The sequence below is a fragment of the Phoenix dactylifera genome, chromosome 17 (assembly GCF_051530095.1).
Source record: "Phoenix dactylifera cultivar Ajwa chromosome 17, Ajwa_hap1_PhDact_Kaust_v1.1, whole genome shotgun sequence".
Classification (NCBI taxonomy): Eukaryota; Viridiplantae; Streptophyta; class Magnoliopsida; order Arecales; family Arecaceae; genus Phoenix; species Phoenix dactylifera.
The window spans coordinates 15,126,484-15,198,572 of NC_143206.1; the positions used below are offsets into that span (position 1 = coordinate 15,126,484).

A 72,089-nucleotide genomic window follows, 5' to 3' on the forward strand; every position below is an offset into this window, starting at 1 on the left:
AAGCTATAAGGCTGAAAATGGACAAACATGAAAGGGATACAAAATTAGAGCATAGATGAATGCATACAAAATTTGATAACTGAGTGTCCTAGAGAAAGCATAGATGGTTCATCTATAGTGGATAGTGTTAAATAGAATGAGATGGAATTAGGTGCATAATATGGTTCATCTATAGTGGATAGTGTTAAATAGAATGAGATGGAATTAGGTGCATAACTAACAACAAATAACTCTCCATCAGAAAAGAAGAAACAGGAATCTAAAGACTATGTTGAGACAGACTTTGGACAAGCCAAAAACTGATCTCATTTACAGTAGTTCTTATATTGATCATATCTCCCGTATTACAAAATTCTACATCAAGAGACGCTGCTGCTTGTCATCAGTTTAAGAAAATAAATGAAAAAAAAAATCTAGGGTAACTCATTATTCAAATGCATTATAAAAATAAATAAACTAACATAACAAAAACAAGATATCATCAAACATTCCCCCCAGAAAATAATTTCAAGAATTAAAAGCACGATATCTGGCCGTCAGATAAACCAACAATCAAGCATTCCGGCAATCACAAAATTCCAGTTTCAAATGTAACATAATCCATCCATGTCATAAAAACATTAACCAAAAATTAGATCTCAAATGTATTTTTTGTGTCCTTCAAGACTTTAGACTTTAAAGAGACAAACCATTTAAATAAACCCTTAGAAATAGATCTAGAATCGAAAGCCTCTCTCTATATACCGATCTCCAAACGGATCTCTCACTCAGCTCCGGCCTTCTGGTAGACGTAGGTGAGGCCGCACTTGCCGCAGTAGTGGCGATCGAAGTGGTTGGCCATGAAGGTCCCAGCGCCGCACTCGGCATTGGGGCACTCCTTCCTGAGCCTCGTGACCTTGCCGGTGTCGTCTACCTTGTAGAACTGGAGAACGGCGAGCTTGACCTTCTTCTTCTTATGCTTGATCTTCTTCGGCTTGGTGTAGGTCTTCTTCTTCCGCTTCTTGGCGCCGCCGCGGAGGCGGAGGACGAGGTGGAGGGTGGACTCCTTCTGGATGTTGTAGTCGGCGAGGGTGCGGCCGTCCTCGAGCTGCTTTCCGGCGAAGATGAGGCGCTGCTGATCCGGCGGGATGCCCTCCTTGTCCTGGATCTTGGCCTTGACGTTGTCGATCGTGTCCGAAGACTCGACCTCGAGGGTGATGGTCTTGCCGGTGAGGGTCTTGACAAAGATCTGCATCTTGGCAGTGTCAACGGCGCTCCGGTGGTGGAGGATAGCCGCCGCTAGGGTTACGATCTGGGCCTCCGAGGTCCGGGAAGGAATGGGTCTCCGGAAGTTAGGGTTTTGAGATAGGCGATCATTGGTCAACACTGCGTTGGGTTGCAAATGATTAATCCTGGCCGTTCCATCTTCATCGCTGATCGGCAACGGGGAAGATTGATTTTTAAAAAAATCCCTTTTTCTTTTTTTATTTCTTGCTTTGCTTTGTTTCTTTCTTCTTCTTTTTTCTTCAAAAAAAAAATCCCCTTATGAGGCCTATGAGATATTGTTGTTTTTTTTTTTTTATACATCAGCAGTACACACTAGTCTCGCATGAGCCTTACCATTTAAATCAAAGAACTATGAGATCTTGTTCATATTTCATTCTTGTGCTGTCTATTTATTTGAGTAAAGCTCAGCTTGAAATAAGCACGAACCAAGCTTGATGGGCGATCCAAGTTTGAACCCATTTGATAAGTTCAAAATTAATTTCAATTTAGACTTGATTTAGGGCATTGGGATTCAGCTCAATAAGGCTCGAAACTAAGAACATATATTAGGATGCATTTCCATGACTGCTTCGTTAGGGTATGTACGTACTTGTCATCTCTGTAAACTAAAACCATGCACATACAGTATATACAAGGCTAACCACATGGTTAAGCTAGAACTCATCAGGATTAATTCAATTAAGATGAGCTATTATAAGCTATATATGGATAAACTTCGTTATCCATGGAAGAGATTTCACCGTAAATTAAACTTCCCCTCTACTATTCTTGAAGTTATTGAAAGGTGGCTTGACCGATATAATTCCGTGCATGGCTTCCAGGGGTGCGATGCTTCCGTGCTTCTTAACTCCACCCCTGGGAACTCTGCAGAGAAAGAGGCCGCGCCAAACAACCCAAGCTTGCGAGGTTTCGAAGTGATCGATGCGGCGAAAGCTGCGGTAGAAGCGCACTGCCCTCGCAAGGTCTCGTGCGCCGACATCCTTGCCTTCGCCGCGCGCGACAGTGCCTACTTAGCCGGCGGCATCGACTACCAAGTGCCGGCTGGGAGGCGTGACGGAAGAATCTCGCGAGCATCCGAGACTGCCGGCAACATTCCATTGCCGAACTTGAAGGCCGACCAACTTAAGAAGAACTTTGCGAAGAAGGGCATGTCGCTCGACGAGATGGTCACACTCTCAGGAGCCCACTCGATTGGCCGCTCCCACTGCTCGTCCTTCACCAGCCGACTGTACGGTGCTCAAGATCCCTCCATGGATCCAGCCTTCGCGGCGCACTTGAAGGCCGAGTGCCCGCCGTCGACGGCCAACCGCACCGACCCGACGACGGTGGTCCTCGATGCCGTCACGCCGGCTCGTCTTGACAACTTGTACTACTGGAATTTGTTGAAGCACAGGGGAGTGCTGACTTCGGACCAGACACTGCAAGCTAGCTCCGAGACGGCGAAGCTTGTGTGGTACTATGCAAAGGACCAGTCCGCTTGGGCTGACAAGTTTGCAGCTGCCATGGTGAAGATGGGTTCTATCGAGGTGATCACTGGAAGCCAGGGGGAGATCAGGGAGAAGTGCTGGGTTGTGAATTCGTAGGACCTTTTTTATAACATCCTAACCACTGTGGGTACCTCAATTTATTTTCTTATTCTTTGACTATTTTCCCTTCGATTTGAAGGAAACAAGTTGTGCACGTATGTTGGAAAAAAAAATAAATAATAAAATTGTTCGCCTGAAAGGAAATTAAAATTAAATACATGGGTTACTTGTATTTCCTCTACCTGGGCTCCAACTCTTAATTTAATAGTTGCTTAAAATTAATCAATGGAAGATGGGGCGGTCTTGTCACCATTTTGCTTCGGCTAAAGGCAGTGATAACCGCAGCACAAAACAGGTACTTAAGAAAAGCCAGTTGCTCCCTTAATAATCCTATTTTAAAAATCACATAACAACAACTCATAATATTTTTTTTATTAACATTATTATGTGTCAACCTATATTAACTTTTTTTTATTAGCATAATCTTATTAGAATGACTTTAGGGATCACATGACAACCTATATTACCTATAATATTTTTTATTGTTAATGAGATACTATATCAACCTACATTATTTTTCATGTATAAAATATGTACACAAATATATATAACCACTGAGATGTACCGAATATGATAAAATAAAGAGATAAAATTATTTTTTTCTTTTTTTTATTTTTTTTCTTCTTCTTCTCTAAATATTTCAACATATTTGTTTTCCAGCTCGGACCGAAAAGTGCAAATGGCTGCGATTTACTGTCGCCGCCTGCTAGTCCATCTGCGGATTTCCGCATATTGTTCTTAGCAGATGTTCTTTAGATTAGAAATTTATGCAAGCATCCTTGCAAAAGGTCAGATTTAGTACATTGTTGCACTCTTTAAGTAGTTTATCCACCATCGATCAAGAGACAAATCTCAGTTGCACACGTCTGCATATACTTTTTATGCAGATTTTCTTCCGCATAGTATATGCGAACATCAAAATTATTTTAAGCTAAGTATAGTATTTGTTTTTGAGGATTCTGTGCAAGGTTCGGTCCAATATAAAATAATTAGTGAGACGTAGATCTAGATGATTCAGCTTAAAATTTAATGGCTTAATTTTTTACGTTGAACTGGATGCCAACATTCTCTAGTTGGACTTGAAGTTCGTATTTCTCTCCAAAAGATGTTTGAACTTATCTTGAAACGACTATTGTGTGATCCAATGGTGGATTTGTGTGAAGGAAGGAGAATTTTTCTTTTGTCCGAAAAGATACAACCCCTGCCCCCCTCCCAATTCCTCTCCTAATGGGTGGTGCATGGAGCCTGATAACGAGGCCGAGGCCACACTTGATTGGGTTTCTCCCCACACCACTAGGAGGCAGGGTATTTATACAGGCTTGGCTTCCTCCATTTTGGTGGGTGGCTCCATTCTCAGCTACACTATAAATAGAATAGATGTGTTCTTCCGAAATGAGTTTTAACATGTAAATGCATATATTATATCTTTGTTTCAAAGTAACACTCAGCTAATTAAGCAGGTTTCTTCATTTAAGATGGGAGTTGTTTGATTGCTGCGAAGACATGGAGTCTGATGAATAGCACTCTGAAACTAAAGTATTAATCAATCATGATAGAATATTAACAGGTTTCTCTGAAGCTAAACATACTTTCCCCCACTTTCCTCTCTCACATTACTCCCTGGAATGGAGTTCGGACTGCTGACATCTTCTGAACGAGTTTGCCCTGCATATAAGAAAAATATCTTGGAGCATATCTTCGCATTCTCACATCCGATATCCCAAAAACAATACTATCACACAACATTATCATAACACCTCTATGGTTATATTTGCAAGCAATGCATTATTTAAAACAGTGACTCAGCTCAATATAATAATACAAACTTACCACATTGAAATTTAAACAGTAAACAGCATCCTGAAACGAGAGTGCAACAGAAAGCAAATGTTCACAACAATACAAAACATAGAACTCTAATATAAACTGTTCTTCACAGGCATCACTCACAGCGAGGACTCAATTATGGCTCTGACATCTGAGTAGGTGCTGCAACACTCTCAAATTGAGGAGGGTGGGTCAAACTTGGGACACCACTCTGCAGCCATACGATGGTGAGGATGATGATAACATGTGCTGACATCGAATTGCGAATGCCAGAAAAACGAGCAACAGACTGCAGCCCAAGGCTCAGGGAATACATGGCCACAGTGATGATGGCACCTCTACTTGCCAGTTTAGATATCAACACATCCAACGCTGTCTGGTCTATACCAGAATGCTCTCGGTTCAGACAGGAGATGAAACCACGTATGGGGAGCTCGAAACAGAAAACAAGCAGCAAAACAGAGGAAGCAGTGCCTACAACATAAGCCAGCAGAGGCATGCCAAGGTGCGCCGCGAAGAGAAACCATTCATAGACTAACAGAAGGATAGGATATGATCCCAGAGCCAACACAGAAAGCAAAGCTACAAAATATGGAACACGAGCAGAAGAGAGGCAGGGGAGCCTGACAAAAATTATGAGTGCAGATATTGAGAAAAGCAAAGCAAGAACCTCTGCAAACATGTAGACACCAAACATTTGTGGATGAGATCGGCGCAAGTCATCACCCATTCCATAAGGTGACAGGAGGGCAGAGGAGAAAAAAATGACAAAGTTGATACAGAATAATTGAGCATGAAGCATGTCCTGCTTAAATGAAGTGGTCCACCAATTTCCCATAAGCTGAAAACATGGAAAGAAATGATATAAGTTATATATTAAGTATTCCTCCTAGACGAGTATAGAACAGCATGATACAAGTTAAGATAAAAAAGAAGAGTACAGCAAATATCATGCATGTGTTCTAGGATAAATTGATCACTTCCTGCACCGCTGTCACTTGTCTATTTTCACTCATCATGGGCATAAGCAATTCAATGCTCCATAACACAATGAATACATGATATAGCATGCTGATCTTACATATCCATCAAAATGAAGAATTGATGTGCTCAATGACAATATTTACAAATTTTAAAGTGGTGAGCAACTCTAGTTTTGCAGTCTTTCAGATGCTTCAAACTAGCTTATCAGTATGAGCGAATAAAAATGGCATGCTTCTGCAGTTAAAAATCATATCTAAAACAGAGAATCATCATTGACAACCAGTAATACTTCAAATTCAACATTCTAATACCTATAGAAGCTAAAAGGATGATAGAGTAATAAACTGGTGAAACTAAGTGACAGCTAAAAAATGTAGGGAAGGCTCCTTTATTTATCTTTTGAATTGATAGGATGACCATGAAGAGCTATTGTCTCAGAGAAGCTATTGAAGCTATTTAAATGTAGCAGCTTTATGTTGGCTTTCCCCATAACATAAGGGCTTCAACAATTATATGCTCTTGCACTTCATGTATAACAATCAACAGTGCAGATTAATTATAATTGTTGCCAACATTAGACCATAAATAACAATAGCTTACCCAAATCAAAATAGGGAAAACATAACTTTTTGAGAGAAGGGGAGTGAGATCCACCTGTACTATGATTACCTACCTACAGATTTTTAGGGTTCACCATCCTAGAATAACACCCATAACAAGTGATTGCTAAACAGAGAACATAATACATTATTTTGTACTTGTATCATAGTAAGAGAAGAAAACACTAACAGTCCACTTGCTAAACTTCATAAGACATTATCCCAATGCGCACAGGTTGCCTCTACCATTTATCATTGATACATGCCAATAACTTTAACAAATTCTACTACTAACATACCTAAACTGAAGAGGTTTAACAGTTAGAAATTCAGCCCAGCAACAAGAAGATTACATGATGCAGTCAACATAGAACCTAGTGTGGAAGTCTGCCATAAATTTCTAGAAATTCCAAATGGCAGTGCAGGAAGACAGATTTCACTGCAACTTGAATAAGGTATCAAAGAAGTCTAGCATAACATCATATCCATTTGAGTTCAGATCCCCATTGATGGAGGATCTAGTTCAATAACCCACCATTTGTGTATCACATAATAGAAGGTGAGTGAAGAGTGTAGTACATGTACATCCTAGTCCTATCCAATCATCTGTTATTGCACAATACATAAGGGGCGATGATGACTTGGTGATGCAGGACAGAAGAAGGAGAGAGAGGAGGGAAGAGACGAGGAGGAGAAAAAGGTAGAGGGAGAGGGTAATTCAATGTCCTCCATTCTCAAATCTCAATACTGCAAACCGTATTCTCAATTAATATAGTAATAGACAATGCCCGCCGAACCGGTACCGGTCGGCGGCCAGTACGGTTCGGTACCGGTTTAGCACCATGCCGTGTCGGTATGGGTAGGGCGTGCCAGTTCCATACCGGCACACCTATTTTTTTAAGTTTTCAAGAATTTTTAATTGGTAATCCCTCTTTTTGAACTTTTTCAATGATTTTAATTCTAATTTAATATTTTTTTAATATTTTTTGAGGTTTGTTTGATGTTTCTATGATTCTGATTTAACTTAAATGATGCATCTTATTGTTTTAAAATGATACAAATCATAAAATGATTAGTGAAATATTGCATGCTACAATGAACAACATAAAATATCCTCAAATCAAGTAGTGACGTGAAAATTAAAAAATAATATAATCAATTACATACATTTAAAGTACAATATACATATCGATATCTAAAATAGGGTCGAGTGGCGATGCCTTTCATAGATCTCCGGATCATCAACATAGTCAAAAGGCACATTAGCCCACCCCTCTAACCAAGCGGCGTTGTAGTCTTATACGCTCATCCCATAAAGAACGCGCGCTGGTTATAAGCACTCTCGGATCTCTCGCTAAAACTCTGGCTTTGAGATGTGTCCTTTGTCTGATAATACAGCTGTGGAGGAGCCCTTCGAATATGCCGATAACAAAATCCGACCCGTAAAATGCTCCGAACTGCGTAGAATAGTAACCACCGAAACATGCCTCAGACACCATATCCATATCCATATCCATATGCGTATCCATATGGGTCATAGATTGTCTATGGCTGCGGATAATAGAATCCAGTATACAACTCGAAATCTGATACGTCTATAGATTCTATTCCACGTGCGAGGTCATCTGCAGCTGCATCATGTCCTTCTGAATGACCTCGAGGAGCCTGTCCCCTATATACAATCGTATCCTCGCAGACTCTACCATACCGTGCACCGTGGTTCCTATACTGTGTAGCATGCGTAAACTGAAACTCACCTGTGAATCGGTGTAATTTTTGAGTTATTGGAAAGGAGAAGCAGTGGAAACCTCTCCGCCGCTTTCAATTATAGTTGGGAAGGCCTTCTCGAGCCTTCCCAACAACAAATAGAGGCACAAACAAATCAAAAGAGGGTCCGATTTATAACTGGGTCGACTTAGTGCGAACCGAAATTTGAATGGAGCCGAAAAATAGAAGCGAACCAACCTGGTTTCGCATCGGGTCAGCTCAGTACTGCCCGAACTGGACGGTTCGGCCCAGTTCGGCAGACCATGGTAATGAGTTTATATATATTACCAAAAAAAGAGGTTTATATAGACAATCCAAAACCATAATAAGAGTCTGCATAAAAATAAAATACCAGAGTCCCCATAAAATTCTAATTCTAGAGTCCACAAATTTCTAATCTTACAGGCCATATAAAAATAAAATTTTCTAATTTTCAAATAAAATAAAATTTTCAAACTTTTATATATGCGCTTGATAGAAGTGTGCTTGGATTTCTTATTGGGCGATCCTTCGCTGCTTGGACATGTCTAGTTCAAACACAAACTAAAAAGGAACTAAATTCTTTCCATTTGAATAGCCATAAGCACATATGTTGCATCAAACCGCAAAACCAAAGTTTTCTAATTCAATTGAATCACTATAAAAGGATAAAAAATATAGCCCAAATAAGCAAACTAGAGAGGATCTAAATTCTTTCCATGTGAATAGCCATAAGCACATATGTTCCATCAAACCGCAAAATCAAAGCTTTATAATTCAATTGAATCACTATCAAAGGATAAAAAATATAGCCCAAATAAGCAAATGTCAGTTTCTTTGATTCAGAACAACAGGGACCTAATAAATTGGTAAAAATCAAATATTGACTTTCCTTTAGAGCAATAATTTCATCATGCAAGTTGATTTTTTTTAAGGAACTGATTTTGATCATGAAAGATTGCTTTCAAAGCTGATGAAGAGTGCACTTAAGGTCCAGTTCACTGGCACCCTATTCCAGAGAAATCAAGTGTGATTCTTGGGACCTATGCAATCCATAGGGTTTTGGGATCATAACAACATCTCCCATCCACTATTAAAGCAACAAATTACGATAATAATATGTTGAGATCTATAATATTTCCTTTGTTGGATGTGTACATCCAAAAGTTCACTCCCATATCTGATCAAAAATAGAAATTGAACATCAATTATTCATGTTTCGATTGATATCCACTACCTTGGTAATCAAAAATTAACTTTCCCAAGATAAACGAATCATGGACAACAATGAGTTCATTAAGGGACTAATTGAATTATTTCAAGCCCTACCAAATAAACAAAGTTAACATTTCTATAAATAAATCATCCTAAAATATTAGGGTTTCAAGCGATCTCAAACTCCAGCAAAAGTACCTTGAAGCCGAGGAAGCGGTGGAGAACAGGAATCAAGATTGGAGACAAGGAATGGAAACAAAAAGAAGAATTAACCAACTTACTCGATTGCCAAGAGTAGACCGCAGACTGCCCATCCCGAGTGCTGAACGCCCCACTCCCACTCTCTCCATTGAACAAGAGAGGATTAGAGTTTTATCACTCGCAGCAAGGAGATTGCGCAAGTGCAATATATCTAGTGTTATAATGTTAATGCTCTAGGGTACAACTCCACCCCTGAATAATGCCAACTTCTAATAAATTCTTGAACTATCTAACCTGGTGGACCTCAGGCTTACGCAACTCCACCACTTTTTCTTTTTCGGTTTTAATCCTATTTGATAATTTTGGCATTACACAGTACACGTGTAGAGCTCTAGTCTTTATTGCCAAATATTTCACAAAGGAGTGCAAAATTTTTTATTATAAATGATAATTTCAAATAGGTCCAATACAATTTGTGTTATTTTAAATAGAAACTCCATAGATTGTGATCAAAGCCATTTTACCATTTGCTTGCTTGATGGTGGCTCCCCAGAATGAAAGTTTTTGCTACTTCTTAATTTTATCCATACATTTTCTTGGAGTTCTATTTCATTTTTCGGTAAAATTTTTGTTTTTAATCCTTCAGGGTGACGATACTTCAAAGGAGTTAGACAGCTGCAAGCAACAATTGGATGCTTGTCTACAACACAGTGCTAGACTAACTAGGTAGACAGTCATTGCCCATTATCCAAATTTCCATGTCTCAAACTTTCATCATGCAGCATGTAAAGCTTTTATGTGCTAGAATAAAATATCTAGCAAGTAGATGAACAAGGTTACAAGTGTAAATTTGGTAGCTACCAATGTCTAATTCTTTGCTAACAAAATTAGTCTGATTCACTGTTAGATGGTCATATGCTAGAATTTTCCAAATTGTAATGTTTTAAAATCACAGAAATTTTGTGTTGTTGCTCCCATAGATACGTAATAGGATTTATTTCCTTGATAGGCTTGCTAATAGGACAGTAAATTATTTCTAGATCATATGGCAGAAGCTTATGCTAAAAAAGTACAGGGAAAATGCAAAAGCAGATCTATGAAAAGACAGAATGATCTGACATCAGATACTAGTTTAGGAAAGTTGTTAATTTAAAATGTGCATAAGGCTGCATATGCGGCCACATATGCGGCCGCAGTCTCCTAACTAAGACGCATACCCTATATGCCGCTATCCTATGTGGTCAGCCCATATGTGGGCTGAAAAATGGTCCGCTCAGCACTTTGTAGACATATATGTAGTAGAATTAGCACTGTGGGGTTGCATATGCAGCCTAATTATCATTATATGACCACATACATGGCCCTTTTGGCATTGGGCAACCATATTTGTTGCCACTCTAATTGAGGCCCATGCAAAATAGGCATGTTAAGCTAATGATTAGTTGGGTTCCAACCCAGCCAGATATGTGTATATTAACATTGTCAAATGTCAATGTATTGATTATTCTATAATCATCGCTACTTAGAATCGAGTACTAAGTAATAAGCATTAATTGCTAGATATCATTATTATTTATAAAAAATATTGTTATTACTATAATATATTTTATTTATTTTAAATATTAAAATACTAAATACTTTTCAGCACAAAATATTTAAAAGATATATGTGCTCCCATATGCCGCTGCATAATGCATATGCATTATGCGGTCTCTTGACCGCCCGCATACTGCATCTGCTTTTTAAAACATTGATTATAAATTTATATATTGGAGGCAAAAGGTCAACCATGTCACAAATTCATATCTACACTTCAGTATATCATGAGACGTGCAGCTTTTCATATTGACCCAAATTCAGCACTGTAGATTGAACAGTTAGAGTAACATAAACTCTCTTTTTCATGGAAACAAAATCTAAATTTCTTGACAACAACTACATGCCCAAATTGACTTTGTTGCTACGACATGTTTGGTTGAAACCGAGTTGTTAGGGGGCCTAAGTTGTATCTTGATACTTCCAGCATACACTTTTCATGGTTCATATAACAGCTCACAGGTAGCTCTAAACATCCTAGACTGACAGCAACAAATGTTTTAAGATCAAATAAAAATCCGTGCTCATGCAAGAACTGGTGGGATTTGTACATGCTTGCTTGCACTTGTCGACAAGGTTTTAATTCTCTGATGTTTGGAGAAAAAGGTTGAGATCTCCCTGCCCTTTGAAAATATCCGCAAATGGAGGTTGAGAGGATATAAATTTTTGATTTGGCAACTTATCGAGCCTTAGAATCACCGTAAAAATCATTTTAGGTAATTTATTTCTGAAAATTTAACACCCTCAAAGATATATAAAGTGAACATGGCATCTCAGCTTAGCACTTTGGCTCCAACATTTCTGCAGACAAAAATCCATGGACTAATGTTCATGTTGGATGTCAACAAGGAAGTTCTGATTTGCATTGCAAACTACATTACTTGGACTCTGAACAAGCTGCAATTCTCGCTTGTAAGAATCACATTACATACTAGATATGTCTTTTAAAGTATGATTTCTTCAATGCAATGATTTGTATGTCTACCCTTCAAGTTGGAGACACCCTAGTGTAAATTACAGAAACAAGAATTATATATGCATCCACCAGTAAGTTAAACAATCTGTGTCAGGCCTTCTAAATAATTTAATAGTACAGCTGCTGTTGGCTGCCTTGCATGGTCAAACTAATTTTAAAGTGGCATAGCTTAACAAAATTCAACTTTCATAGGTGGAGCAGATATAAGCTAAAGCAGATTTCGAAGTTGGTATTGCATCTCAAAATCACACTTACAAGTTTCCACATAAAAGCCCAGCTGACGGAAAGGGGGACATACCTTGGCAGTTTTTGGTGATGTTGAAAGGGAGTTGAGGATGCCAGAATCTTGATTAAAGCTATGAAATCACAAGTTACATTGAATGAAGAGCTTGATAACCTGAAGCAAGAGAACAACAGATACTTGGGAACTCTTACAAAGTACATGATGGGACACATCTTAGAGAACATGAATATGGTAGAGAATCGTCAGAAGAGCATATCATTGCAGTAAAGGCTATCCATGTAGATAATGTCCGCATACGAGTATGTGGTGACACTCAAAACATGGCAACATGAGATGGAGCAGGTCCCAGAGCAGGTTGAGGTGGATACAGTTAAAACAGTTCTTTATCTTGCAAAAAGAGATTGCTACACTTCAGCAAGAAGGGGCTTTGAGGAAGATGACTCGTCTTCAGCAGAGAACTCTGAGCTCTCGAGAACAGGTAATCAAAGAATTAATAACCAAGTGTGTTTTCTGATCCAAGAAAACTCGAAACTCTCAAATCTTGTCGCTGCAAGAGATGCAGAAATCAGTGTATCATCTGATGAGCGGGAGAAGACAATTATTGATTTGACACATTTCCTTCTGGATGGTTGCAAATCACTACAAGATGCATCTAAGTACATCAAAAACATTGTGGATTCATTTCTTCAAGGAAATACATAAACACATGGAGCAGGCTATGAAGGTCTTTGTTGAGAAGCATTAATTGCGGACCTGCAAAAGAGGCTAAAAGATGCACAGCAAATAGAGGTGGAACTGAAGTAAAACTTGGACTTATTGAGGGGAGCAGCTCTTGCTACAACTCAAGTTCAGCAGCTTGAGAATGGTGAGAACTTGAAAAAGTTATTCCATTTAAGAAAATTGTTGGATGAACAAGTATTAAAAATAAAGGAATTAGAAAATATTGTGAAATGCAAGGAAAATCGTATTCTAGAAGCAAAAAAAAAAAAAAAATGCCGATGCCCCATTAGTGATCAAAAAGCTGTATGACATGAATACTGCAGAATCTCTGGAAGTGGGAATAATCGAATCAACAGTCAATGGACTTCTTGATGGAAATTCTAAGGTAGAGAATATAAACCAGGACAAAGGCTCTGGTCCTGCCAAATCCAAAATTCAAATTCTTTCCATGGATGCCGAGAGAAACAATGTCAAACCAAAACCCAAAGGAGAAAATATACCTTTCAGTTGAAAATGTTGGCACCCAAGCTCAAAAAGCTAATGCTGAAGAAAATTCAAATGCATTGGAATAACTGAGCGTTCAAGTGGAGATGGCAGTCCAAGGTATTGTAGAGTTTAACAAAGTCCTACATACCTCATACGCTGATACTGAAAAATATATTGGTGCCCCAATATCTGACATCAAAAGTACTTATTCAGCGGTCAAGATATTGTTTCATGAATCAATAAATGAGATCGTGAAATTAATAAAACAATTAGGGATTTGAAAGCATAAAGAATGACTGTTCCTTCAATTATGTTGAATATCCACAATTTGGAGCACACACTGATATTCAGTCTACTGCAAGCTGTTATATTCAGTCTACTGCAAGGCAGATTATAGCGGATGGCCTGGCCCAGACCAGTGAATGTTTGAGCAGCATAAAATCTGGCTTTAACTCGCAATTTGGGGGGGGGGGGGGGGGGGGGTAGGACATCATCCATTTATGAACACGAAGAAAAACTGATTCCTGCTAATTTGCTGATACAAAGTCTTATAAAAGATGTAGCTATGAATGCCTTGCTTCAAATACGCTTTTTTTTCATGAAAAAGTTATTGTTAAATGTTCTGCAAAAGGAAGCTGTTCAAATGAGCCACCTCACATTGGGACAGACAATGCTATTTTAGATGTTATTCACAAAAATCCATCAGATCAGATTGCATATTAGAACTGGGCCGCATGCTGCAAACTCAGGAGGAAATGATAGAGGAAGTTAGGTGGCAGTTGCAAAACCAAGGAGGTAACCTGTTTCTTTTTTTGTATTATCTTTTTCAATCTATATTGTTTTCAACAATTGGACATCAATGTACGTGGTTGCTTCCTCATTGATCCACATAAATTATCATTCATGCAAAGATTGTAGGCAGTGCTAATTTGTTCTATTATTGTTATTGCTTCTTTCAAGATTAGTATTGATAAGGTCTGATATACACTGTTGCCCCCTTCCCAAGATTTTAAGCTTTTGGAGTCTAGTAATCAGTTTACATGGTATCAAAGCTAAGGGTCATGAGTTCGAATCTCCATTCAAGCCAATTTTCATTATACCACCCATTTGTTCCTGAGTCCTTTCATCTCTTGACTCCTTCCTGGTTGAGTCATTCTTGACTCATTTTTATCTTGACTCAGTCTTACGTGTTTATACTTTCATATGCATGCTTCAGGATGCACATGAGGAGGTATCGAGGCCTGATATATATTATTGACCCCTTCCCTAATAGCTTGAGCTTTTGAGTTCTAGTGGTACGTTAACATTTATGATCACGATAATTTGATATCAACTACGACTAAATTTAGCCATATCTTTACAACGTTGTAAAGCATAAAGCTAGCATCAAATTCTATAAGAGTTGTTTGGCAATGAAGACTTTGATAAACCTGAAATAGATTGAAGCTGTTAATTGAATGATGCCCTTAAGATTCTTTGACTATTTGGAGATGTAGTACAGACTTGAAGCCTTTATGACTCAAATGTGGTATGAATTCCTTCAAGAACATGTAAACATGGATCCAAAGATTGTTCATTATATGGAAAGTCGGAATCCTTGGTGGAGAAAATGCAGTATGCACCCATAAGGTATTTATTGATGTGGACACAAAGCATAAGTGTGGTATGAACCTAAGATCATACCCTGGAGAACCAAGATGTTGCATGAAACCCTTAGGAGCACGAATATGTGCCTCATCTCTGAATGTGTTGCAAACTACAAACTTAAGGTTAGACCGAAGAGGACCTAGTTGAGGTATGGATGTCGTGAAGGAACATGCCATTGAATGTTAAACCAAATTATGGCATAGATTTGAGGTGGATGCTATTACAGCTATTGCACATATCCCTTAGGAAGCATTTATATGTGAATCAATTTAAGCTTGAATGCGGTACAAACTTCAAGGTTAAACCCTGAGGAACCCAAGTATAGCATGGAAACCTTAACAAGCAAGTAGCTTGAAGATGTTATGGGCATATGGTTAGATACCTGAATGACCTGGATGCCTCGATGGATTACATACCACTTGGTATTATATGTTATTGATGTCTTCAGATCAGATCAGGGTTAATACTCATTGAAGTAGGCAACATCTTATTGAACAATATTTAATGCAATTTAATATGTTCAGTACTCTTTATACTTATTTAATGGTTAATTGGTTATGATATATAATTGTTGAGTATAGAGTATATCTTGCAATAGTTTAATCTTTTTTCAAAGATCATAAAATTTATTTTTTTTCTCTAGACTTCTTAGTAGATCATGTATTGTAGTCGAAGTATCATAGTTTCCACAGCACTCTGTTAATGGAAGATACTTTAATTTCATTCTATAGATTCATATTGTTATATAATTTTTAGGCATTACTACTTTTTCCCTCAGAGGATGACTGTATAGTCTGATGATCAAGATACGCTTTTGTAAATGCTTGTTAAGTTCTGTTATCAGGCATTATATGCATTTGCTTAAAAAAGGATATGCTAAGTCAGTAAGGCATCATTATTCTGATCTTGGAATACCTTATGAAAGGTGTGAAATTTGCTGTTTAAAGTGATGATTGAGAGGAGAAATTTGAGGAGTGGTAGGAGTTCATTGAACCCACAAGCCCATCTTTCAGGATAGTGGAAATCACATTTCCAGTTGTTTTCACTATGCCTAGATACCAAGGATTAGGATAAGAGTGGACCTTCCCTGATACCTGCAACTCTTCCCTCCCTTTCCCACCTTAAGAGAAAAATCCAGATAGTTTGGAGATATGCACAGATGGCCTATCCAGCCATCCAAACAGGCCAATAATGGTACTCCTAGGTGCATCAAGGGGCCCTTCTGTCTATGGACCACTTGACTGCCTCACAACTTCGGTTATGAGAGAAGCTGATATAGTTACATACCCACCAATACAGGCATATCCACAAGGCATGTACTTTTAAGGTGTAAGCAACCTTGCAGCATGGTGTGTGTTTCATGGCATGTCATGATACCAACCAATGCTTAAATCTTTAGGGTATAAAGTGATGAGGTCAAAATTTGCAAACTTAAGCATGAGAGAGAGAGAGAGATCACAATAAAAAAAATTAGAACGTTGATATGGTTTACATCGGCATAGGGTATAATGTTGCATTACAACAAATACAAATGTTACTAAACTCGAAAAATTTCTAAATGTATAATAGAACAATAAAAACACATCCACATGCATGCATAAATAGTTGTAGGTTTGTAGATATAGATACTTACCTTCACGACTCAGACAGCTTGTGATATCTTAAGGAAAGATAATAAGTGACCGACACAATACATGTGAAACCATCTAACTATTGCTTCCGATATTGGAGCTGTTCTTTTTATTGCTCCTAGGGATAACAATTGCAAAATTTAAGAACTGCTTTAACAACAGCAAGTGCAGAAATTCAAGTGTAACACATTACAAGAATAACACAGAATTCTAATATATGGTTATTGATAGTCAAATAAAATGTATGATATTTCTAGTGCTTTCAAGTTTCAGCAGATGCTAAGGCTTAAGATCAGTCATGCGTGGCAAGATGCAGAGGAAAAAACAAAGCAGACAACTGGTTTTCTGCTGAAATTTGAAAAGCTCAAGAAACCATGGAAGAGGCTAAGCTCGTGCTACAGGCATTGCTGAAAGCAAATGAAGATGCAAAACATGAAAGGCATCGGTGGAAATGGCCAAGCCAAGAGTTGCTGGTAGATAGACCTACACTGGTTGAAGAATTGCACTGACTTGAGGCCTCAAATTATTCTTTACATAATCAGAAACGAATACTACAAGAGAAGATTCATTCAAGTAGAGTAGAAGTATTAAGCATTACAACCTCCCTAGGAGAATTATTTCTGAAATGCAGAGGATCACAATGAAGCGAACGTTATATATTCCGATATGTTTTCCTTTGGGCAGGAGCCCTTTCTGAGAAAAACAAGCATTTAAGTGTAGATTCTTCTCTTCAACACATACAAGTGGGGTCTTATTCAGTACTTGGAAATTAAATTTAAAGGTAACTTAACTAAATCAGCATCCCTCCAATAGCCTATACAACATTCTTATGTTTCCTACACCTATGGAAATACTTTCACAATCTACATCCAGGTTCAAATTGTTAACTACATAACTAAAAGTCATGGACATCTAAAGGTATCTTATCGATACACGGATTCCACCGACACAAAAGAACTCTTCCGTGGATTTCCAAGCACCACTGTTTTTTCTCCCAATCCCTTTAAGAAACTTACCAATTACTATACCTAATTTGCTTCCGCATTTTAAGAATGTACGCCTTTCAACTAGTTCTCTCAGATAAATGCCACAAAGGAAACAATTTCTTAGTGGACCTACTAATTACTCCTCCCACACGTTCCAAGAAAAATTTTCATCCCTCAGCAACCTTTACATTACCCCACAGGACAAATATTTAGAAACTAACATGCCCAAGTATAGCTCTACATTACTATTACGGTACATTGTTAAACACTGCTGGAGTCTTCTAGCTTGGCATTTTCTAGTTTTATGATCCAACATCGCAGTACAGATCTGCATCACTATCACAGTACATATAAGACAGAAAACATTCAAAAAAAAAAAATAAGAATACTATAAAATTTGTACTTCATAGATTTAGCACTGCCATACTCAGGAATGATCACAAAAGGTATTGATAGGGGAATGACTTACAAGGTTCTTCTTCATACTTGCTTGCTTGATTGAAAATTTGAAACAATACATCCGACTGCAGGCATCTGTTTGCATAGATAAGCAAGGCCAAGTAATAATATTAAAGCTCCCCTCTTCAGATTACATGATAACCATTTGTCATAGGTGATATAGAATCCATAAAATTACATCAGAAGCCGCAACCCCTAGTGAAAAGATTAGATCTCTGAGCAATTTTTCAAATCGACAATTCTCCCGGTTCTGTTTGAATCTAAGTAAACCTCTATAACATGAGATAAAAGAGAATTTTCCAACACCATTTGAGAAGATGGCTAATTGTAAAAAGAAAGGGTCACAGCCTTTCGCTGTTGTCATCCTCGGACAGCTCAGCATTCCTCTTCGCCATCAACTCCAAGTCCTTCTGCATCGCCTCCCTCTTCGTACTCAACCTCTCCATGTACTCATTGTACCCCTCCTCCATCATCTCCACAAACTTATCCCTTATCTCCAGCAAAGGATCCCTGTCCACCAGCTCCCCTTGGTCATACGCCTCCCTCAGCATCGCCGTCTTGATCCCTCCCTTCAACGACACATAGAAGATCCCCGAGTGCCTCGTGAAGGTGTTAGCAAACGCATTCGAGAAACGGTACTCCCCGCAGAACTTCCCCAGAACCGGCACCGCCACCCTCTTGAGCAGCGAGAGCGAGAGCACCTCGTGGAGCACCGCGACCATCCTCTTCTCCATCTCCGGCGAGGCCGGGTGCCGCCCGGAGGCATCAGCATACGGCGATATATAGGGAAGCTCCAGCCAGTCCCTGACCCACTCCCTCATCTCCTTCTTGAGGTAGAACCCCGGGGGTAGGCGGACGATGAAGTTGGGCCGCATCCGGACGCCAGTCAGGCGGGCCTCCTCGTCGGCCCGCTGCTCGATGACGGACTTGGCATACTCCTCGTTCCAGGAGACCAACTCGAGAAAGGATCTGCCCTCGCCGGGGCTGCCGACAAGGCGGAGGAGGTGGGGGTATTTGGGGACGAGGGAGGTGAGGAGGTCGTCGGGGAAGCCGAAGTCGCGCTTGACGTTGAGGAGCTTCTCGGCGGGGATGACCCTGTCCCTGGACATCATGAGGAGCTTGCAGAGCTTGGCGAGGACGAGGGGCTCCTGGCGGGCGCGGAGGGAGGCTTCGAGGGCGAGGAAGGAGCGGAGGCGGGGGGAGGGGCGGAGGAAGGGGACGGGCTCGGTCTTGGGCTTGATGCGGTCGGGGTAGAGGTCGAAGAGGTTGGGGTAGCGGGAGAGGAAGGTCTTCACCTTGACGGGGAGGTGGAGGCGTTCGCGGCGCTTCTCGAGGTAGCGGAGGGGGATGGCGTGGCCGGGCTCGTTGAGGACCTCGCGGACGACGCGGGCGCAGAGGCGCCACCGCTTGTCGCGCTCGATGGCGGAGTCGAGGAGGCGGTCCTTGCGCCAGGCTACCTTGAGGCTGGAGATGGAGCCGGTCTGGATGAGGAGGAAGACGGGCCATGGGGAACGGAGACGAGTATTTGGTTTAGTAGGGTTTAGGGTTTGCAGGGGGATGGAGAAGGGGAATCGCGCGAGCAAAGGCATGGTCATGGTGGGATGGACCACCGAGGTGGTGGTGGCATTACTCACCTTCCATCCATCCATTAACAGAATGTGATGGAAATCGAAGGTTACAAGCCGTCGGAGTGGACATCACGCAACAGAGGACAAGCATGGGGGACGGATCATACTATTTTTTTTTTATTATTATTTGTTGACTCGAGCACAGCAAGCAACACAAAATAGGAAAATATATATATATATATATATATATATATATATATATATATATATATATCTGAATTTAAAAATAAATTTTTAGAATGATGGCAACAAATGAGACGATCTAATCAGCAGGTTAATTCATGGACGTATATAATCTGAATCATTTTATCACATAAAGAACACCATTCGATTGCCTCAGCTAAACTCGGCCAAAGAATTCGTGAACGTGGCAATGAAGAGAACAAGGTTTCCTGCTGCATAAATCATAATGTGGTCCGGCTGTGAATTTTCTGGGACAGATTGGCGTAAATGATCATTTCCTGGCTGCAAGAGATTTAAAAGACGTGTTAGGGTTACGTTCGGTAAGCAAGTAGAAAAACTAAAATGGAGTCCCGTGATGTCTCTATTCAAAAGAGAAAATTAGCACAACCTCCTTGGGAAGACAGCAATCCCGCTGTTTGCTTCGACGTCGCATGTTTTCCTAGTCACCAAAGGTTACACCCGTATTCTGGTCTTGCTCGCACTCGATCTCAGCCAGGCTTCTGCTTATCATAGTTTCCAGATAAAGAAAGCCCTTCCTAAAATTGAAATTTGAGAAGCATAGCAACCGAAGGCTACAATATGTTCGTCAAATAACAACCAGGGGGAAAATCTATAGCAAATGCCAGGGAAAAAACAATATTGATTTGCACATTAATCTAAACACTAACAAATTATTTCTCTAGAATTATCCACTTCAAACATTAAGGGCATATCAGGGTTGGGAGGAATTGAATTCTAAAATGGGACTGAAAAATAAATAAGTACCATTTTAGCCCTTTGGTTAAGAGAAAAGAATGAAAATACCCTAATTCTTCAAAATTCAATCTCATCTCTCACCTAGTATTTTAAATCTCATTCCAATTACAATCATGAAATAAATGCATCAAAAAAATAAGACCATTCCGATTCTCATTCCAATCTATTTCGATTCCGATGATAAACTAAACATACCCTAAAAGTAAACTAAAAATATAAATATGCATAGCTATACTACCCTATAGCCAAGAAAGTCCTCGACATTTTGCTCCTCACTTCCAGAGAAACATCAACCTAAACCTGGCACCTCACTAGGACAACGTTCGCCCAAATTCATAGGAACACAGACTAATATACCACTGCAAAACAAAATAATAAAGAGGGGGAAAGGTGGCATAACATTGCTGCATTTCAGACCACTTAATGCCGGCTCGGAAGAACCAGGCAACCCACTCCGAAAACAGATCCATTCCCTGCCTATATATTTTGATACACTATATGCAACAAATCATGTCTCATACATTCCATCTAAGATAAAGGCTAAAATGCTGCACGCTTCATACTAGCATGTGGTTCGATCCAAAGCTGTTGCTGAAGCATGGGTCCAGAACCAATCTCGCAGTGACTCCATTCCAAACTTGTGCTCTGAAACATATGGGATTATGACTTCCCCCTATGGACTGATGGTGAATAAACAAAGCATTCCATACCAACCTGCTGCCATGGATAATTATATATACAAATCTAGCAAGATCAGCATCTATGTAATGATTGATTATGTTTTTTTATTATGAATATAACTGATTATATAATTTGTACAAAGATCCCCATTCTATAATTGAGAAAAAACATGCACTGCATTTTCCTCGCATAACCCCTGTAGGGGGAATTGATTCATACAAACCAAACAAGCAGGCAAAAGAAATTTACCTATAAACATTACTTGACAAAAACAAAGGACACAGATTTCAACGCTGTAAACCACAAAATGCTACTTTCCGGTGTTAGAACACTTGCTCCTTTTATAAATATGATGCTGTGGTTGCATGCGGGCACCGTTATCAAATCTTGGACATGATACTATCTAAAGCACAGACCACCCATTCCTGCATGGTTGCAATGCTCTTCACAGATAGAATAGCAGGTGGGTCTATCATACATGTACAACGTCCCCCTTTCCTATTTTCCCCTTTTTCACATTTGACAAAAAAAAGCCTTTATATCTTACAAATTACATATCACAAATACTTACAGGAACCACTTGGATTGGTGAGGACCGTTCGAGACTCTAAAAGACCTGAGCAACCATCAAGAATTCAGACTACAATTGTTAATGTTTAGTGTATCATTGTTGCAAGTAGATCTCCTCTATCCTCTTTTCCCCTTTTGAATTTTGAACTCGAGCGGAGGAGCTTTCTTCATCTCCCAACTGTAAAATAAATTTTTGATTTGAAAAATATAGAATAAATCATTCAATCCAGGCAAAATAAGAACTAAGAAAAAAAATGCTGACAGACACCTCGTACTGATGAATTTTGAGCTCTCCCTCTCCATGACAATAAACAAACTTTAACTGTGCCAACCATTTGCACAAAATAACAAATAAAACATGCATACTTTAAGAGGACCATGAAATTACATTAGGCAGTCCAAACAAAAAATTTTGATTGGTCGCATAGATATCATAATTGCCTGATCCAGACTAGAATAACTTGTATGATTATTACATTCAACTATCCGCAAATTACTATTAGGCATTCATCAGGTGAGATAATAGTCAGACACTCAGACTTGTGTGCCTTGGACATGGAAGCATCTAACACAAGGTCAGACACTAATAGAAGTGAACAAGCTTCCAGCATATTCAATTTTTATTGGTAGCTAAATCTGGAATTTTTTTATCAAAGAAAAGGTAAAAATATTAATTGAAAAGGAATGAAACTTATTGCAAGCAAACCAAGAAACTCATCATAATAGGAGATTGGTAATTCACCAAGTAGATTGCGAAAATTTTAACCTGCATCTGATCAATGTGTTTGACAATGTAACTTTCAACAGCAAATTCTGCTACAAGAAATATCTTAGCTTATAGATGTTAGGTTTGTTGCATGGCAAATGGAGGTGATCTCAATCCAACATATATATCATGCTAAAAGATTGTTAGCATTGTTTAGTTATAGCGAAAATAACGTAGGAATATGCAAAATCTAGGATTCATGGATGTTCAAATTGCAAGCCATGACCATACCAAATGCACAGGTCACAAACGTTCATTAGACAGGATATATCTTGTACATTTGTTTTTACATTTGTTTTTAAGTATCATTCTCTTAAAATTAAAAATAGTAGAAATCACCCTCCATATAGATAAATTTGAGGATGATGATGAAGGTTACCCCCCCCACCGCCCCTTTTTCTAATGAATACTGATCTTTTGATGATAGGCATGATAGCTAGGTAACTTCAAAATTTGTGACGATGATATTAGAAAGAGCAAAGACCATAATCTACAGATTTGAATGATGGCTAAATCATGAAATTTGTGGATGCTCATGTAATTGTATGGAACAGGGACCATCAGTAAATGATATCTATCATATGCATGCCCAAAATATACAGGCAAGGGAGTTTTTTTGTTTTTTGGCATGGAGGGAGGGGGATGGATTTCAAAGCAAATGTACTGTAATGATTGTAACGAGTACAAGAAAGATATGATCAGAAACAAATAAGACAAAAAATGCAAACTTAAAATGGCGCATATGTTTAGCTCCTTAAGATGGTGCGATGAGTGCAGCTGATCTTTAGTAGCATAAGCAGGTCTGTGAAACAGAATCTTGGTAATACACCTCAATTACAAAGGCTGCAAATGTAAGTGCAGAATCACCTTGGATTTATGGGAGCATGCGACCAATCTCATGTACTGATCACGGGCTTCTGGGTTACGAGCCATAGACTGGACTCTTGCCAATGCTTTCTCTACACCCGCCACCTTCTGTTTCCGCCCAAGTCGAAGAAAATCATACTCATCAGTCTTCCCAACCACTTGCTCAACATCACTACTTGCACTTTCAGCTCGAAAGCCTCGTAATCCAGGTCGTTTGCGCCTCCAGCGCAATATGGCCTTTTCAACAATACTAACAGACCAAACTACCTTTTTATATTGCTTACGAACCTGATGTCCCCTCACATGTGCCTGAAACAACAGCAGTTAACCGATTATATATCACAATGTTTAAGACAACTCATCGCCATACAACCACTTTCTTCTCAATAATGAATCGGCAAATCAATCTATCAAATAACAATGGAAAGACAAGGTAATGAAAGTTGAAACAAGTATAACAGAATATAGAATTACATGTGATGCACCTACAAAGCCAGGTTCCAGGTGCTATGTTACCTGGCTTATCTGTTTTCACTTCTTGCAGGAGTCGAATCAATAAACAAATAAGAAATACTGGAAATGCATGGTGGGAAGGCCTCAGAGGTCCAGCCTAATGTGCTGGACTTCGAGGTTTTCATATTATATATTACTAGAATGCATATTAAGAAATACTGGACTTCTTTTTCTTTCTTAAATTACTGGCCAAGCAACTGCCATGAAAAGGAGTCATGTTCCCTCATGCAGAAGGTCATAGCATCTAACACGCACGTGCTGGACTCCAGGGCTTTCCCATTATATATAAAAGACCAGCATCAGGCACATGCGATGCACATAAGAGGGATAAAGAATGGAAGTGATTTTCCTATCTATTAAGACGGACTTTGATTAGCTGCTTCAGTTCCTAGAATCCTTGTCATTGGATTCCTGAGACCAAAACCCCTGGGAAACATGAAAAAGGAAAAAAAATAGAAAAATGTCTGCCCTGCTACACATGCAGCTACTTTGGTTTCTTCTTTTTTTTTGTGCACTGGGATTCCTAAACCCATTAGAAACATTATTTGAAAGAAAATATAAAAAAGCAAATACTTAAGGTCCAGCCATGCATGGACTCTAAGCCATTCATGTTCTAACATGGTAGATGTTTGGCATTGACACCAAAATAACCACTGTTAGCAAATTCTTGGCTGCCGCAACCTGGTGGAAGGTATCACCCTTGACAATTCTGATATAAAGATAAAAGCAACTACAAACAACATAAGCCATGACATTAAAGTAAATATGATAACTTCGTAATATCCATAACCAGTCAAACCAACGGGCAGGTTGTCGAAAGCAACATAAATAGAGTCCAATTATGAATCTTGCTCTGGTTGGTTCTTGCTCCCATTCCTACCCCATGCTTATAGATAGAGCCAGGAATGACAATATTATAAGAGAGAAGCCTGCAAGAAGGCGCTTCTACCAACTAATCAGTAGAAGAGCAGGAAACATTATGTCCAGGTATATGACACAGGACTCGGAGAAAAACTGCACAGCTTCCAACTAATGAGCTCATCCCGAACCATTATGTAATTACTTAATGATGCTATATTAATTCAATATAGTAGATGAGATTTGTTTAAGGAAGATTTGCAAAAAGGCTCAAAACAAGGTTTTAAATCCCATGTAGCTGCCGGGTGTCCTGCCGTCCCAAGTATCAAGATGGAGCATCCCAAGTGTTGGAACAGGACGAGTCGTGAAAAGAACCAGGAGAGGAAGAGACATGCATCCATGGAAAAACTGGGATAGCCTCCAGCCCACAGTTCAAAAGATGTAGTACATATACAACCACAATAGCACAAAAAAATAGCAATGCTTACTTTACAAAATTGAAAAGGCCACAGCTACAGCAATGCTGCAGATGGAAAATTGACAGTGATGTCAAAGTCGCCTTCCCAGGTGGTCAGCCAAGGCACTTCAGTAGGTCTGAACTGAGGCCAGGACTGCCTAGTCACAGAAGTGTAATATTATATGCTAATATTGCAGAGTTCAAATTCAACTCTCTCTTCCTTCATCTCTAATATATTGACTACAAGGAGATTTTCTAAGGAAAAATATCCACTTAACCTTATGATTTTCCAAAACCTCGCACTTAAGTGCTGTCAAACCTAAATGATAATTGACCTTGTAGCTCCTACAACTTACATGGCTAAAATGCAACTCATTGAGCCATTGCTACTTGAAGATGTCTGCAAAATGCATAATTGGAATTGGGGACACGGTAAACTAAGGAATAGTTCCTAATGTCGCATAAATTGTTGGAAGGCCTTGTAACTAAAACAGTAAACAAGATACAAAATATAACTATAAAAGCCATCAATCCATGGCCATTCAAAGATGCCTGGAAAGTGCATTGTGGGAGATGAAGACGCTACAGACTAGGTAACAATTCTTAACCTCCAGGTGATTGCATGGCAGTCCTAATGACCCAATAGAAGAAGAGAGGTGATAAGCAACTTCATGAATTTTTAGGATTTCACAACTCAAATGATGCACTTACTTTGTTATCTAACTATAGATTTAAAGGCTCAAGCAAAATTAGTGTGTCATAGTATGCTTCTGTTATGAGACTGCCTCACACTAACCCAACAGGTGAGTTGGATAGAGGTGAGGAATGCAAGATAAGAATAGCAATGATGTAAGATTACATTTTCAACTTGTTCTATTAAGTTAATCTAATCTGTTACTTCAGACATTATGAGAAAATATTCTAAAAGTACAACGAGAAAAGCACTTATTATTTCAAACGTATGAAGATGTTAAGATGTGGTTAGAAGTAAACATTGCATTATATTCCTCATTGGAAAACAAGACTGGAATGTGTATGCAACTAATGAACAATGGGAAACTTCAAGAATGGTAATGAATTGCTGGCTCATTCAACCGTATATGATTCGTTAAAATCTACATCATTTTCCATTTCTTTTTCGCTCTTACATTTTAAACCTTACAGTCTACAGAGAAATATTTGAAAATTGGATGCACATACATTATTCAAATATTGACAGGTGCGAGTTCATAGATCACAACATTGTGCTTGCATTTTCATGTATAATGACTATGCACATGTTTCTAGTGTAAAGTCATCCTTAACTATGCTTCCAGATGATCGTAATAGAGCTAGAGCATCTGGTTAATCATTTCATCTATGCAACTTATGCAGCAAAGACACAACAAATATTAGCAATAAACTTCATCAAGAAATAGCTTATGGTAAACAATATAAATATGGTTCGAACTTAACATGTACCTGGATTTTCACAATCCGGTCACGGATCTTTAAAAATTCTTTACGCCCCTTCCATCCACGATATTTCTGCTGAATTTTAACAGCAGCAGTATGCAAAGCTTCATTGAAGTGACTTATCCTATGGAGCTTATAGTTCAGAGAGGATAGCACCATCATGTCAACCAAGCTCTCAGCATCGTCATCCTTGCTCTCTCTTAATTGCCTTTGGCGGAACGAGTGAATTCTGAAGGCAGCCTGAATACGTGCAGCAGCTTGAGCTGAATTCCTCACAGCAGCAAGAGATCCTCTTAGTGATAGCTGCTCTCCCTTATCTCCATCCAAAGAATCTATGTTTTGATCCTGTATAGTTTCAATGGCATTTTGTGCAACAAGAGTTGTAGAAACACTATCGGTGACACTTTCTTTTAGTGCTAATGAAGAAAGATGGCTGGTCAAATCTGCTTCAGCCAAGTATCCAGCAATTCCTTTATGCCCTCTACTTGATGCTAAATCAGCAGCAGTTTGTCCGTAGGGGAACTTTGATGTTGGGTCCTCAACTGCACCAGGAGCAGCTCGCAGCCTAATTAGCGTCACAACTGTCTCCTCTCTGTCCAGTCAACATTAAAGTCAGTTATAGGAGGGAAGATTATAGGCATAAAATTAATGTGTAGATTGTTGTAATACAAAGTATGGAAGTGCTGAATTCATAGCCAATACCTAACAACTAGAGGCCTAGAAAATTTTAATCAAACCTGCCATAATATGCAGCCCAATGGAGCCCAGTCCGGCCACGTGCATCTCGAAAACTTGGACTGACACCAGCAGTAACTATAGGAGCCATTGCCCAATCATAGCCAAGAGCAGCTGCCAAGTGGATTGCTCCTTGGCCTTCCTCGTCCAAAATATTAGGGCCCCTGCCTTCCTCGTGAGCTTTGCAAACCAGCCACTCATATAGCTTACCTTTCAATAACTTCTGGATCAATGCATCTCTAGGATTTTTATTGAATCCCTGAAAGGCCTTTGAATCCATCTCAATTTTTTTCCACCCATTTTCTTCTTCATTCAGCATCAAAAACAACGTTTGCTTTAGGCTGCACTTAGAACAATTTTCAACCGAGCAGAACAACTTGCTCCTATCTACTCCTAGCGATAACAACTTTGCAAAACGTACTTGAAAATAAACTTCATCTTCTGGTTCACTTTTTGACACTAAAGAAACACCAGATAGGTTTTCACGATATTCAAATTCTCGAATTTCACTACAGGCTAACCTATCACTGCGGGTTATATAGAAGGGTACCCGTCCAGGTGTATGCGCAGGAGCTTGACAGTGAAGGACATTTGTAGTCAAAACTTCAGCAGGAACCTCAAGTTCACCAAACATACAACACCACTTGATGCTTGTGGGCTCTACGCTGCCTATGAAGGTACCTGAGATCAGAACCTGAAATAAACAGTGGTTAACAGTGGGTAGATATCTTGGGGTTTGAAACTGAGTTTTCTCACTTACATGTATATGTATCATAAGAACACAACTATCAGACAAAACATACCTTTGTTTCAACACCAGAATAAGCCCAATCAGGTGATAAGTCAACAATACTGAATAGCTGTTCTTGTGAAAGAGAAGGACCCAGTGAATCAATATCCAACTGCATATGACGAGGCAAGCTTGAGACCTCCTTGTCATCATTCTGAGTATCAAGTGCATTCCAATAATTGCAAGAATCTGAAGCCATCAACGAGTCGCTGCAGTCTTTACCAATCTCTTTGTTCATCCATCTCCCAAAGCTGTCTAGCTTTTTCAAATCCCCATGCTCATCATTATGTGCATCACTTTTCAAAAGCTTATTGGAAGTATTGGAAACTTCAGCTTCATATTCCAGAGGCTGGTCAGGAACAGAGATGTTCCCTCGAGAGCTACTATTATTCTTAAATTGTCCTGCTACATGCGAAAGGTCATCGTGGGGCACTTGATATATACGAGTTGATTCATTTACCAAGTCCTCGTCATCAAAGCTGTTCATGTTTTCAGTGTTCTCCTCTTTCACCTGCATGATAGGAGGCAGATTCTCAAAAATAACCGACAGAATGGCCCAAAGAAGCCGTAAAACATGTAATAAGCAACAAACATCGACGTATAAACTTGCACAACATCCAAATACATGCATATATGCAACTATACAGGAATCACCATTATATGATGGTATAAGTGTACATATATCCAAGAGTTTGGGGTACTGCATAATGACTTATGACTTTAAACTGGAAGTAGCATATATATTTCTATTGAAAGTGCATGCACTGAAATGGCAGATCTGATGAGGAAATGATGAAAAGAGAAACAAAAATAAGAACACTATATACTGCCCAAAATTGTAACCAAAGTTTTGAAATTTGTCAAGGGAAAAAGGGGGGAAAACTACATTTAATAACAAGAGATCTCACCAAGTCAGCATAACAAACAGGACTCTACACATGTCCATATAAATTTGCTTACTTAGACATATCAGAAGAATTGATTAGCATCTATATAGATATAATTTTGTATCTGGATGATTAAATGTCTCATCGTTCCTTTTACTAAAATGGAGAAGAAGCTGAAGTCGCCATCTAAAATAGAGTAGCTAACTGAACTGATGCAGACATCTACAGGGAAAGGACTTCAACTACCTCTATACTTGGAATGGTCATAAACTCATAATGATAATTTGCTTCCAATAAAGTTATACAGCAAAAAAAAACCAAGCAACATGAACTATACATGCTGAAGGGAGTAGATATTATGTAAGAGTCTAGGTTTGGCATTTCTATTCCCTCATCAAAATAGTACAGAGCTCTTGCCCCTTAATTTCCAGCTTAAAGTGACCCCATTGAGCAGCTATGGGTACATGTTAAAGAGGTTTGCAGGGAGAGACATAGTGGTCAGCGATGATCCAAAAACAATTTTCCATCTCAAGCCAAACAAATCTCCATCTCAAGTATTAGGGTTTAGCGGAAGGTCCGCCGTAGCGACGTACCGGTGGATGCCGGTACCGGTACCATATCCAACCGGTACTGTACTAGTTTGGCTGGTTCGGGCCAAAAGCCAAAAAAAAATTGTAGCTGGCCGGTATAGGCCGGTACCGACCAGTACGGGTTGCGAATGGTCGGAACTGAAAAATGTAGCTGTACCGTACCGGTTCTATCCGGTACCAGTACGTACCAGCCCGTACCGATGCGTACCGACCGGTACAGCAAACCATGGTTTAGCCTATGAAAGATAAAAGCATTTCTATATCATGCCCATGCTGGCCAGAGGTCAACATGGTGTGCATACTATATTGTACCTGTGTCTGATATATTTTCAAGTAGTTCATTGTAAAAGCTAACATTGCACAACTATCTTCAAAAGAAGATCAAACCACATGATAAAACTATGAGGTGGCATGCAACTATTCACAAAATAGTAACGCATTATCCATATTATGGAAGCTTGCACACTATGTGCTACCTCTTATTTCAACCTTCGATCTGGTGTAGTAAGATACTTTTACATTAATATCATGTGCTGTCTATGGATTGGGCTTTCAGATCTTTACACAAGAAACAAAGAATCATTAAAAAGAACAATTGATTATGACTCCTAGTCGTGACAAGTAGAAGCAGGGCTATATGAATGTCAGGTAGCATTTATAATAGGAAAATGGGTAGTGGCCTACATTGCTGTACAGTACTTTGTGCTGGTGTGTATAGCTTTGACATGCATTGGTGCAAGTTGTAACAAGACAGAGTGGCATGGACAGACTGGATATATGCACCCATACACCATGCTGCCAACATGATGACTCACGCAGATAATAAATATAATGCAAAATATATTGCATTTTACTGAATTCGATACGACAAGCTTGTCTAAGGTACGACACACAAAGTTTGACTGTGAACAAGATCTAGGCAGTTGGGAAATGGTGACATAGGAAATAATAGTAAAGTTACAGGAGGGTTGACAATTTGGACTAGCTTGATCATGATCTGATTGGATTTTTGATATTCATATTTCAATAAATCATAGGTAAAAAAGGTGACTAAAAATTTTTGAAGTTAAAATCTATATGATCTCATGATAGCACAGTTATTGGTAATGAACTTTCAGAAGTTAAGAAAGGCTTAAAAATGAGCATAAGAATAGTTCTTCAGTATGGTGTAGTGCCCAATATATGGGGTTCCAGAACTATGTCTTATATCTATGTTTATGGTACAAATTCATTGTGTTCACCTATAAAAGAGATGATGAAATGTGATCAAGAATTGCAAGGGGCATGAATTATTTAGTAACATTTAAATTAAAATACATATATTGGCTGATCCTCCAAGGACACTGTTATGCTTCAATAACAGGAAATATTCCCACATTTCAGATGCATGTATACCAAATAACAATAAACCAACAATAGTGGAAAAAGAAAATTTATAAACAGATGAAGAAGCAATGGACTTTCAAGCAAGCAAGCACAAAGGCAGCTTAATAATATGCCATAAGCCCTAATAACATTTATAAAAGCAAGAGTATCATCACCACTCTTAGGGATACCAAGCTAATATAAAGACTAACTAATGTGAACAGCTTGCTAGAAAAGATCAAAGGAATACACTTTTTATAGAAGAAAAAGGTAATTCTACTACCAGGACCGTTAGTAGACGACAACAAAATACAGAGCCCCTCTACAAGCCATCCAAAAGCCCGTGGCCAACAACTATTCTAAAAAGGCATGATAGTTGATCAAACATTTTATCCTTTCAAAATAGCCTCTGCTGCACTTATCTAGTAGATTTAATTATCTCTCCCTCCGTTTCTATAAATGTCATCCAAATAAAACTTGCTCACTCTCTCATCCCACCTACTCCAACAAAGTCTTTGTAGCCATGTCTATGTGGGGAAAGAAATCTTTCCCCATATGCATTCTCAAACTCAAGTGGTGGATGGCACAGAAATTTGAAGATGAGGTATATTTCCTACCAACTAATCACAAAACAGGTAATCCATCCATCCTCTATCCCCACTTAAGAAATTATTTCAAAAGGCCAGATTTTTTTATGCTTCTATAAATGTCACTATGATTCTGCAATACTGTAAATAAAGACATGAGTAATGAGATTATTTATAAAGATAATCATCATATTCTTTTTGTGTATTACAAATAGTTCTATATTAGCATAGTTGGCATTGACATCACTAAATGCAAAAAACAAAACCTATTCACAACTTGTCTCTGAAGCCACCAACACATTCATAAGCTATATTTTAATTACATGTGGAAGTTCTGAATATTGCCTACCAATTTCAAACTATGCTAGAAGCTCAAACGCTTCATATATAGTTGTCACAAGTTAAATGACCTAGTCAAGCATGAGGCAAATATTACAAGGATTCTTTATGTGTTTGAAACAGGATAAACAAGGGAACCATAACAATGCACCTGATCATTTTTCTTGCCAACTTCAGTAAGAAGTGCATTTGCTATGACATTATATCCACCATCTGTGACATCATTAAATATCCTGTGGTCATTTGATACAGAATCAGCCATTCTTTTTTGCATGTTATCAGAGCAATTTGGATGTCCAAAAGAAATCTTCTGCTCCTGCATGTTGCCATTTTTTCCGCTAATACTAAGAAAATCAGGCCATCCAGCAGAACCACTAGGATTGTTAAAACAAACTCCACTAAATGAACCTGCAAAGAATGGTTTTAAGAAACTGAGCACAAAGAAAAATTCAAGGTAATAACATAAAATTGAATAGGTTTTAAAATTTCCTAGCAGTTTAGAAATGTATGTGTCCTTGAATACCATAGTAATTCATAAAATAAGTTTTTGCTCTCTGTTATTAACAACATTGAAAAATGGTGACAATGGTAAAACAGTGGCCTAGGCATGCCGCCATCAAGCCTACCAGCTCCTTGTGAGGCTCCATGAATCTTTTGCTGGTCTTCACTTATAAAAAAGTTTTGAAGAGGCACTTGATTCCCAAGCAAAGGATCAACACTTGAGCCCGCAGTATTTACAAAGCCTCTCGGATAGAGTTGTGAGGAACCACTGCACCCTACAGTGTTCTCCTCTGCCATATCATTTCCAGCCAATGAAGCAATCTGGAATCCCGACCAAGATACAGAATCGGTAAGCGAACCTCCACCAAATTCCTCCCCAGAATCTGCATCCTCAAATTCAGAAGACGGAGCCTGTCCATTCCAGTCAGCAGCACTAGAACTTGATGCATAAGATGCTTGAGTTGTCAAAGTAGATGAATTCAAGTGTGAAGAGTAAAGAGCTGAAGTTGGCTGTGTTCCTTGTGTACTGTGCACTTTGGCCAGATCTATATTTGACGAATGAGGAACAGTAGACCTGCTTCCCTGGACAAAAGTAAATAAATATTATATAGTAGACGCTAGAGGATCTGAAGCCCCTTCTCACCACCCAGCTCCCAAAATATACAGTAGAACAAAAAAAAGATACACACAATCAAAAGTTTGCACGACTTGGTAAAATTACAGATTCAAGGGTTGCAGACCATTTTACAAAATATGCATGTTAACCAAAGAGAGTGACTTTTGACCCTCTACAAAGATATCTGACATTATCAAAGAAAATGATAGCAATTTTAATATTCATATAAGGTACAAGAAGTGCACAAAAATGTTAACAAAATCAGATCGGTAAAACTAATGACAAGAAAAGTTTTTTGAAATTTTATATAGATTACGTTCTTATTCCAATGTTTATTTAACTTAATACACCAGCGTTCACTTCAATCGGTAGAAATTCCAGACATTTGCAATGCATTTGGATGCCAAGGAACAGGGAAATTTCATTGCTGGAAATGCAAAGAATACACTTGTTAGTTTACAGGAATGTTAAAGGTGTTACTGCAATCCAAGATTTAAAATAGATTACAGCGAACCAAGGTAGTCCTACATCATAGCTCAAAGTTGACTAGAAAACTGGTGTTCATGCTTCAAAGATTATACTGAGAGTCCAGTTTCTTGATGGATCAGAAGTTAATAGACACTTGGGACAACGGCACCTCTTGGCACCTCAAATTATCTAGTCAGCATGCCATTGTCATTAGATGCCTACTATTGAGAACCATACAAAAAGTTGTCAAATCTAACATTTAGCAATGGTCATATCAATTTTACAAATTTTGAATCAATTGGTCTAACTAATATCCATTACATGCAGACATCTATATGTATCTACACACAGGTGCAACATACAGATGTCACCAAATTGAATTCTTAAACATTCCCATGTCGGATTTCTTTGGTCACTTGGACATTGACATACATCTGACATGTCTAAGTAACGATAAATGCATCCAAAGATGTAAATTGCAGTTGGTTAATATTAGATTCTCAGGCAGCTCATACAAGAACTCTACGAAAGTTCAAGAATAACCCATTATAATATAAGGGCTAAAGAATCACCTCATTCACATCTCGATAGTGCACAAGAACAATGTGCTCCAACTGCCTGGAAGAACGCCAAGATGACAATATAAGAATTTAATTTTGAACTCCAAAATTTACAATAAACAGATCTGGCTTGAGAATCTAATAATACTAGTAAACTTTCTTATGCAAATGCACATGGAGGAACAATAAACATTAAATATCAAACAATAACAACACAATACAGATAGTTGTTATTACAATACAACCAAGCATCTAGCTGAATACAGTTTGCATGTCTATAAAACTTGAACACTTGCACAATAATTTGCCAAGTCACCAAACAAAAAGCTCCTCTACACATCTTGCAAAGAGGCAAATAAAGGCATAATATCACAAGTACAAGGGCTTACCAGGCTTAAAAGCATATCTTGTCTGGCTTTAGACAGCATGAATGAGCAAGCAAATAAATACATGACAAATCCTAGAATCATTTGGCAAGGTGTTATCCTAGAGCGAACATATATCCAAGACAAGACTTTATGCATTGGATGCAGCCTCATGCAAGTCGCCTATAGAATGAATAACCCCACAAAACATTATTATTATCACCGCCATCTGGAACAATATAATTCACATCTCAGCAATAGACTGCATCATCTTGGCCATTTGATGATAGCAAGTCTTTCTTGACATTGTATCACTCCCACAGCCACTATGTACCGCATGCAGCAAGTTCCTTGCTGAACCAACATTAGACAACATCTCACCAGAGGCTTTGCAAACTTTGCACGACCATAAGTGGGAAGCTAGTAAACTGAATATCGCATATGACAGATTTGTAAAAGAGATTGCCGATATAGGTGAATAACTATTCATTGAACCACTCCTAACTTTACTAGATATCAAGATTCTTTTTTTCATATTGATTTTTTTCTTTTTCCTTTTGGAGGGTGGGGGAGTAAGAATTAAGGAGCTATGAAAGCAAAAAAGATGGCCAAGAAGAAAGTTGCAGCCGTAATTAAATTCTTATTGATCACAAACAAAAGGTAATTATAAATAAAAGGTAATTCTTGGAGAGCATCATGAACACATTAAGTTTTGAATTATAATAAGGGCGCTGCAAGCATGTCACCACGTGGTCAATCAAAAAATAAAGGAGCACTTCAGCAAGGAATGTTTGTTATAGGGTTAGAGAAGCATTGCATGCAAATATGAAAGCTTTCACAGCCAGCATAAATCCCATGCACTGCTTACAGGACACTATCATATAAGTAGATCAACATATTTACTTGATGAGGGTCATGTTAACTGTATGAGAGTTTAATATTTTTTGAGGAACAAATGAAAAGTAATACTAATTAGAATATGAAACTTCAAAACAGAAGAGCTTCCAAACAGGGCACTCATATTTCATTCTATTGAATAATGATACGACAATAACAGCATCATTAGTCTTTCAAATTGGTGAATATTTGCCTGCTAGGGCTACGCAATTTATTCCAACTGAGGATTTTAGTGGGGGCAATTTTAGTCGCCATAAGTTTGGTGCATTCCAAATTGTAAGTACTGCAGCAAATAATCAACAATGTATCTTGAATGATACGCAACCATAAAAGAGCTGCTACTGCAAATGGATATAATGGTCCACATGTGACCAGGTGCTCCTATTACCTGAATGACCAATAGGTGTGAAAGATGGTAGGCTGGATCCAAGTGAAAATCAAGCAAAAAATAAATGCTTCAGACCTATATTTGACTCAAATAGTTGGGGATTTGGGGCCATGTTCAAGTTCTAATCCTTAGAATAAGCAGTGGTGGGAGAAAGGCGCCAAGGGTATGAGCAGCAAGGAGAGTTGCTAAATAGCAGACAATATTAGCAACATAGCACAAACTTGGATCCGTCAAGAGTAGGAGCAAGGGGCAGTATAACAAAAGTCAGGACGCTGATCAGGGGAGAAGAGGGAGGTAAAGAAAGCTCGGTGGCTAAGTGTAGGGGTAGAATGTGAGCTATATGAAGGATGGGGTCAGGTAAAATCACAGGAAGAGCAGAGTGATGGCAAAGTGGATAGAGGGTGAGGATGGGGATAATAAGCGGTCATAAGGTTACATACAAATAGGCTGCTCAAATCTCAGCAAAAGGAGGGCAGAGCCAAGGGGGAGGAAAGCAGTGAGAGGGGCTGAGACTCGAAGAATTGGGAAGCAGTGAGCCAATGGGAGATGGAATGGTGAAGGTTTAAAGTTCCACTTTCTCAATGTAGAAGCTAGGCGGGAAATTATACACTAGTTACTAGTGGTTGTTATTGGACTTTGTATGTGCAAATAATCAAATCCTCTCTTTTTTATTCCTTATTGTCCTATTGTGTCAATTTATCCAGATCCTGGAATCAGATTCAATCCGAATTGGGTTATTACTTATTACATTATCAAACAAGCTTGCAATACCTAATGCATAATTTCCAATGAATCTCCAGATGAGGTCATCGTCTTAAATAGCAGTACAAACTACAAAGCATTATAACAATTTTAGAAGCTCTCATAATGTTTTATGGCCCTCCTCCAAGAAGAAATTATTAGCATATAAACTTGCAAAAAGATAACAACCTTTACTTGATAGTATTGATATTTGAGAACTTCAATTTTAGAATCTTACATCAATTATTTCAAACAAGGGTTGACGTACTAGTATTAGAAGACATGTCGGTACCTTACCAATATGGTACAATAGCATACTAGCATATGGTACACCTCTGGGAACTGGAACAAATTATTTTGTGACAGTGTGGTATGGTGCCAGCAGGCATAGTGGTATCAATACTTACTGGTATGAAAATGTTAAGGCCAGTATGGACCAATACACAATACTTAAATATTTGATTTCAAAAAGTGAAACAGTGATAAAAATTTTAAAGTAAATATATATTTTGATATAAAGGTTTTCAATTTGATATGATTAAATTTGTATGACAATAAATTTTAAAGAAGGGATGGCAATACATCTGACTTGAAATATGCTGACTTCCTAGCTTATTTTCTAGAGAATTATGCACGCAATCAGCAGAAGAGATTAAGTGCCAGAGTTCTTAAGGGCCCAGCCTCATACATTGATTAGCATCCTTGGATTTGCTCAAACATAGACCTAAAAAGTTGTCTTTTGTTTCTTTCTAGCTCACTTGAGCTTTTCTTTAAGAGTACTCACAGTAGCCCCTCAGGTTGTGATGACTCTTACTAATGAAAAAGCAGGAGATAGCATAACCCTCTATCCACAACATAGAGAGTTTAATAAATAAAAGTCTCAATGAAAGGGTTTCAACAATGAATAACTAAAAAATAGACTGGATTCAGCAAGGGATGTCGCTGTTTTTACAGAACGGGTCTATGCCTCTCCTAGCTAATAAGTGGATAAATTGCACAATCTGATCCCGAATTGAATTTCGTATCAATTAATTCAGATATCCATAATCCAAACCATGGTCTGCCGAACCGGTCTGTACCGGCCGGTTCAGCCCGGTACAGACCAGTCCGGCCTGGAACCGATACCCGGACAGCGTGGATACCACTTCCAGCTGTTTTCGGGCTGGTACCGACCGGTACGCATGCATATCGGCTGCATACCGGTTTCGTACCAGCCCGTACCGGTGCGAACCGGCTGGTTCGGTCCGGTACCCATTTTTTTTAAGAGCGCGTGGCCCGAAACCCTCGGGCAAAGCACCCCGTGCAGGCGAGGGGCCGCGTGCCTGCGCACGGCGCGATTCCCTGCGCTCGAAATCGCCCTGCGCGCGTTTCCCCCGCCCACGCACTGCCCCGTGCGGGTCATAAATGCCATAGAGTGGCATTTAATGCCACTCTGTGGCCAGCTCTCGCGCGTCCACACGGGCAAGGGCGCGGACGCGAAACAAAACGAAAAAAAAAGAATTTTCGTGCGCATCTGCGCGCGTCCGCCTGCGAACCAAAAAAAAAAAACAAATACCGGTTCTTACCGGACCGGTTCCGATACGCCTACCGGTACCGATTCAGCATACCTTGATCCAAACTGATTTGGCTGAGGGTAACAGGACAGTATAAATGTGTATCAAATTTTGTGAATCAAAAATCTAATTCATCAAATTAAAATGGCCAAAAATCATTGATTTTTGAGAGAGAATCGATAGAATATAGACATGTCCAACACCATCAACAAGGTCCACAAAGCCAGTACTTAGGACCGTATCGATACATTACCGGTTCGATACAGCATGGTAGGCACTCCATGCTGAGACAGACTTCCAATACTTTTCTCACTCCTAGCCACAATAGGAGATGGTTCCGCTCGATTCGGATTGGTATGGACCAACTCAACTCAAATACCGAATTGAACTTCAATACCGTACAACTATCTTACCGGTACGGTAGTGATCGGTATGGGGCAGTACAAATTGACATAGCAAACCTTCACCAACAAATTATTTGTAAAAGGGGGAAAACGTTTTTGCATATAAAAGTAGCACATTTAGATGAAGAAAGTCGTTTCAGAGTTAGTACAAATAGCCTACAAAGTTCAAATTATTAAAAAAAACCTCACCCATCAAGCATCCAATAACTTCGTCTCTGGAAGTTCTCATTGTCCTCACCATGCGCATAGTAGCAATGAAGAACATCTACACTTCCAGACTAGAAAAAAAAAGGTGAAAACTCCATTAAAATGAAACAAAATGAATACTGCAGACATGAATAAAAAAAAATCAAAAAATACAACAGGATCATAATGTTTAACACCTAAAAATCTCAATGAACATGAAATAGATAACATCCATCGCAATCACAAACATCAACATTACAAAGACATATATCACTAACGCCTTATCAAGCATCAAAACAGTAAGATCGAGTCTGAATAGCTAGTATTAGATATTTGATAGTTTTACTTGTATTTACTGCATTAATCATTCTATAGAGATCTAACCAAAATATGCAGACAAAGCAAATATTTTAAAACTCAAGCCAGCGAGCTGAGCAAGTTATTGTTGATGAAACCAACAAATTGCTATCTTCACTGTCAAATAAAGAAAACATACAAAGGAAATTAATAAACTCTACAAAGTGCTAACTGATATGATCCTCGAGTAGAGGGAATTAAAATGACTTTGTCATCACATGCTTTTTTTCTCAAGTGACATGAATAAAAAATTAAGGGGAAAAATTAATAGGTAAAAATAAAAACTAGCTGAACATCAAGGAACTGACTTTTGAGAGTATATTAAGAAACATATTGTTTGTTATTTCATGAGAAAGGCACTGCATGAGCAACAGGGCACTAATGAATTATAACATTTTTTTCACTTAAATTGGAAGACTATACCAAAGGTTTTTAGGTACTCTGTGAATTACAATTGAAATGAACAGAATGAAAGAGACTGCATGAGCACTGTATGACCACATTTTCATTTTTTTAATTTTAAGCCTTCCCATTGTAAAAAATGTAGCCAGATATTCTCATTGCACCACATAATTTTAACGAACGAGAATAATACATACCGACAGCACAGAGCTAAGAAACATAAATAGGTATCCAGCATTTTGGATATACCATAGAGGAAGGAATACCATACCTTCAGTTTTTCATGAGCTTCTCGAACTGTTTTTCCATCTCTCTTCTTTCTCCAATTATGGCCATCCTTACGGAAATACCTAAGTGCCTTCCGATCAAATAAGAATAAAGAACCACCTATAAATTACCAGCATCAAACATGTCAGCTATATTTAATGATAATCATCAAAGTGTGCATATATTGATAAAGCAGCATGTGAATCAGTACTACAAACCAGCAGAATTGATATAGTATAGCACAAGAACATTTACAACAGACCACACAATAACTGAATGACACGGGTGAGGTGGAAGACCCAAGAAAATTATAAAGGAGATAGAATAAGAAAGCCCTCTATACAGAGCATTAAATAAATGTCTACAAAGTGAGCTCCAAATGACCCTTTATAACTAAATGCAAGGTCTAGTAAGTCTTTCACATGCTCCATGTTTTTGTCTTTTGCTCCAAATTCTAGTAAGTCTTGCACATTCCAAATGATCCCTTTATAACTTAATGGCTGCATTCATCCCAGGTCATCCACCAAATGACTAATGTTGTTATGATGGAATAGAACTAACATCGATTCCATACTGAAATGCAAGGTCTAAATTCATCATCCTCAACCCAAACCCAGTAAGCAGTCAGGTAGCTTCCAAGTCCAAAATTACCTTAAATTGGGGGATTGCTTTCATGCCACTAACAACTAGAACCTAACCAGGATCACTTGCAAACTTATCGCACCATCCAGTATGCAAATAAAGGCATCAAAGCATTACACTTGGGGGACTGTAACTTAGATAAATAATGATGCATATCAACTTGAGGCTGCAAGAAAACCCAACCCCACCAAAATATAGTACTGGATCGTGGTAGCAACTTGGACCTTTACCATTAACATATGTAAGGGTTAGATCATAATACAATTTTTCAGCACAATAAATAGATAACTTGCCCTAATTTTCTCATTTTGGTTTCTTAACTTAAAATACATAAAGTTGAATAATTATTTCTCTTTTCGACACTATCGCTTTTACAAATTCCATATGTTTCAGGGAGAATGCCAAAATGAAAATAAATGCCAAACTGTTCATCCTAAGCCTGGGCCATTAGGTACTTTGAAAGTAAATCTGCTCATGCCCAAAACTTTTAATTGTAAAGTTTGGGTCAGATCAAGTGGTTCTGGGTTCAATATTTTGACTCACAGGCAAAGCCACCAAATCATTGTCCAGGTCCAAGTGTGTAATTCATCACAGTTTTTGTTCTTTTTAGTTTCCTTATTCATCAGTTTGCAAGTCATGTATTATTAAGTCATGTAAACTATACTTTGATCATTACAGTAAATACAAGGCCGCTACATAAAGTGCACTGTATCTTGTTTCTTCCAGAAGGCAATAGTTTCTGTCATTTAAATCATAAAACACAAAAGCATGATTATCTTTTCACTTATCTTCATCATTTAACAGTGGTTTATATAAAGATAATGTCTATCTAGATTAATAACTTTCATTTTTATAAACCAAGAATGAAGATAAGTTCGATGCTCATCAACCTCTCAGATCAATGACCAAGATAAGATAGCATATCAGCAGATATAACTCATATTTTGGAACCCCACTAGAAACCACTTACACCATACTATATCTGACGTTAACAATGATTATAAATTAGAAAGGTATATCTTTAAATGAAGAAAATATGTCGAATCAAGCAATCAAGAGAATCGGACAATTGAACTTCTATAGTTGTACTCACAGACTTATACGTTCAATAGGAAAACTTTAGAATTTGGAAGAAAAAAAAAGAAACACACTAATGCGTGGTTTCATTATCTAAGGTAGGAATGTTCAGTATTTTCATAATTTGAATTTATAAGTTATTTACTATCTTATGATAGTATAGGTGATCCAAGGATCCAGGACAGAAGTCGTGACAGGAGAATTGAGAAAGCCCCAACTGGCAGAATACATGTCCTAAAAAGAAAAGCAAGGCTTGCTGGTTATGGTTACAATGCACGCCTAAAACTTTTAATCATAAATAAGACACCAAAACCACATGCAGCAGATCAAAAGACAAAAGCATAAAGAAAAATAATGTTATGACTCCTATAATGCATGATTTATATAGATGTATTGAAGAAACAACATATCAACAATCAGATACATGCATACCACGAGGCTTATAAGGTGGATCTGGAGTCAAATTAAACCCCCGATAGTTGCGAAGAATCTCACAAATTTCACTTGGACGAAGCCAGCGAGTTTTTGCCTCTTGCAGAATCTGTGCGATGTCTGTTCAACGTACATATATACTCAAAGAGTTAGAATCCTGGCATATTCCCATGGTTACCTACAATTTGTTGTTACAATGTTTACCAATGACATCACAAAGAAGAAAGCAACTAAAATACATCTTAGTTGTACTCTAATCAAAATAAAATATCTAATTTTGACTTAGAGCAAGGTCCGCAATCTCGGTACCATATATTGTATCAGTTCGGTATAGTACACCTCTGTGTCGAAAGAGCTCTCTTACTATTTTTCTTAATTTTTATCTCGGTACGGACCGGTACGTACTTTGGTACGCTTCGGTATGGAGCGGTACACCTCGGTACGGGCGGTACGGAGCTTGCACCGACTTGAATGTGTGTTTCGTACCGGTTTTCTCCTAGTACGACATGATATACCCTATACAGGGCGGTACGGCAGACCTTGACCTGGAGTTTATTTTCAGATTCTTATTCAAAGCATGTCAAGAAAGCATAAGTGGTAACTGTTGGGTAACGCTTATAATAAGCCTTGCATAGCTGTTGGACAACAGGAGCAAGTAAATGTAGCTAAAGTATTATTGATTTCACATACCTGTTACAACTAACAACACAATGAACATATTCATGAAAACATTTTAAATAAGAAACATGATAGCTGAAACTTAATGGAGGATAAACCAGATACTAATTTTGGTTCGCATGCAGGGTATAAGTCAAAATTCAAAGAAAATAAGAGAAATAATGGATTATTTATATAGTTTTTAACATTTTCCTACTATGGATGTTAAGAAAACATTAGACTTACATGTCAAATCTTTGACATAGAAAAAGATAAATCAAATCATTCAATTCGGTTATCAATGAGATGGTTGAGATGTGAATGTTAAGCAATCTAAACAAGATTTTGAAGAATGAGGCAAGGCACAAGTGAAGAACAATGCTCTTGTATTAGACATTATGGGAAGTGTTCCAACATGTTTCTAAAGCTTTTTATTAGACTATCATCTACAATAGTCAAAATAAATGAGTCCTTCGTGAAGTCATAATTTTCATGTCGAAAATTCTAAGTGAAATGGAGAAACGCACTCCCTAGAAGAATTCAACTTTTCCTTTGCCATGCACACTTAAATATAACAAGTCTAATAATAAAAAATCATCTGGCTTTTCTATCATGAATAAATATGTAAATGAAGATAATTTTGAACATATGAAAAAATATGGTTGTGCACAAAAGGGCGACTTATGCAATACTTTGGAAGATGTAAGTCAGTCCATGTTCATCAATTATGGTATTAAAAGTTTGTGATTTGATCAATAATGAGTTAATGCACAGTTATAAGTGGGCCTTTTATATGTCGATTCTATAACTGTAATGTTGGAAGTGCTTATTTTGCTTTTAGGCGATTAATTTGAACAGCATACTGCAAACTTCTGCAACATTCAACAAGTTTCTACTGGAGAGGAGTAGAGGCAAGGAACATTAGGCCAATTAGGTGGAACATGAAATTGCCTCGCTCCATTAAAGGCATAAACAATGAGATTGTTGGGTTAAAGAAAGTGCACCTAATTGAAGAGTACTCAGGTGGATGTTCTGTTCAAATGTAGAGATGGTCTATGGTGTATAAGGAGATTAGAAATGAGATGAAAGTATTTTTGAGTGAACAAAGAATAAAAGCAAGCAAATCAAGCAGAGCAAACAGCAATTTGGAAGTTGGCATCGAAATCCATCTATTAGTGAAAATGACCATGGCAAGAGTTCTTAAGCCTTGTAGGTATTATGTCAGGCTCGCCATGCAATTGTTCGGGCAGCCCTTAGATGCTTAAGCAGGGTGTACCACTAAGCAATGATCGCTTTATCGCTAGGAAGGTGAAAAACCAATTTGTATATTTAGAGAGGCAAATAAGCAACCGCCAGATCACCAACTATCAATCATTCCATTCAGACGCATCAAAAAGTACAAGGAAAGAAACATTAAAGGATAATCAAATTAGTATCTTAACCCGCAAGAATCAAGAAGCTTCTCACTACGACGTGAGTTCTGGCATGAATTTTATGAAAAATATTAAATTTTTACATGTTGGGATTCCATGACGGCTCGTTCTTTGGACGGCCAAACCATCTCCAGTCAACAGGAACAATAAATTCAACTTCATGTAGGTCATAGTCACCAACACATAACCAAAACAAGATCCACAATCAAGATTTCCATTAAAATACTAATTCAAAACATCCTTTTTTCAATAAACACCAACATATCCAACAAAAAGATACATTCTTGTTTTTCCCATTAACGAACTAGGTCCAAACAACTAAAAAATAAATCTTCCAGCATTATCTCGACCAAAAAAAACCCAACTGTACACGACCAAAACCTAATAACAAGAATCCCGGTGCAGCACCTCACCGAAGGAACCGCAGAAAGATTCGATTTTGAGCCAAAGAAAAAGGTAGATTTAATGGTAAAGCAACGAAATGGAAGGGATGACCGGGAGGAGAGAGGGAGAAAGACTCGCCTAGTTGGGGATTGAGAGCATATCGCCTTCCGTCAGCCATCCGCCAGCAGGAATCCCGCGGGACAACCTCGCATCGGCTGAAACCCGGCGATCGATTGGCTCGATTGTGTTCGAATGGGTACCGAGAGGGGGATACGAGCGAGGGGAGTGCGAGGGACGATCGTGGATTCTCGAAACCCTAACAATATCTATTCTTCCGCCTCCTCGGAATCGGTAAATCGGCCTCAACAACGAAACGAGATGGCGAAAAGAGAGAGAGAGAGAGAGAGAGAGAGGAGGGAGAGGGAAAAAAGCGAGGCCTTTTTTAACGAAGAGTAGAGGCCACTTGAAAGCGTACAAAGAAGTCAAGGGACCCCTTTCACACAAGAACTTGTGAAACCTATTAAATATTGCAGATAAGCCCTGCATATTCCCGTCTCGTGGAAAACTTTATCCTTTTACGTCTTGATCCCTAGCCCCTATGGTCACGTAGGCACGTGACCAATTTAACGCAAATAGTTTGTTACAACTCATTTCCAAATCAGCACGGATGAAATAATTAACCAAAAGCCCGTTTGGTGTTGTTGGTTTTGTATTTTTGTTACCTGAAAATAAGTGGCATAAGTTTGATCTCGGCAGTTGATAAAATTTCTTTTATTATTTTTATTATTTTTTGAAGGTAGATACAAGTTCTAAAGATTTTACAGGTGATTTAAGAAAAAAAATTGGTTGCATATATTCGTCCAATTTATTTCAGTTTTTTCTTGGATTTTTGAGGACGGAGAAAAAGTGTGAACAACATTAGACATGCCTTTGGCAATGTTATCAATAAGTAAATACATAATAATAGCTGTAGGACTTTGTTGTGTCTCCAAATATCCATTGCCTTATATTCCAATATGAACTTGGAGATAAAAAAAAGGCAGAGGGATAGTTTTATATTGTATATGTAAAATTCTTAATGAGATTTTTAGATTTGCAGGGCTACTTTGTATTGCAACCAGACAAAAACAACATATTCGAGATTAAAAAAAGAAATAGAGTGTACTTACATATAAACTTATTAGATGTACTTTCAATGCACAGTAAAAATATGGGTGGGTTAAATTTAAAATTTTCAACTTCTTATTAACACCATCACTATATAAAAACCCATCATATTTGTGGTGTATGATTTACACCACAAAAGTGGTACAGCATAGAACGACTGCCGCATTATTTGATCATAGAGATAGATGGCTATCAAATAAGACATGTGTATGGCATGCAAAATGCATAGCGTATAGCATACAATGTCTATCCTATTTGATAGTCGTCAGTTTTCGTGATTAGATAATGCAGCGGCCATCTAGGGTTGCACCATGCTTTAATGCAAATTATAAAGAAAAAGAGTATAATGGGGAGCATGAAACCTTGGGATATACTGAAAACATAAAAGCTCAGGGGCTACATGCATGCTGGCTAATTGCCAATCATCTTATTTAATTTAAGGGTCTTTGAAATATTTTGTCTAAGATTTTATCGAGAATATATATATATATAATATCTCCTCATATCTCTATTTGAAATCAATCTAGATAATATTAATTTAATTTACAAAAGGCCCTATCTATTAGCCTGACATCTCTGTGACTAATCATGGACTCTAATTAAGTTAACTAAAGGTGATAAATGATGAACGTATTTTTGGCTACTTTTAGAAAAGTTTCATGAACAACAAAAAAAAATCATCTCCTTCTGCATGGTAGCATAAAAAAAACTCTTCCCCTCTCTAGAGTTTGATGAACTTTACAATCAGTTTCTCTTATTAATTTGAGTCAAATCGATTCATTGGAGTTCTTAGTTCAATGATAACTCTAAAATATCTCATCTTGATTCTATAAACATATCTCTAGAATGAAAAAAAAAAACTTTTTTATTATTTCAGAAGTTAAGATTTCTTTAAATGGACCAAAAGAAAAAAGAAGCATCGATCATAGAAGAAATAAAAATTCTATTTATGTTTCATTCCTCGAATCTCCATCAAAGACTTTAAAAGTCGTAAATTTTTCGAGATAGCAAAGAGATGGAGAGCAGGGTTGGATGGAGATTTCAGTGACTCTCGAAATAGAAAATGAGGTAGAATAGTTCCATTCGGCGGAAAAAAAAAAAAATCTAGACTTTTATCTCAATATTGTATTGGCTAGGATTTTTCTATGAAGACATGGATAATTTCATCTCATAAGCTGCAATGGCTCTAAACTAAAATGCTCCTGTCCACTATCTTCTTAAGCCCAACCTAATCCAAGGTGTTTTTGTAAAAAAAGTTAACATATTATATAATTTTGACAAAGTTTGGACGTGACATGTAAAAGATCACTAATTCAATTATTATAGACAATATGATTCATTCTGGTCCATAGTACTCAAGAGACATGAAAAAAAATAATACCCATAGGACGATGGCTATTATTGCTAACCTTGTCACAACGTGGATATCGATGCAACGGATAAACTTCAATCTATAGGTAGCTTTTGTCTGAATTCTTCCCCAAAAACTTCCCCCAAGGGTTACAAAAGAAAACAGCCGATCACAAGACTCACCTGCCAAGAAAATTACGAATTACGTGATGTTAAAATGTTGTTATCAAGGCTTTTGACCGCTACCTCTAGGACGACGCTGTCTGGTGGACCCCACATTTGACAGTTCGGTGTACGGTACCTGGAAATCCATATGCGGGAGAAATATTCGCCGTCAACGTAATCTTCCGGACGCATCCCACCCGTCCGTGAAAGCCAGATTTAGCTCTTAGCTGTCATCAATTGAACCGGTCACGTAAAATCCAAGTCTGGATACCACCTATCCTATGTTTGGTTGGTATCAGATGGATAAAATTAGAAGGTTGGATAAATTCGGTTCACCGTGGGTAAAATTATTTTTTATTAATCTTTTTTAAAAAAATTCTAACACTATATTTATTTTTCCATTTATATTCACAATTTGTCAGTTGATTATTTATATAAAATTAATTAACATTTTAAATTAAATTATATATTAATCAGTTATTTATGTAATTAATATAGAATAAGTTAATTCATATATAATTAGTTTATAAAATTATTTATTATATTAAATTAAAAATAAATTTAGATATTTTTATAATTTTATATAATTATGAATTATAAAATTTATAAATTTATATATTATTTATTTCTTTGGTATAAATGAGTATCATAAATTAATAATATTAATATTTTTTATAAAAAATAGTTTAATAAAAATATCGTACAAATATTATTTTCTATTCTCTCTCTATCAAATGGAGAAAAAAATATATATATTTTTTTAATTTATCTTTCGTACCAAACATAAAGATAAAAAAAAAAATAGGTATGGCTCCCATATGAATGAGATAGCCTTGCCACCAAGGTGGTACCGTGGTGGTAAGAAGGCGATAATTCTATTCGAGTTATTCGGATTCGAAACGTGCAACCGTCGATTAAATTAGGGGACCGGATGCCCTACGCCCGGACGGCTTGTTGGCGGATATGCTTTCCTTCCATCTGTACCAAGATGGTGCCAAGTGTGACGTACTCATCTTTGGATAGAAGAGGATATGAGTAAAATGGAGTCTACCTACATCGAATATTCTTCTGACGAGATGGGGGCCCAGTGGAAGTTGTTACTTGTTACGCTGGGGTAGGCTGGTCCCTTTCTCCTTTCTACCTCTTATTTTTAGTTAAAAAAAAAAAAAAAAAAAAAAAAAAAAAAAAAAAAAAAAAAAGCCTTCATGCGAGTGGGAGGGGTCCGTCCAAAACAAGGAGAGGTACGGATTAGGGTAAGCGGTCCGTTCTACGAGTAAAAAAAAATAAAGATCACGTGTCTTCATGAGATAGCCGTCGCAGCACGACCGAATATTATATGCGGGCTTCGCGAAGACAGCAAAGCGGCAGATCACGTGAGGAGAATTCCTTGGTGACCGTGCCCTTCTCGGCTTATCGGGCTTCACCGAAGAAATAGCAAAACACTAAATCCCGTCACACCCAAAATCACACCCCGTTGGGCCTTCCGGTGGGCCACCGCATATAAGGGAGAAGATCCTGGCCACCGTGCGTTTTGGCTTCTTCCGGTGCAGAGCGGTCTCTACAGAGAGTAGGGAGAGCGGGGTCTAGAAGGAGAGAGGCACGTAAGAAAATAATAAAATATAGTGGAGCCCACCAATTTGGGCCCTTGTCAGGTGCTGTTTCTGCGGCTTCCTGCGTCCTGTCCGCTCCGCAGGCTGGCCCACGTTCTCGTTGACGGGACGGGCGTTCACATTATAATGAACAGCGATAGATTTTGGTAGGCCCGGCATTGGGATAAGGATAATTAATTACATGGAACTTGTTGGCAAAAGATTTGGTTATTTAGTTTTTGATAGTCCCAGAGAACCAGCTAAAGCTTATGAGTTATAGGCGCCTTTGGTTCGCGGAAAAAGGAAGAAAAAAAATATGATCAACTAAAAAAGTAATGAGATGCCTCTTGTTAGGTTAGAGTTTTTAAAATAAGAGAGACAAAAAAAGTTGTATTCTCATGTAAATATGACTTCCATATTTCATGGAAAGGTCTTTCACATGAGAAATATGGAAAAATTATTTTTCCACGAGTACGAAATCATTTTATTTTTATTTTTTTTCCAAGAAGACCATTCAGCATTAAAAAGATATTAAAGACTTAATTTTCATTAAAAGTATAATAGAAATTACACATAATTTTTTTAAAAAAGTGGATGGTCAACCAAACATAAGCACTCTGTAAATGTCATGATTAACCAAACATGCCAAAAGTAGTAAGCATTCTCTTTCTATAAATATGTTTCTCAGAAATTATATTCTTAGGAAGAAAAATGCTTTCCGCGAACCAAACGGGCTCTGTACAGCTGTAAGTATGATTTCTGTTGACTATTTTTATTAAAAAAATAATTTGTACCGACTGCCATACTAACTACATGACAACCTTTACTACGTTCCTGCCACTTTATGAGGTCACAGCATAGCTTGAGAGCATCAAAAGCGTCATGCCATGCAGGGAACCAGTCAGCAGTTGCATGGCTCGTCTGGATTGACACTGGTTCGGTGGAGTTTCATCAAGTTTTCCTTTTGCTTGTGGGTTAAATATTATACTTTGGTGGTTATCAGGGGGCGCGCACTGATCCCTATCTTAGCGGTTGTTACTTCCTATCCACAACAATTGACTGCAGCATATTGGAATCGTGTGATGCATCACACCCTGAACTCGCTCAAGCACTGCTTCCCAACCAAGCTTTCCAATATAGGTTAAATCGACCGTCTTTTAACCACCGCCGAGCTATTTATTCATCTATCACTAAAGAATTTTATGGCTTTTTTTTTTTTAATTTTTCAGAGGCAATCACCAAATTTGCTTACATAGTAGGGAAAGAGAACATAGAATCAAAAAATTTGGTAATGCTTCTTTTTTTTTTAAAAAAAAAAGGCATCAAGGACCAGCTTTCAGATTTCCTATCTTTCTTCCACAATTAACTCTTCCAGCATCCAGCATCAACACTCATTAGATACTGCTGATCCTAACCTGGCTTGAACGATGGCAGAGACACTCGCCTGCGTAGAGCTAAGTGCGAGCAACAATATTGGAAATAAAAGAGGGTAAGATCCAAATTAACATGGATCTAGTCTAACCATGTTAGGACAAATCACTACACATATAAACCACATGGGATTCAATCTAGCAAAAAGCTCCGGATCAGCCCAAGGAGGATAATAGTCAAAACGTCTAGAAAACCAAATGAAGAAAAGACATTGAAGAGAAAATTACAGTACATTGGCACCTTTCTATACATTTTCAAAGGAATTAGTGTGGAGTAATCAGTACTCATGTCCTCCCCAGAAAACTTACAATGTATTTATTCCTCTCCTTTATAGCATCACAGGCTTCCGACATGAATCACGTAAGAATCATTTGGAATCTTAGGTGATAACACATAGCTAATGTTCAACCCCTTCGTTTTGATCCTGTCTTAGGGATTTCTCCTGAAACAAGATGCACAACCATTTATATGCAGAGCATCATTAATTAGGTTATGAGAACCCGAGAGTTTAGAACAATGAGAATTATATGCAGATTATTTTGAAAGAGTTGCTGACCTTTATGCAGACATAAATGTAATGTACTTCATTGTTTGCACCAATAATTGCAGCAACTGAGCTACCATCCTCATTTAAAGGTAACGGACGAGTCAATTCCCAGGTCTTCTGCTCTGAACTCTTCTCCATCCTATCTGTAACAGCAAACAATAGTCAAAACTGTTAAGTAAAACCTCCACGTTTCATCTGACAGCTGCAGTATATATAGAACTTTGATAATGATGCAAGTAGAACATAACATAAATTTAGTAAGAATAATAACAGGAAATAAGTACTTGATATAGTCTAAGCAAATCTGAATTAAGAAGCGATGCATAGCTCACCAGACATTAAATAAAAACAGAATGCTGTAACTTTCATTAAGAAGGATCTTTCCCAAAACAGGAAGTATCTGAAATAGAGCAACCGTATTTAGGACTAAATCCAGATAACTAAGCATAAGGACTTTGCTGATGATACGATTTACCAACTTGGGTTTCTTCTGTCTCTAGCATAGCATCAGAGCAAAGGACAGAAGCATTTGAAAATGAACATGAAAAGCCAACACCGTACAGCTGAGTGTAGAAAATATCAAAACAAGCATTAAAAAAAAGGAAACTCTATTTCTTCCAGCTATTGACCCAAGAACTGAATGAAAGCAAACAACCCACCTCATTGATATGTGGAGAGACCTACTCTAAAGTTTACTCTTTGCAATCCCATACCCAATAGTAAATACCTTGGAATATGTCAATGAGAACACCCAAAAGCATAAATTTCCAGCCTCTCATAGGGAGGAGCCCGAAGTATATTCTGAATCCAAACATCAAACAGATGCCAACATGTGCATCTAAGAGAAAATAACTTGATAACCTAGACAGTATACAGCAAACAAACCCTTGTATACCTCAACTTTATTAGCAAAAAGATCAGAATCACCATCTTCAACCAAATTTTTACTTAAGAATCTCCAGGCAATTTTGATGCTACTTCTGCACCACTCATGTATTTAGCCCCATATTTTGGTCTAACGATCATACACCACCCTCCATAACATCACCCCATGCCACTCCCAGTGTAAGCTAGCCAGAGTTTCTAGATATTGCAAAGAGGTTATTTAATTGATCTTATATTGAACATTATGGTTTTAGCCTCTCTTAATCCACATAACCCTTTGGATATTTCGTGTAGAAGGCATTCTTCCACAGACAGAAACTGTAGGTCCTGTTCTGACAGAAACTTCCATTTTAAACTCAAAACAAAAAGGTTGCCAAACAGGAAGAAAGAGTCATGACATCTTAATATGCTTGCAGTCAGCATCTCTACTACTTTAACGGCAGAAGGTTTCTCTGACTAGAGTTTTCTTTTGTAATCTAGATGCCCTGTTTTAACCAAACTCCAACCATGATATTAATATTTTCCCTAGTGGCCTCCCAAGCAACTCCCCATTTCTGTTTCATCCATGTCCCAATGGGAAGGGCCCAAAGCCCATCAAGAGTGCAGACTCTGGAGCCTTTCCATTTTTTGCCCCTTTTTTGCTATCACCAATTTGAGGACTTCTCCTATATGAGGAGGATTAAGGAAGCTTTTCAACAGTATTATTTACTGTAGACAGGGCCCACAATATCTACAGCAGATGAGTTCACAATTCTTTTGGGAATGGATCACATGCATGGCACATGCTGAATGTTAGCATCCATAATTAAGTATCACGTGTCATGCCGAAGATTATATCAGAACATGAGAATACACTTAATAGCAACGTGTAACAAATTCACCCACTATATATTTCATTTGAAGCTCCTCAAATATTTCCATCTTTAAGAAAGAGTATATTTTAGCATATTTGAGTCCTTATATGATTTACAGTACTTAAGCTTTCCCTGCCACATAATTTGATACATGACAATTTTTCGGGCTATATATGGATATAATATCATTTAATGTATTTCCATAATGCAGTGGTCAATAGTCAATGCACTACAGTGTGTAGTAAGGTTTGCTCCTCCTGTAGCGCTGATTTAATCCTACCTTGTGGCTTAAAAGAAAATTCCCTATTTTTTCCTGACCCTAAATTAAATATTAAATAATGATAGACCGGAAATGAAAGTCTCTTTCTCAGAAATCGTAGTTAAACTTCATGTTTCACTGTTCAAGACAGTTTTTATCCCAAAAAACAAATATTTATTTGTGCTTCCTAAATATATATCTGTTCTTTCAAATATATTTCTAAAGAATCATCTATCTAAATATGCCAATGCTTGATGTGGCATCAACACCTGCAAGTTTGTTTGTTCCGATCCATTCCCTAACAGCAAATTCTGCAGAGCATGTCAAAAGTGACTTCCTGAATCCATAAAATATCCTCGTTCTTGCTAGATGAAGCCCAAATTAGATTCTAAATCAAAACACCAAAAATAGCAAGTCCTAGCACAACAATCATAATCACCAAACCTCGGAAAGCCGCCAGCCCAAAAACAAAACCCTTGAAGAAAACAGGGGGAAAACAAAAATCTACTTAACAATCCCAGACAATTTGACACTACACGTGCACCATTTATGCATTTAGCCCCATTTTTCGCTCTAATGATCACATCTCATCCTCCATAATCATCGCACCACATAACTAATTTCTTTCCCATATAGATATATAAAGTTTCCAGATATTTTGAAGAACTTCAGTTGATCTTATCTTGAAGGCTATATGACTTTCATCTCTTTTAATCCACATAACCCTATGCGTAGGCCCCTTGATATCTGCAGATCATTTTTCTACAGACAGACATTGAATTTCTTATCCCAAGATAAACTTTACCTTATAAACATAATATAATTAATTTGCCAAAAGTTGAGAACAAGTAGTAATGGCATTTTAGCATGTTATAGTTAAGGATCATGCGTCCTGCCCAAGTCCGCAACTCCTCAAATGTTTCACTCTTTAAGAAAGAAAGATCCTTTTATTGTTTACAGTATCAGAACTTTCTCTGTCAGATCATTGATACTTGATAGTTATTGGACGATGTTTCAATATAATACCATTTAATGTAGCTCCATAATGAAGAGGTTTGTTTTTCTAATTTTCTTATAATGTTATTTTGATGCTACGTTCTCATTTTAGATTTGAAGCCTTGTTAGAACAATGGTGTTGCCATAGAATAGGATGTTTCTATAACTTATAAAAGCAACAACATGCACATATGGGAGGACAATCGTGCACAATGTTTTAAGTCAAACTTCATGTTCCAACATTCAAGACAAATTTTTGTCATGAAGACTTTAATATGCAATTATGTTTCCTAAGCATATTTCTGTGCCTTCATATATATTTCCAAGGAATCTTCTATCTATACACACCAATGCCTAGTATGGAGTGGTAACAGTTACAGGACACTTGAGGTTGTCTTTAAATGACACTTCTACCATACAATCTGGCATCTTCCATTAGCACCCTATTTCTCGTTTTCCCCTTCTCCTTTTGTGAAGCTTAGGGAACAGTCATACATTACGTACTTGAAGAAAGGCTTCAGCATGCCAGGTTTAGGGTTTTGTAAGGTAAATATGTGCTGCAGTACTTCAAGAAATATCACGCAGAAAGAAAAATTTTGCCATTGTTCCATTACCTGTCTTCATTAAATCAATTAAAGACTCATCTTACAAAATCATTGACGTGATCTAATGCATGATTCTTAGCAAAAGCTGAAGTCGAAGAAACTGTACTTTCTTTGTTCCCCTCAAATATGCTCATAAATCAGATTTATATATCAAGCAAGATCTAGTGACACTATCGTACCTCATCACCACTCTGCAAGATCTGATTCACGAAGTCATATTTGAAATATCAAGCAAGGTCTATGAAGATTGATTTGATAATGCATCACAGATGAATGATTTGGCTCCTTTTTTTGACTTAACATATTAATTAAAAAAAAAACCAATGGACTATCCAACAGATGATGCTTCCTCCTAACTTGGAGAAAACCACCAGTATTTAACCCAATGCCCTTCTCCTTTATAAAGAGAACCTCGCGAGAATGGAATCTCCTCCTACACTACAGATCCATACCCTTCAACCCTTTAAGCTCTCTAAATTTTCTCGCTACTTGATTAGATGGGTCCATACACCAAGACGACTCGAGTGTAAGCTTCATCTTTATTTCTAACTATATAAACTGGCTAATTGAGATATCTACCAATTATGCATCCCAAAGTAATCAATCTAATCCTTAATGCTCCCACCTAGTCCATTTCTATCCATCCTTCAAGTCTCAAAGAAACCCCTAATGCTCTTGATCAACCTTCAAGCCACCATTTCAGTCTTAATTACATGAAAAAATTAAATACATATCAGATAAGCTTAATACTAAAATCAACCCTCTCGCCACTCTCCTCTACGTCAATCTTTGGCACCTCTCTTCTCAGCTTTATACTTGGATGAAATATCAGAAAATTGTAGACCTAAACTCCTAAGCATGGTTTGCCGTACCGGTCCGTACCGGCCGGTACGTACCGGTCCGGCATGGGATCGGTACCGGATCGGCGTGGAATCCGGCACCGGTAGTTTATTGTTGGAGGACCGGTTCGGACCGGTACGGGACAGGTTCGTACCGGTCCGGGCCACCACCGGTACGCCGACCGGTACCGGTACGCCGAACCTTACTCCTAAGTATCCAATCCTATGTAGCACTCTGAATATCTCGCTCACATAGGCATTTTCTATGGCCGTTCTTAAAAATAAACAAGCTTACCATATCATATTGGAAGATCCTTACACTGACCAGAGGCCAAGGGCCATGCAACTTCATAATCTAGCAAGAAATCAACTTCATGAGCACGACAATGTGTCTCAAAACCAACTCTAACTCTGGTCGTTCCTTCATCAAATTTGCAAAAGAAATGATAGTAAACTCTCCTCAGCTCAAACCATACTTCAGGAGCCTGCAGTTGAGACATGCAATCTCAAAGGTTAAGCTTAACGGTGAAGTTCTTAAATCATATGATAACAGTTGAGACAGGTGAGGGATGTGCTTCTGCTCCGTAATTGTCAGTTAAGAGAAAAGGGTCCATATTTTGAACTGAAAGGCATATCTTGACCAAAGACTTCTCCAATTTGATTGAAGCCACAGGCTACTGCATATTGCATGTAACGGAACAAAGGGAAGAAAAGATTAAACAAATGAAAATTTTCAGGAGATCATATAGAATGAATCCCCCAAGTCTCAAAGTTGAGGAGTGATGACTTAAATTTTCTCTTTTTTTAATTCAACCGACCTTTCTTTCCATCCTTTTCTTCTTTCTTTTTACTCCCCCTTTTTCCTTATTTATGTGATCAGACCAAAGAAAACATTACAATGACTACATTATGTATGAGATAAATATAGAGACTCAAAAATTCCATCCATTCAGTATTACATAAAACGATAAATAAAGCCAAGTAGCTAGAAATTGGAGTGAATAACAGACACAGCCATGTTCACAATTTGCTGCAGCAACCACATTGATACTAATGTTCACTGACCTATTACATGCACATGTATATTCCACAAGTGTAAATCCCTCAATAAATGCAGTCGATAACTTGGATCTCCATAAGTAATCTACATAAGTGAAAGAAAAGTTAAACAAACCACTGAAAAGAGACTATGCTGTTTCTAGATCTGTAGAAAAATAAATAATTAACAAAAATAAGCTTCAACAATGGAAAAAAAAATACCAGGATATAAACTCCTTTATCCTTGAGGACCCTGACAGAGATTTGTTCAGATAAGCTCAATTTAAGCTGAACAGCTAAAATTAAAAGAAATAAATGCTCAAGAAAATTTATAAGATCAGGCATTATTTTTTACCTGCCAACCTCCTCCAGCATTTTGGTTGCATTATGTTGCGCATTTTGTCCACACTACAAATCAATGAATCTAATATCAGTCGCTTCTCAGTATAATGGAAAAGCCTCAGATTCCAGCACCATATGCTGCCTTCCATGTCAGACCAGCCACCCTAAGAAAGGAAAACAATCATAGTATACCCCCATTCTCTCTCTATCTTTCTTTAATTGATAGGGTCTGCCAGCTTTCAAATTTTTATAATAAAGCACGAGCATTGAACGTGCTGGACTCTAGCATTATAACAAGAAAAAGTATTTGAGCTCTAAGGCACTCACCATGAGAGAGTCAAGGGTTCCTGCAAGGAAAAGTAACTATAAATAAAAATGCAATAGATTTCACAAAATCATATAGTTTCTTCTGCAAACAAACTGATAAATAAAGACCAAGAAAGGCAAGAATAATAGAAGTTTTGACACGAACCCACAAGTGAGATTATCTAAAAAGTACCTTTATCAATAATGGCATCAAAGGAACCATCTTCAAAAGAATTCATGTCTCTAACATCCATTTTGATATCTGACAAAATGGTCAAAAGGAAATCAAGAAAGTACAATCCAATGCTTTCCTTCAATTCTCCATCTCTGATCCCAATGCACCCCCCCCCCCCCCCCCCCCACACACACACACAAAAAAAAAAAAAGAATGATAAGAAAGGCATAAAGAAATCAAAGATTAAACAACTTTAAAATAACTACTATTTGTAGGATACACTTGAGCTGCGGTTTATCCTGATATTTCTTTTGCATAGCTTCAACTACTACAGAAGATATGTCTATGTTCACAACGTCCTGGTAACCATCAGCGATCATGTGTTCTCCAAGTTCTGTTAAATTATAAGCATAGGACAGACATGAAATATTAATCAGGAAAAAATTCAAACATATACAAGATCATAATATGAGAAGACAGCTGACAAGTCATGTGAATTAGCACGGAAAGGTTGAGAAGAAATAACATATCATATATGGTTCATTCACATGGAGACCATTATACTTACAAGCAAAAAGTAGGCATAAAATCATCGGTGAGGAAGACAAGAGCAATGAAAAAAGCATGTAGGTCAATTTATGGAAAGAGCTCCATCGAGTTGAAACCACAATGTACAACCAGTTCAGCAATCTGCTGGCACACACCAAATATCTTGAACTTCAAATGGAAATAAATCGAAGCAATGAACCTCCAAGTCTTCCCCTTAATTACATCGCAATAAAAAGGCACGAAGAACCATATCTTAAAAATCGAGGCTCCATATCCCATCTCCAGCAAATCCATGACCAGCTCGGGTATTCAAATTCACTAGTTTCTAAGTCGCCTTATCAATAACACGATCAAGATTCTCAACAATAAGAATGACAAAAGGAATGACCCAAGAACCTAATGTGTGCATTTTTATATAACTGATTAAAAAAAATGGAAAAGAATTTAAACCAGCACCATTATAGATGTACCAAAGCTACTCAACTAACTCTCTGGAATCCCTCCCTCAAACGAAAGAAAACTGATCTGAGGTCTCGAACCCAATCCGGTCGGCCATCAGGGAATAAATCTCTCAGCTCAAGAGAATGAGAACGATGTAGATAGAAAGAAAAAGGATGGAATCAAAATCCAAGAAAGACCAAACCGACCTGAGTTGCCGCAGCCGACGAGGAGAAGGCGGTGGGAGCGGCGGAGGTAGAGATCGAGGAGGGGGGCGAGGGTTTTGTACTTCTGATACCAGTCGAAAGGCCCCGGGTCCTGGCGATACCGTTGGTCCCAGTACGCCGGATCTCCGTACGCGTGCGCCCCTGCCGTCGACGACGCCCCCACCGTCATCTCCGATCTCTCTCTCTCTCTCTCTCTCTCTCTCTCTCTCTATCTCTCTCTTTCTTGCTGCAGTTAAGGGGGCCGTTTCGAGAAACTGTTAAAAAGAAGAGGGCATCTGAGAATATAAAGCGCGCATCAAGGCCGTAGATCGTTTGATTGGACCCTTAACTCAAGCTTTCCGGCCTTTAATTCAGACCTTGCAGCCCATGCCTAATGAAAACTAGAGGAGCACTTGGAGCACGCGGAGTCTCTTTTGCGTTCTTCCAAAAGGACCCAGCCATTTCTAGCAATTTTAATGAAAGCCCAGATAATAAAGATATGTTTATACTTTCACCTACAACTTCCAAAGTGGGATTTACACTCAAGATTTTTGGTATAACCATCAAGAAACTTTACAAGCTTTGTAAGTTGATGCATTTAGAGATATTCATAAATGAAGACTGATATGGTACACAAAGAATGTTGTAAATATTTGGAGCAAATAATTAGATACCAGCAGCATTTTTTATTCAGTATTAGTCAAAGGAAGAAGTAATATTTTGGTGATATAATTGTTGAATTAGAGCTGTTTTCTTTTTTGCGGTTCTAATTTGTGCATTATCTTCATTCGCTGAAATCTATTTGTTTTGTTATCTTGTATTTGGTTATCATGTTATCTTGTATTTTCCCTTCTCTTCTTTCTTTCTTTATCATTGTACTGCGCATTAAAGCATGGCTATGTCTCATGCATCTATAACTTCGTGATTGGTTATGGTCGCAAGATCATAGAGCTCTGAGTTAGCTCTGTTCTAATATTTAGCGCACCTATAATAGCTTCCAGCCTCTAGCGTTGCAGCCAATATGAAGTTATTCTTTTCAAGATTCGCCATACCGTACCGAATTGAATGGTATGGGACATATCGTATTATACTAGTTTTATACTGATATACATTATAGAAAATATATTGATACTTGGTATGCTGAACTGACTCCATATTATTCTGTACTAATATAGTGATAATATCACACCGATACGGAGTTGGATATTAAAACAGCGTAACTTAAATGTCTTCTTTCCAATGTGAGTGCGTGCGCATGAGCACATAGCAAACACCACACTATTCCCCCAACCCCCCCTCCCCTCCTCTTTCGGTGAAATATGACGGATCCTATCAATCATATATGTCATTATTTCCGATCCAGTTTAGGCAATTAAAATCACAGATCTCAGCACTGAGGCATAAGAATTAGACCAGATAATTATCATGACATTTAGGTCATCAAGAAAAAAAAAAAACCTAGCCATACAGTCTCATGCGCACAATTGCACTAACCAACTTCCATGTCCCCTTGGGAATTGAGTGGTGATCATGCGCCGACCCAAGTACGTCACCAATCTTGATTGCCACATACCAGGTGAACTGAGCGGTAATCAATAACAGAACTCATAGTAATGGCATGATGAATCTAGTTAACATGCCATATTGGGTTAAGATAATACGCGTACCAAATGCTGCAAAGTATCTAACGACCAACACTGATTAGCAATTACCAACTAACTAAAGCACATGTATTTGGAAAGAACATAGACTAATAGAGGATCCAACATGCATGACATGATGGTAAATCCATTTGAGTACTCAAACCCGCGCAATTAATAGGTCGGATACTGGACTTCGAATTATTAAAAAAATAAAAAAAAAGGTTGGGAGGGGGGGGGGGGGGAGGGGGAGAAGAAGACGGCAGAAGAAACTGAAAAAAATCTTTATATAATGATCTAAATATAATTAATATCAAAAAAAATCCCTCACTTTTCTATTATATATATATATATAATAAAAATTTTATACATGGGTTCAGATAGCCAACACATGAGGGTCAAATCTCAATCCCGTCTCCAACCCTAACGGGTTTTAATTTTTTTACCCGCTCAAAACCCCATAGAATTTTGCTAAATGAATCCTATTAAAATTCAAGATGAATCGGATACCCAAAAAAAACCCGTCCGGCAGCCATCCCTTCATTAGCCTACAACCCTTGCCCCACCTTAATCTTCCTGCATTGGGGTTTTTGCATGCATTTAGAAATATCGTGCAATCCAAGAAATTCAAGTCTTTCCTATATAATCTCTTAGCTTCAATTTCACCGAGCTCAATTCTCCCACAAGACGAGAAAAAAATCAAGCAACGGACCAGTATTTTTTTTCAAAGTACAAAAATAAAAGCGGAATAAAAAAGAGAGAGAGAGAGATGGATACTGCTGGCAGGCCTTCTGATACTATCGAGAAGCAAGTGCATATAGAGGGCATAGTCAAAATTATCTCTGGCAAATCCGATTGTATAAATCCAGGCCATTGTAACAGTAACCAAAACATGAATGTATTCCATCACACGTAACAGAGAAAATCTAGAAACCCAGTCCCAGAACATTAATTTTAGTAAAGCCTTAAATTATCAAAATCTATAGTAGGCTGGATCCAGCCAAGTTGGGTTTTCAACTCTTTAACCTCATACATTATCAAGAACATTCCCATCGCCGATGCAAGCAGACTGAAAGATGATCATGCATTATGGATATTATTTCTCCTGCTCAGGTTAATGGCCGATAAGACAAACAAGGGCCAAGCGTGGTAATCTTCAAAAAAAGGTCAACCCAAGCTTTCACTTTCAAGAAAATCTCGGGCTTCTGCAGAAACATACAGAATTGTAGTAACAGACATCACTTTGAGGGATCTTTCTGAGAGTCTGCAAACAGTCTGTGTCCCCCCCCTTTTCGCCAAACACCTCTTACTGGTAATCCACCGGAGGGGTTGTGGGTAGACTCATCTTCTGTGCACTCAGGGCTAGCATTTGCATGACCAAGGTCAAGAAGCGCTGCTGCTGAACCATCACCCAAACGGACTCTAAGGAATTTTGCAGACTTCCTATGTTGCTTACTGCTTCCTCCACCATCTCCTGAATTCTGGTTAGACTTGGTACTGTTTGGAAGGGATTCTCTATTGCCTGTTGAGTCAGCCAAGTTCATGCTAACAGAATCTGAATTAATGTAAGCTTCCCCAACAGGTAATTTCTGTTGACCCCTGGCAGCTCGGTAACCATCCTTTGACAAGATCTCCACCTCTTCTTCCTGAGGCTTTCGACTTGACTGTAGCTTTCTTACAGTGCTTAAAATGTTTTCTCCTAATGCATCTTTTGCGCTAGTACTTCCTGCACGATCTACACTTTTTCCCTTTCCCTTGCCCAAAAGGTGACTCCCTTTTGAGCTGCCAGAACTGCTGCCAGCATCCTTTTGCAGACTAAATTTGTTCCTCAGATTGGCATTGCAGGCATCTGTTAGTTCCTTCTGTTTCTGAGCATCAGGGCAGAGTCTAGCCAGTTCAGGAACAAGATGGGACAGGCCAAACTGCTCAACATAAGAAAGGTATTCCCAGGTGTTGATTAGTCCTTGACGATATTCAGCGGATATGGTCTTAAATGCAGCATATTTATCCTCATCCATTCCTAGGCCAGAACGGATCCTTTCTACCAAAGTCTTGTTTGCAGTGTGAACATCCTCCACATTGGGCAGAGATTGGTTGCTCATAGGCAACACCTGGTTTCCACTCATAGCAGAAACCATACTAGATGTAGCTTGGTTTGAAAATCGTCCCTCAACAAGGCTTGGAGCTGATGCAGAATGCCTCATCTTATTTGTGCTGTTCAACTTCCAAGCAGGATTGGCAGATAGAGGTGATACGGACCCATTATCTCTTGCTGGTTTTGTTGCCATCCGAGGCTGAGAATTTGAACTTGGTGTTTGTCCATGTGTTGGTGCTGTTCTGATCTGAGAGCTTGTAGAACTAGAAGAGAGACTCTCATGGTAATCTGATGGCCTTGCCTTAGCAGAGTTAACTGCCACAGAGGCCCTGCTACGTTGATGGAGACGAGCTGCAAGGGTATTTTTTGCCAAACTTTCTAGTCCGCGTGTAGCTTTTGGTTTACTGCTCTTACTTGCACCAGGTAGAGGAGGAAATGATTCTTCTCCAAGACGGGCAGCACTCCTTGAGCTTTGACTAAGAGCCTGAGCATACCTAGATGAAGGTTCAGGTAGCTCCCTATCTCCAAGGGGAGGGAAGGAAGATTCTTCTAAAAATGGAGTGGTCCGAGAGCTTTGGCTCTGTGTTGCAGAAGATCTTGAACGTGACTCAGGACCTGAATTGATAGATACTGACTCCAGGGAACCTGTAACTGTGTGACCTTGACTTGTCTCCCCACGCTCGGTAACTGGAACAGCACTAGAAGAAGAATCACGAACTCTGAGATCTGCAATTGCTGTCTCCAGGCTTGCTTGAATTGCCATTGCAAGTTGGTTGCTAGATGGTTCAGGACGAAATCCACGACCTCTTCCCCGTCGCTGTTCTTGTTCATTTCGTCGAAATCTGAAGCTAGTCGGTATCTAAATTAAAGAGGTGAACAAAATCAGGATATTGATGGATAGTATGTAAATAAAGCAAACCTAGCCAAAATCAGCGTCTTCAATACTCATTTGGAAGGTCAACACAACAAATTTGTACCAAAATAAAGCAAAAGAACTTGAGAATGCAATTGTTGCATGCCTGAAGTGCAGCATTCCGCTTAGAACGAGACATGTTACCCCCATGCTCGATAGTATTATGCCTCTGTTAACAAATTTAAACAGCATATCACCTTAGATCTGATATTTAACAATATAAAGAAATATTAACAAGGACATGTTGCTAAAAATATATTCATTGCATAAACTTACCTTCATTTCAGCTTCTGTTTGGAACACAACAAACTTCTTTGCCAAGCAAGCGTCATTCTCACATAGGAAATGCTCTTGGCGGAAATGCATCTGGGTGGATTAGCATTTAGCAATATAACCAAAACTCTTTATATTAATTGACATAAATAAATAAAAAAAATCCAAAAGCCTATAAAATGCTAGATCTGCATGTTGATATCCAAGCGAACCCGTCCAGTTTCCTTTGCCAGACCTACAGGTGCCAGCAGAACATGTGACCTACAAGGGTGGGTCCAACAAAAGAAACGGTACATGTAGCACACAAATCACAAGATGTACATGTCTAGACTTTGTGTCTAGATCTAGCATTCCCCTAATTGCTGTGGGAAAATAACATTTGAATATATTATACCTCTAGGTCATCGTAATTTCTGTAATAATCATACTGCCCAGGATGTTGCCTGTTGTGGTAACAGTAGACATTAAACATGAAGTTTTGAGTATAAATTGATCGATTTAAGAGTAAAAAGTATAAAAGAAAAGGTACCTCTGGCATATATGGCAAGTATAATGTTCTGTTGACATGTGAGTGTACAGTTCATTATCTCCATAAAATGGGTTCCTGCAGAACTCACACATGGGATGCCCCATAAAGCCACCACGTTCACTCTCACTACCATCCACCTCCGAATCACCAGTGCTTATGTGTTGATTCAGTTGTGATCTAGTGTAAAGCTTTTGTTCACAAATAAATACCTGCTTAAAATTTCCATGCGAAATCAGCAATGCACAGAAAAAGTGTTCACAAAATCATTGACATAATTCACACAGAAAAATACAAAATTTCTGAAAGAAGATCAACATCTAGAAGGGGGCATTGCAAAGCTAGTCTTCTACAAGTCATCCTGAATAAGGACAACTTTCATGTGAGATTTCATAAGCATCGTGCATGTTCCAAAAACACAACCCACCTTAAGAAAGAATCCTCTACATAAAGCCAATTCCTACCCACATTCACCTGCACTAGAGTATCGGACATCCATTACAACTACAAACCACACGGCTGAACAGACGCATACCCTCTGTTGCAGCCACTGTGAATCAAAGCTAATTATCTAAGAGCATGTCCACTTGATACCCAGCTGATAGTGTTCATCAAGTCTAACTTCAAACAACAGAAGTTATAAATCACTCGATGTCAGAAAAAGTAGCTATTTTCAAACTCAGGAGTTCCATTCGTAGTATGTATACCTCCCCAAAGGCCCAGATTACATGATGCAAATTGTCTTCTTAATATATCTGTTAACCTTTCCAGCGACCTAAAACTGTTGAGAGATTTTCATCAAACTTAGGCCAATCAATGGCTGACGCAACTGTCATGTATTAGGATGGGGACTAAAACAGTTAAGCAAAGAGGTTCTTCCCATTTACCCAATCAACATACCGAATATGCTCTTTGGGAAGAGACAATAATCAGATATATTTGTCCCAAACAGTTGCTTCTGATTACCTTTTACTCCAAGACTCTAAAAATGCCTAAAAACCTCTAGAAGATTGATCTCCAAAAATCCCCTACCAACAAATCAAATTTGAACAGGCATTCAAATAATTAAAAGTGCTTCCAAAACTTCAAACTCTACGACAAATTAAAAGATGGTTTCCTGATTGGCCATCATCATTAAGCCGGGAACAAAGGTATAAATTTCAATGACTGTCATTTTAACACTTATAAATTGAGAAGTTTAGAGGATTGCCATTCTGATCTACCACTTTGGCCAAACAAAATCAACTCATCTGCAGTAAATGCCATCCGCTTTGAATTTGAGCTAGGAGTTTTTAGGTGTTGCACTAACAACATGACTTAGGAGAAAGGTCCCAAACTTTGATGGATCAGTAAAACAGCCATTCTTCATTACACACTTTTTGCCATATAATATTCTAGAATCACAACCTGATTGTTTTCCACTGATGAATAATGTTAACCAGAAGTTAACTCGTAAATTCACTATGCTTCTCCCCATTGGCCCACACTCAATTGTCCTGTGAAGTCAGCAAAAAGTCACATTCTAATGAAATATAGCTTACTTATGATGTCAAATGCGTCAACTATTTATCAGATGATGGTTATCTAGCATAGGCAACATATTGCTATCTTAGAAAGAAAACAAGAGTGCAAACCAGAAAGGTAAAGATAAAAGGACAATAAAGTGAATAGCACCAACTAACCAGAAGGTAATTACCCCAAGATAAAGAAGGCTAAGGAGAAAAAAAGGAGAGCAGGGGAACACATACGAACAGCAATGGCCCAAATATAATGCAGGTTAGTACATCTCTGTAAAAGTTCAAACCAGTGAAGTAATATTGAGTTCAAATATTTACTTCAAACAAATCAAAGATCAAATAAAATACTACACTCTTTAGCAAAAGCGAGGAACATTACGAGATGGAATGTAACAAAATTTTCTCTAATCTTATAAGGGGCATATAGAGAATATTTTTCCTCATGAGCCAGACATCATTGAAGGAAAGATAGATAAAAATTAAATTTCCTCCTCTATTTTATATTCCTACCACTAACAAATTATTGCTTATGTCACAAGATCTTCCAGTGTTTTCATCTTACAGTTCAAATTGCATATTTTATATTTATTTTTGTTATTTACTAACTACACAAGACTTCCACCACGGGTAAGTCTAGAGAAGCTTTAGGAGCAAGATACAGTACATCCAAAGGTTAATCGAGTATCGAAATTTCGGGAAGCCATAATTTGTAATCCAGAAAAAATTTGGTATGACTAAAGAAAAAGTTGATGTAAAAAATCAAGATCTAGCTACTGCTCAAATTTGAAATTTTTTAATATATTTTTATTATTTTTGTAATTTTTATCTTTTTCTAGTTAGAAGAGGAAGCCAACCTGATTTGGGCCAGACTTCACTCGCATAAAAAGAGCGAAGTTTTTTCCTCTTCTAACTGGAAGAAGAATTTGCCTCAAATAAAGAGATTAGACCTCTACAGAATAGTAAAAACCTCGCAGTTTCTCCTTTTTTAGCTAGAAGTAACAATCCAACTAAAATACAAAGAACCTTACCAGAATAAATAGATGGTATATGTCATGGTTTTGAAGAATGGAAATGGAGCGGAATAGAAGAAGGGAATAGAGAATGAAGGTAAAGAGCACAACTTCTACTTTCCACCCACTAGAACTCCAACATAGGGGAATAGAGGGAATGAAAGCAAAGAGCATAGATTCTACTTTCCACTCATAAACCCCAAGAAAGGGAGTGAAAGCAAGAGCACAGACCCTACTTTCCACTTGTAATATGTACCACAATATGTGGATCATAAAAAATAATGAAAGTAAGGATTTAGAGCCTCGCTTCTTAAAATTCTTATATTTATTATTTTATTTGAGAGATTCGAGTTGAGCAGGTTGAAGGAAATAAGTCTTTCTCCCTGATCAGATTAGTTCAGCATCAAGGATTATTTATGTGAGGCATAAAACTTCTGTATTCAGAAAAAAAAGGTGCTAAATTAGGAGAAGTTCACAAGAGTTCAGGAAATTAAAAAACAAAATATAGAAGCAAATGTATAGATGCATTAAAGAAAATACCAAACACTTACTACTAAATTCATCATGCTTAATATTTTCCATATCATCTTGTAAATGTCAAAATAATATGTATGGACCAAAACAAAGCCTATCCGAGCGCCTACTGTTATCAGAAATAGCTTGGAGTGGCCATGTAAACTGGAGAACTAGCTAACTGGTACCTTGGCTAGTCCAATCAAGCAATAAGATTGCTAATGAGCGAGACCTAAAAAGAAAAATTCAAATCAGCTGGGTTTTTGCTGAATCAGCAACCAGGTTGAGTTTTAAAGAACCAAACAACCCTGTTTAATAAGTCGAAATCAACTTTTCAAAAAATCAGATCAGGAAAATCACGATCCTTCTCGATCTCTCTCCAGCTCTCTTGGTCTCCGCCTACCGTGCTTTCCATGTCTTCATCTTATCCCAACACCGATCAGTCTATTGACACCCTCCTTCCCATATAGAAATCTTGTCCAATCCTTGCTCATCTTGCATCCTCTGGCCTGGGGTTGGGGATTTAGGTTCGGAAAACCCTAGTCTACAAAGAGAGAGAGAGAGAGAGAGGGAGGAGAAGGAGGAGGAGGACAAGGACGAGGACGAGGAACACCATGAAATGCCCCAAAGAGGAGTCATGTGGATGCAAAGCGTGATCTGTCAACAGTTACACAGCCACCATCACCTCCACTTTGCACCAATGGCAACACCTTTAAACATCAGCCTCCAACCTCCTCAACAACCAGCTCAGCCTCTCCTCGAACCCTTTGATTGCCATCCCACCCCAGCTTGGTTGCCATCCTCAAAGCCCTAGACTTCAACAAGTTCAGGGCACTTGATAAGCCAAGAATAATTTCAACATGGCCAGATAAAAGAAAAATCTAGCATACTATTAGAAAGTTTTTTTAGTTTATAATCTTTTATTAGTAAAATCTAGTATACTATTAGAAAGTTTTTTTAGTTTATAATCTTTTATATTTTTATAGCATATTATATGTATATATGTATTTTCCATATTCTCTACAAAATTTCCCAATTCATAGTTATTCTATTTTATTTTCATTTATAATTATTTTATTTTACTTTATTTTATTGTTTTAATGCTATCAATCCAGCAAGTCAACCTGATGAGTGGCCCATCCCTTTGGCTAGGTTGATTTTATTGTTAACCATGCTAGTAGTGTTCGATAAAATAATGCCTTCATTTTCTCTGCTTCTTATTTCAAACCTACCAGATGTAAGCATTAAACACATCAATAATTCCACTAAATCATCATTCATGATAGTGGGGACTAAAAGGAAAAGTAGTTTCTAAATTTGCGATCATCAAGAGGAGGTTGAATATATGTCACTATACAAGAGATAGCAGAAAGAGGGCCAGCATTTGCGGAAAGTAGGGTCTGCTTGTGTCTGGGATTTGGAGCCCTGCATTCTTACCCTTTGGTGATGAAGGAAGTAGCTAAACATAGGCTCAGTAGTGTTTGAAGGAGATAAAGCAGAAGCTAGGACATAGAAGAAAAGGAGATGAAGACAAGGAGGCTTTTTTTCATGGATATGCCCATGCCGAAAATGAAGAGCCTGCGAGGTAAAGGCTGTTAAGTCTTATTACTACTGTGAAATATCATATATTAATTCTTAAAGCACAATTTATTCAGGAAATCAGCAAATTTCACATGTTCTTGACAAATGTGTAAACCAATAGATGGTCCCAGGAAAAAAAAAATATCAATCCAGTTTCAATCCTTTTTTTACTCAAAACATCACTAAATCTACACAAGTGGCTCGGATTACCTAAATTTTTCTTGAGATTGAATCAACAACCAGAGGATCAGTAGCTCAAAAGCATTGCTGGAAAAATGATGCATGGTACCAGAAGAAGATTTCCATCTTCTCAGTGTCACACGCAGATCAGAAGAGTAGCTCAAAAGCATTGCTGGAAAATGATGCACTGTACCAGCAGAAGATTACCAACTTCTCAGTTCCACACTCAGGTCATCAGAAAATAATATCTTTCACTATAACATACCATTTTAATTGTACATGCAGTTAGTCTAATAAACTAAAACTACAGTGTCACAGCTTTGCGCGTCTGTGTTTCATGCTCATATTTTATGCATAAGTTTATCTTGTGCTGTGAATCATACCTAGATCAACTCAGTAATAATAACAACTTACAGGACATTTCAAACTCCCCTATACACAATTCCCTTGGTAGCACATGAGTATGAACTGCTAGTTTGGCTATCTGAAAATCCAAAATATTCCAAGGGCTAAAAGTTTAAGTTTAGATGATATCTAGAACTTGCATCTGTTTGGGATCATCGGAATAGCAATGAGAAGGTACCTTTTGCTCCCTACATATTCATTTTATTAGAGGAAAGCTAATCACTGGCATGAGGTCTAAGGTAACAAACACAATCAAAAAAAAAAAAAAAGGTCAATCCCTCAAACTACCATATTCCAAAAATATTCCAAGGGCTAAAATAAATTTACATGACATCTAGAACTTGTATGTGTTTGGGATCATCGGACTAGTACCATCATCTTATTAGAGGAAAGCTAATTAGTGACATTAGATCTAGGGCAACAAGAACAATCATAAAAAAGGCCAGTCACTCAGACCACTATATTTCCTCAGAGTGGGAGATTGAGCTGCCATATAATCATAAGCAAGGGAGACATCAATGCGGCAAATAATCATCATTCTTCAACACGCAAACTCAAACAGATGGAAATTAAAGGGATAACCAAAACACAAAGCAGTACATTGAATGACAGCTAGCAAGCAAAATCTCACCTTTCTCCCTTCCAAACATAGACTGCACATGAACAACCTATGCTGATGGAAAAGATGGCCTTTCAATTGCTCTATGCTCCTAAACCTTTGCCTCCTCTTGGAGCCCTCACTCCCTTGTTCCTCTACACTCTTGTCGCAAACGCCACAAGAAAGCCGGCACATCGCCTTTATCATTCTGTAGTGGTCCACATCATCAAAAAATGCTTGCGTGCCCTCATGATACCAATATTGCCCCACCTGGCCTTCCGCCGCATTGGCCGGGAACACTGAAAAATCAGTTATCACCCTTGTGTAGTCCCCCAAAGCCTGTTGATCACAAATTATGCCAGTTTTGGAACATGATATATATCAATTTACAGAAACCCTTCAGATTGATATCCATCAAAGCGAGGCCAATCTAACAGAAACCAGATACAATGCAAGAAATTAAAACATAGATACAAACATCGAGGAGAAGATATCCAAAACAAGAAATCAGAAGGTACTCTACAATTTGCTCCTCCCAACATAAATTCTATTTGCATTGAATACTATTAACATCAGTCAATTACGGAACACGAACACCTAAAACAGTGAAAGAAATCCCAAAATAACAAACAAAAATAAAAATTGCCGGTGCGTAAAAATTTTAAGGATAAAACCCTTCTTTATTCTCCTTTTAATCTAAAGACATAAAGATCCGTCAAAAACCGATCTTTTAATCGATGATTCCAGAATCGAACGACCAAATTCCAATACAAAACTACGCAAACAGCAATCTTTCAAGAAAATATCCGAGGCAAACGAATCAAAGGATTGAAAGAACGAGAGCAAAAAGGATAGATTGGGGGAAATCCCAAGACGGCATCGAACCTTGGTGACGAAGACGATGGGGCACTCGGTCTTGCAGATGCAACACCGGGGGTCGTCGAGGACGAAGCGTAGCCGGACGACGCAGGTGGAGCACACCTCCCGGTGGCCGCAAGATCCGTAGGCCACCCACTCGAGGGCATCCGCGCACACCGCGCAGCTGTCATCCATCTCGGATCCGACGAGCGAGGAGAGCTGAAGATTCCGGAGGGAGGACGGGTGGAATCTCCGACGGCCGCCGCTGGAAGGCACTGGAAGGGACGCGGACTCCTTTTGATGAAAGAAGAGACACCGATTCCCGGAGGTGGGCGAGAGGAAGCGAGGAGCCGAAGGGATGAATCCGATTATTTAAAGCCAACTCCGGCCCTTTTCCAGAGTCGCTTCGACTCCTTCAGTTTCCCCCATCCCAGTTTCCCGTTTCTCCTCGAAATAAGGGAGGGCGCCAGCCGAGACCAAAAGGGAATATGGTTAACAAATTGAAATTAACTAGTTATGGTGAACATTGTTACGCACGAGAAAGATGATAATAATCTATAATCAAAGTTAGCTGCCATAATAAAGCAGTATATTTAGTTCTAAAAAAATAAATGCAAAACTTTAAGAAGGAATAAATCTTTTAAATGAAAAATAGTGATTTACGATTCCTAATGTCATTTAACTTTAACATATTTAGCCAATGTCCCTTCGGGTCAGCAAAATTTATTCAATGGCTATACGTTTGTTAGTGGATCTATGTGAATTGAAATTGAGTTTGAATTTTTCTTTCATAGTTTGAATAGTCTTCAAGTTGTAGATATTTGACCGAATATATAGTGATGCAGCATAGGATGCAACCGATATGTACGGTGTCCCACTAGACCATACCAAGTATCAAAGGAACCAGATTCGCAGGTGAAGACGGAAGCAAGTAAATATTTGATTTACTAGATTTAGAGTTTTTCAGAAGATTATTTTATACATTTTTCATTAAGAACATTATCAAATTCTAGTTAAGTCTTCATATTTGTGATAGGATAATTCTAGTATGTTTTTTTATTACCAAGTATTATTTCAAATATAACTTTGTATTGTGTTTAATGCCAGAATTAGGATTAGGGTATCATGTTTCATAAATATAGAAATAAGATATTGTAACTAGTAGCCTTTGAGATATTCATAAATTTTTTTTTGAGAGATTTTTTTTCACCAAGTAAAGGATTCTTTAATTTGAGTTTTTCTTCTATTTTGTATCGGACCTCCATTCGGACTTCCACCGGCATGTTGATTTTCAAAGCATGATCTCGTCAATTAAATTGTCCCTTCTTCCTTTTTCCACAATGTTATATAGCAACCATATTACATGAAAATAGAGCTTCTAAATCTTATACACCCGCAATATAGCCGTTTTATCTATTTCCTTAAGCTTTATAAATAGAAATTTCAAAAGATGACTAGAAAAGAGACAGTAAGAACCAATATATCCTTTTCTTGATTTATCAAAAATTTCTTTTTTGAAGACACTGATATTGTTATTACTGCCAAAATTCGACCTGAAGATGGTGAGGTCCGACATGCGCCGAGTTGGTAAGGTCGGACATGATGCAAGTGGAAGAGATGAGCTGGAGATGGTTGTGGTGGTTGAGCTTGAACAGAATTTGACTCCAGCGATCTAACTTGAAATCAAGAAAAAAAGTTCACTTGTCAGAGTTT

At 38.2% G+C, this 72,089-nt stretch overlaps 5 protein-coding genes and 1 pseudogene across 27 annotated transcripts; 1 reads left to right on the top strand and 5 right to left on the bottom strand.

Moving 5' to 3' along the window:
• Positions 1-541: 541 nt before the first annotated feature.
• Positions 542-1,370, bottom strand: LOC103709637 (ubiquitin-ribosomal protein eS31 fusion protein-like). The gene has a single exon (XM_008795084.6). It carries the CDS (start codon positions 1,232-1,234, stop codon positions 764-766), a length of 471 nt encoding a protein of 156 aa, XP_008793306.1. The 5' UTR covers positions 1,235-1,370; the 3' UTR covers positions 542-763.
• An 81-nt stretch (positions 1,371-1,451) lies between these two features.
• LOC103709710 (peroxidase 5 pseudogene) lies at positions 1,452-3,142 on the top strand (annotated as a pseudogene).
• Positions 3,143-4,665: 1,523 nt separating this feature from the next.
• Positions 4,666-19,934, bottom strand: LOC103709639 (Ubiquitin carboxyl-terminal hydrolase family protein). Of its 21 annotated transcripts, none has more exons than XM_089928297.1 (6): positions 18,180-19,934; positions 16,727-16,842; positions 13,595-13,635; positions 13,461-13,503; positions 12,295-12,393; positions 4,666-5,520 (listed from the first exon to the last, which is right to left on the bottom strand). In XM_089928297.1, the coding sequence occupies exon 1, from the start codon at positions 19,816-19,818 to the stop codon at positions 18,511-18,513; it is 1,308 nt and encodes a 435-aa protein (XP_089784423.1). In that variant the 5' UTR covers positions 19,819-19,934; the 3' UTR covers positions 4,666-5,520; positions 12,295-12,393; positions 13,461-13,503; positions 13,595-13,635; positions 16,727-16,842; positions 18,180-18,510. The 21 variants fall into 21 exon arrangements, with proteins under 21 accessions (XP_089784423.1, XP_088569865.1, XP_089784419.1 ...); XM_088713739.2 differs by having other exon boundaries at positions 12,295-12,787; XM_089928293.1 differs by having other exon boundaries at positions 12,295-12,879; positions 12,994-13,503.
• A 1,563-nt stretch (positions 19,935-21,497) lies between these two features.
• On the bottom strand, positions 21,498-45,021 carry LOC103709641 (calmodulin-binding transcription activator 3-like). The gene is made up of 12 exons (XM_008795091.6): positions 44,665-45,021; positions 42,053-42,172; positions 39,906-40,021; positions 38,879-38,967; positions 34,354-34,399; positions 32,823-33,279; positions 32,348-32,604; positions 28,442-28,939; positions 27,641-28,332; positions 26,910-27,495; positions 23,621-23,929; positions 21,498-22,165 (listed from the first exon to the last, which is right to left on the bottom strand). The coding sequence occupies exons 1-12, from the start codon at positions 44,702-44,704 to the stop codon at positions 22,082-22,084; spliced, it is 3,294 nt and encodes a 1,097-aa protein (XP_008793313.3). The 5' UTR covers positions 44,705-45,021; the 3' UTR covers positions 21,498-22,081.
• Positions 45,022-50,414: 5,393 nt separating this feature from the next.
• On the bottom strand, positions 50,415-58,651 carry LOC103709643 (S-adenosyl-L-methionine-dependent methyltransferases superfamily protein). 3 transcript variants are annotated; one of them, XM_039132918.3, is made up of 9 exons: positions 58,271-58,628; positions 57,355-57,468; positions 57,093-57,161; positions 56,921-56,940; positions 56,607-56,659; positions 56,474-56,504; positions 56,279-56,357; positions 50,785-50,918; positions 50,415-50,670 (listed from the first exon to the last, which is right to left on the bottom strand). In XM_039132918.3, exons 1-9 carry the CDS (start codon positions 58,455-58,457, stop codon positions 50,626-50,628), a joined length of 732 nt encoding a protein of 243 aa, XP_038988846.1. In that variant the 5' UTR covers positions 58,458-58,628; the 3' UTR covers positions 50,415-50,625. The 3 variants fall into 3 exon arrangements, with proteins under 3 accessions (XP_038988846.1, XP_088569830.1, XP_088569831.1); XM_088713704.2 differs by lacking the exons at positions 50,415-50,670; positions 50,785-50,918 and adding an exon at positions 50,934-51,175 and having other exon boundaries at positions 58,271-58,651; XM_088713705.2 differs by lacking the exons at positions 50,415-50,670; positions 50,785-50,918 and adding an exon at positions 55,509-55,698 and having other exon boundaries at positions 58,271-58,649.
• Positions 58,652-60,743: 2,092 nt separating this feature from the next.
• LOC103709642 (uncharacterized) lies at positions 60,744-70,803 on the bottom strand. Its single transcript, XM_008795092.5, has 7 exons — positions 70,404-70,803; positions 69,552-69,857; positions 63,718-63,926; positions 63,583-63,631; positions 63,192-63,281; positions 63,022-63,084; positions 60,744-62,861 (listed from the first exon to the last, which is right to left on the bottom strand). Exons 1-7 carry the CDS (start codon positions 70,569-70,571, stop codon positions 61,146-61,148), a joined length of 2,601 nt encoding a protein of 866 aa, XP_008793314.3. The 5' UTR covers positions 70,572-70,803; the 3' UTR covers positions 60,744-61,145.
• Between the last annotated feature and the right edge of the window lie 1,286 nt (positions 70,804-72,089).

Excerpts from the sequence above, each read along its gene's own strand:
- LOC103709637 (XM_008795084.6), bottom strand. The coding sequence starts at position 1,234 with ATGCAGATCTTTGTCAAGACCCTCACCGGCAAGACCATCACCCTCGAG.
- LOC103709639 (XM_008795089.6), bottom strand. The coding sequence starts at position 19,818 with ATGGATGGATGGAAGGTGAGTAATGCCACCACCACCTCGGTGGTCCAT.
- LOC103709641 (XM_008795091.6), bottom strand. The coding sequence starts at position 44,704 with ATGGCTGACGGAAGGCGATATGCTCTCAATCCCCAACTAG. Across the intron at positions 38,968-39,905 it reads AAGCTCATGAAAAACTGAAG|TCTGGAAGTGTAGATGTTCT; the intron begins GTATGGTATTCC and ends TTTTTTTTCTAG. Across the intron at positions 34,400-38,878 it reads AGTTATTGGATGCTTGATGG|GCAGTTGGAGCACATTGTTC; the intron begins GTGAGGTTTTTT and ends GCGTTCTTCCAG.
- LOC103709643 (XM_039132918.3), bottom strand. The coding sequence starts at position 58,457 with ATGACGGTGGGGGCGTCGTCGACGGCAGGGGCGCACGCGTACGGAGAT. Across the intron at positions 56,358-56,473 it reads ATAAAGGAGTTTATATCCTG|ATTACTTATGGAGATCCAAG; the intron begins GTATTTTTTTTT and ends TCACTTATGTAG. Across the intron at positions 50,671-50,784 it reads ACATTTATGTCTGCATAAAG|GAGAAATCCCTAAGACAGGA; the intron begins GTCAGCAACTCT and ends ATCTTGTTTCAG.
- LOC103709642 (XM_008795092.5), bottom strand. The coding sequence starts at position 70,571 with ATGGATGACAGCTGCGCGGTGTGCGCGGATGCCCTCGAGTGGGTGGCC. Across the intron at positions 69,858-70,403 it reads CCATCGTCTTCGTCACCAAG|GCTTTGGGGGACTACACAAG; the intron begins GTTCGATGCCGT and ends TGTGATCAACAG. Across the intron at positions 63,085-63,191 it reads AAACAGAAGCTGAAATGAAG|AGGCATAATACTATCGAGCA; the intron begins GTAAGTTTATGC and ends ATTTGTTAACAG.